Raw genomic sequence first — 72,089 nt, 5'->3', positions numbered from 1 at the left:
GTAAATATTTATCACGTGACAATGCTATCCAAAACGGTTTATTATTATTATTCATATAAAAGGGTCACTGGTGTCTGCTGACCAAGAATTTGTGAATAAGATGACCATAGATAATATGCAAGAATCATGAAAGTCAGGGTATTTACAAACATTATACACATTTCAAAGCCATTTCTGATTTCATAATTTCAAATTGGATAATGTATTTAAACGTGCATGGTATCCTGGTAGAGCGCCCGGCTCGAGTGCGGGAGGTCGTGGGTTCGATCTCTGGCTGCGTCATGATGGTACTAGTACTTCCCTTGCTTGGCGCTCTGCACTTAGAGGATAGGGCTAGAATTTTTGTCAGCCCGTTGTCAGTATAATCTACTTAGTTGGATATAAATGTTACGTGTTTACGGCGTAATATTCAGTGAGGTAGCATTATAAAGCTGGGCATTTTGCTTGTACAAGTAAGTGATGTCGTCTGCTTAATAAAAACAACGACAAACACATTATAGTCAAACTTTCGTTAAATATTTGTAGATAGCGGTTTATTAATGCAGGTATAGAATTGAGACAAATAGTATTTTTATTCTCTTATCCTATACTATTGTTTTCTAGTCTTGTTCAGACCCATGTTTTTTACAGGATATAAGCGATAAGGCAGTTCAGATTTTTTATAATAATGCCCCCATTCTTCTCAAAACAAAGAAAAGATCAAAGAGGAATTCTGATGAAGAGAAAGTAAAATTTAGAAAGTGTTCCTATGAAAACAATATTATCTACCCAGACTAAGGTTGATGAACAGTTCCAATTTTGAAACTCAATGTTTTAAATTTTTCCCCTTTCCAGTTTTTTGCTATTACAACAATGTCACAGTTCGTTTCGGGTGGAAATAACATATCTTCTGGGAAACATCACACGGTGGAGCGCCCTCTACTAATCGTCCACATTCCTTGGAAGCTAAATGATACAGTCCCACCTGTAAAAGTGAAACAAACGTCACAGTCAAACCTCGTAAAATCGGCGCTGCAAACTAACCATCAGCAAGGTATAAAAATTTATAACTTGTATTTTAAAGATCTATGAGTTCCCTTCGCTTTGTATTGATGTAGAGATTTATATAACATGTTGCTATGAGTAGAGTGCATACGTATATCCATGGTTTTATGGTTGTTTTTATTTTTAATTAAGGAAGCGGTTTTGTCTTACTGGTACTGAAGATGTAATGACATCCGGCAAGCAGACATTTTTTCGGGTGAAAAGTAGCTTAACACGCACGTAGTTTTCCGTAAGTCCAAAAGAATGCCGAAATTACAAACGGAAAATATATAATTGTCGATCTTAAATACGGGCTTTTATCCTCAGATATCACGTGAGCTGTGAGATCGTGGTTTAGTTAAACACCACGTGACTTTTGGGGTTTGCGCCATGCGCAAGTTACATGCGCATTGTGTAAGGTCAGTTCCAGAATTGTTTTACCTCTAACTTTCCCATGCGGTGTTGCATTTAGCTTCTTTGTATATTTTTTTTGTTTTGTATTTTATGGTTTTACTTTGCCTTTGTACATCGTGTGTGTCCAAATTACGCAAAAATGGGATGAAGTATCCCGAAGGCAGGGGTGTGGGAACATTGTTTCTTTACTTCTAATGGTCCAGGATATCTTTTCACTTAATGATTTTATGAAATGTTGTATTAAATTTATATTTTGACATAGAGGATATTACATGAGTGTCCTTCATACTGAATTTTTAAAAACGAGTTGAATAAATAATAAAATGCGAGACTGTCCCGAGTCAATTCAGTGTGTAAAGTCGCAGATGTAATATTCTTTTTATCACATATTAGCTTTTAAAAGTCAAAGCAAAAAAAATTCTACTTACTTTCATTATATAAACAAGTCAATTTGACCAACGTCTCCTACATATAAAACGACGTCCACGTTAAAGCTGTATTACATTACCATTTTATGTAACGTCTTTATTACACTCCCCGCGACGTCAAACATAGGATAAAATAATAAATTACATCTATATTGATTTTATTTAGGTGAAAGTGCTCAATAGCAAACTCACAACACACAGATCGAGCATTTGCCCGGACACAGTCGCACAACGTCAGCCGATACTAGTAAGTGATGCCGTCTGCTTATAGAACACAACGTCAGCCGATACTAGTAAGTGATATCGTCTGCTTACAGAAAACAACGCCAGCCGATACAAGTAAGTGATGTCGTCTGCTTATAGAACACAACGTCAGCCGATACAAGTAAGTTATGTCGTCTGCTTATTGAAACAAACGTCAGCCGATACTAGTAAGTGATGTTCGTCTGCTTATAGAACAAAACGGTCATCGATACAAGTAAGTGATGTCGTCTCTTATAAACACTACGTCAGTCGATACAAGTAAGTGATGTCGTCTGCTTATAGAACACAACGTAAGCCGATACAAGTAAGTGATGTCGTCTGCTTAAATTATAGAACACAACGTCAGCCGTTACAAGTAAGTGATGTCGTCTGCTTATAGAACAAAACGTTAGCCGTTACAAGTAGGTGATGTCGTCTGTTCATAGAAAACCACGTCACCCGATACTAGTAAGTGATATTGTCTGCATGTAGAACACAGCGTCAGCCGATACAAGTAAGTTATGTCGTCTGCTTAGGGAAAACACAACGTCAGCTGTTACAAGTAAGTGATGTCGTCTGTTATAGAACAACAACGTCAGCCGATGCTTTACAGAACACAACGTCAGCCGAAAACAAGTAAGTGATGCCGTCTGCTTTAGAACACAACGCAGCCGATACAAGTAATTTGATGTCGTCTGTTTATAGAACACAACGTCAGCCGTGCTTACGGGAACACAACGTCAGTCGATACAAGTAAGTGATGCCGTCTGCTTTTAGAACACAACGTCAGCCGATACAAGTAAGTGATGTCGTCTGTTTATAGAACACAACGTCAGCCGATGCTTACAGAACACAACGTCAGCCGATACAAGTAAGAGATTTCTTGCCTACCTAGCGGGGATAGTATACATTTATCTGAGCACGCGCCGGGGGATAGATATTCCTGTCTTTCCCTAGGGGAAAAAAACCTTGTCTAAAATAGCGTGCACTAAGGTGGTCATATAGTCTGGTACCATTGTGACGTCATATACTTTATAAATAATGTCAGGAAATCCCAAAACCTGTTTGTCTCCATGATCTATTTTGAACATGATAGGCAAGAAAAATGATCTAACTGTCTGTCTGTGTAAGACAGCTGTTTTCCCAAACCTGGGACAGCATGGATAAAAAACCTCGCTAACGCTCGGTTTTTCATTCCACACTGTCCCTTGGGAAGGGAAAACCCCGTATTACACAGGCAGGCATGTACGATCCTTATAGTCGTCTGCTTATAGAACACAGCGTCAGCTGATACAAGTAAGTGATGTCGTCTGCTCATAGAACACAACAGCAACACATCATCTTCAAATTTTTTGTTAAAAAAAATTTTATTTTGAAATTTTCTTCGTGGACGTATAATTCGGGGAAAAGATAACTTTTTCTTCATAATATCATATGATACTGATTTACTAGTCGTATTCAGACCCTACTTTGTTGTTCATATGAGATAACTCCTGAGGCTTTTCAAATTTTGTATGATTATCCCCCCTTTGTCTCATACATAGGGAAGAGATAGAAGGAATTTTGTTGGAAATTATAGAAAAAAGCGGGAAAGTTGAAATTTAGAAAAATAAACTTTAGAAATTTAAAAAAATATTATCTAAACTAATTGTTGAGGAGAAATTTCCGTTCAGAAAACATAAGGGCCTAAAAAAAGTCTGGATTTCAAATACCAGACAAAAGTAGGTGTATGATAAGATTAAATATTTCATAATAAGTTGATCTAAAGACATAGTTCTTTTTTTTTTTTTTAAATTAGATCTATACCATTTCACACAGTCTATATTCATACCCTTTTTTGCAGATATGAGAGAATCCGTGAACAATTCAGATTTATGTAATTTAAATCTCCCTTCTGTCCTCAAAAACTATACAAGAAAGTATTTGGTGAAAACCTAGTCTTCGTGGTAAATTGAGCAGCGACAAATAAAGGGAGCTTATCGTAGTTAAAACGTTATCGAGATAATGACGTCAAAAGTTTTACCAGTACTTCTAAAATGGCGGCGCCCATTGTTTTAACATGATAGCGTGAAGAAATGGTATAAAAAAATACTTTCAAGGTAAGTAAAAATGTATGGTATATACAAGAAATAATTTTTACTCAAGCGTGATAACCCTCAGCCTCTTTACACATGGATTCCTTGGCATTAGCTTTTAAAATGTCGTTTAACAGCATAACAGTAAGTGGGAGTTCCAGTCTATCACGTCAGAGATCTCTGTTGCCATAGAATGAAATCTACATCTAAGCTTTCTGTATAATGCACACCTCTATAGCTTTTATCAGAGTCACCACAACAGTAGTACATCATAAATTACATCACAGAGGCACATTTAAGTAGCTGTCAAAATAAAAAGTAAATTTGAATCATGTGACCGCATTACATTTTCAAAGGCAGTTTCACGATCCAATAACGTACCGCCGTATTACGTTTAACCTTTCGGGTGTTGATGAGCATCGTGCACATGGACCCGACTCAGTTATATCGATGTAAGACCACGCATTCAGCATTTTTTCAGGGGAAAAGAGGACGAATGCAGGATAAATGCTGATAATTGTTCCGGTTTGTATGCAATTCACAGATAAAAGATTTGTACTTGAAAACTGTAACTGAAATGTAGTCGAAAAGTAATAAGAAGAAAAACATGTATTTGGCATGCCAGTAAAGAACATACGTTGGAATGTTTTAGACATTCAATTATTTTAAATATTTTATAGAATAAGTCGTGCGCACGACATCTTAACTGAGCACACAACATTTTATCTTGAGCGCTCGCGAACGACATCTTATCTCGAAGGGTCAGACTTTCTTATCTCAAGCGTTCTACATCTTATCTCGTGCGCACGACATCTTATCTCGAGCTATCGACTCTTTTCTCGTGTGCACGACATCTTATCTCGAACGCACGACATCTTATCACGGGGAGCACGAGATTAGATGTCCTGCGCACGAGATAATATGTCTTGCGAAAGAAATAAAATTTAAAAAACAAAAAAAATGCATGTCCTAAAGATACCACCGTAAAAACAGCACATATTTCTTCTTTTTAAAAGAAGAAATGAATAAGTTCATAGGAGTAAAGAAGGCAAAGTCTTCTTGATAAAATAACTTTTAACACCGTTATCAGGTCTCGTTTAAGGTTAAAATAAAGCCGTTACGTTACGTAAATTTGATATTACAGTGGAGTGTTATCACAAATTTACATATGTACATGATCAGCTACCTGAAAACACTAGGGAATATTAAAAAAAATCATTCTGGGACCGTAAAGTACTATTATTCATCATGTTCATATAATGACCCATCACGGCTAAAATGACCATAAAATTATGAGAAGAAAGCCGAAAATCCCCGGATTACAAATTCTTTATTTATATATTTGTACAGGTGCCTGACTGACGCTGGATTTTGTCGTATTAAACAGTTATACAGGAGAATGGACGTTGATACAGTAAACCAGGCAGCGGAAGTGGTAAACCATTCATCTCATAGCAACGAGACTGTCATATATGGCAACTGTGGAAACATTTCATTGAGGATACGTTTTAAAAAATCACAATGTTTCCAAATACCTGTATCGCAGATTCCGATTCACGTCTGATGAACCAGGTGTCATGTTCGTTAGTGTCTGCAGCAGATTCCAAGAAAGTAAGATTTGTAGTTGAAAGACACATCTTCTTAAAAACGCGCCATATCATGTTCAAAACCCGGGAAATCACTCCCACAGGATTCGGAGCTAAATAGTAGCAGTATCTATTCAGACATATGCAAAAACCGTTCTAGAATTTCTTTTTTGAATGTTGATTCAAACTATAATGCTTTGCACTGAACACATAACAGGATGTAGCGGTGAATTTTGGAATTGATAACGTAGCAGAGGGGGTCCGGAATCATTTTTATGCAAGCACGGCGGCGATCCAGCGTGCTTTTCAAAATGAAGCAATCAATATTTCCTTCTGTTTTTGTCATGAAATAAAAAAAAAATGATTTTTTAAAAAAGCTTTTGAGAAAAAAAAGACGCGATTATTGATTGCCGAATTTTGAAGAAATTTTGTACATCTTTATATTAGAAAAGGAGACACATTAAGTTCACATTCTTTTTTTAAAAAGTTTGACATGTAAAATACAGAAGAAAGTTTGAAAGTAAGAAACTACAACTTAGTTTCTGTTATATTTGACATCGAGTTGGTGACCCGGGCCCCCTCTCCTCACAGATATATCGCACGAGGCAGCACCGGGATTGTAACACGAAAAGAATTCTGTGTAGTTTAAATATTCAAGTATATATACACTGAAGAACACATGCACCAGTTTTTATTTACAGCGTACACTTGCATTGTGTTTTGAGACGTAGTATGGATTTATTGCAGGTTTAAAATTGAACACAACTAAAAATGGTCAAGATTCGCTTTACTGAATAAATCTTTCGTGGTAATCATAATTTAAAAATAATTTATAATATTGTTTCGTTTTTATGTGCACGAATTTGTCCAAATACAGGAAGTTGAATATAGTTGTAAAATTCTGGTTGATTCAGAAAAATAATGTTTCTACAGCATTTCGGTCAGTTATATTTCTCAACGACGTCGCCAAGACATTGACGTCATCACATCTTGATGATAAAAAGAGCCGCGCCCCTGAGAAAACCAACAGTGGCAGTCTGGTCAGGATCTCTGCTGTTCGCTAACGGTTTCTCTAATTGCAATAGGCTTTGAAAGGAAACAGCGTGGATCCTGACCAGACTGCGCGAACACGCAGGCTGGTCTGGATCCATGCTAAATCGCAAAGCCACTATGTGGTTTTCTCATGGCACGGCTCAAATTGAATCATGGATCATGTTTTAACTTGAGTGAAAATTACGGAAATATTTGTACGTATAACAAAATGAACTTCTCTGCATTGTTGTAAATTACATTTATGTGCTGATCAAGATGAAACAAATATCGAAAGTGTCAGGTATAAACGAAAAGCCCCCTTTCACCTTGCCGCGGCTCATTTTTAATGCAGAAAATAAGTTTTATAAGTTTGTCAAGCGACAAAAATTTGGCGTTAAAAACTGAATCATGCATTTTCACAATTAAAATTATTGCAAAGTATGATGATATAGTGTATTTTTATTTTGTAAAATTTTGTATTCCATAAATATTTTATATCGGTCTGATATGGTTAAAAACACTAAATACTGTTCTTCTTTATTCTATATAAAATTCACATATTTCCAACGCCGTGCAGCATCATTAGGACCCGTTTTTAATGTCTGTACATTTGCTTGAAGAATATTGTCAATGCTGAATAAAAATAAAACAAAAATTTGGGTCATGTTTGATGATTTTTTTTAGTCTAAAAACACAAATACTAAATCAGCTAAAACCTGAGACCCAAAGTTATAGTGGTGTTGTTTGATCCAAGTATCCATGAACAAAAACTGTTATATCATTATGTAAATGCTACCTACATGTCAAGCATAGATTGGTCAAAAATGTGATTTTAGCTAAAACATTGCAAAGTAAATACGGGGAAAAAACGCATAGTTCAAAGTAAACAATCAACAAACTTTCACACGGATGTACGTAGAATAAAACAAATTTGCAACTAGAATGTGTCTGTAGGACAGTTGTCACAGACTGGTCAGTTGTCACTGACTGGTCAGTTGTCACAAATAAGGGACAATAATACAAATGTTTGCAGTCTTAGGAGATATAGCCTCAACAAGCATTTTATGAAAAGGATTCATTCTTCTAGGCCATATACTTTTTGAGCTATGAGCATCACAAACAAAAAAACCACATTTTGGCTATTTCAAGGGCAATAACTCTGTAATAAGTGCTACGATTCTCAAGAAGAATGCCCAAGCGTGCATGATTACATGATTATAAAGACTCGTGCAATAGTTCGTGAATTTTTCATAAAATACGTTTTGCTCTAGGCACATAAATAGGTGAAAGTGTGCATATTTTTTACCATTCAGGGGATATCAGGGGATACAACTTTAAAAATAGGTGGTGTTGCCAGCCAAGAAATAAAAGATGACACTTTATATCATGATAAAGACTCATGCAAGTTTTCATCTATTTATACTGCATATTTCTGAGCTAGGTGTGTCACAAGGTGAAAATAAGAATTTTAGACAATTCAAGGGGCCACAACTCTGGAAATAGGGGGCAGACCCAGATGAAAAATAGAAGGTGCGCAAGTTCGTATCATGATGAAGAAATCGGCAATGTTTCATGAATCTATATCAAATACCTTTTGAGCTATGTTCGTCACAAGGTGAAAATGTGCATTTTTACTGTTTCAAGGCCATAACCTGGAAATAGGGCGGGACCCAGATGAACAATAAAAGGTGCGCAAGTTCTTATCATGATAAAATCTTACTCAAGGTTTCATCAATTTATATCAAATACCTTTTAAACTGACTTCGGACGGACGGACGCACGGACAAGACCAAATCTATATACCCCCACCACTCATGGGGGGAGAGGGAGCACAACAAGTATTAAATATCTAGTGTTGCAGTTGAAAACCAAACCATCCATTTCTGCTTTGAAGTACAAAATATATATCTTCCCGAGACTTCTGCCCATAGGTTCATGTTTTACATATCTTAAATTGACAAATAAAACTGACCCTTAAATTTAGGGACAGAAATTAAAAGATAGACTTTGTAAATCCTAACTTTGCTTTATAAAGCTGTGTTTAAGCTCTGTGAGTCCCGAACGATCAATACTTAAAATATTTTCAAAAAGTTGTCCCCCTTTAGAAATGAATACCATTTGTAACGATAAAAATGAACAATTATTGCTGAAAACTGCCTTCTACTATTTTATGTGAAATTTCAGCACTGGGACATCATTGCTACATTGCAATTCTTTTACGCGAAGATAGATCAATGACTACGTAACAGTTCTTTACACGAAGATTGATGTATGTAACAGTTCTTTACACGAAGATTGATGTACGTAACAGTTCTTTACACGAAGATTGATGTATGTAACAGTTCTTTACACGAAGATTGATGTACGTAACAGTTCTTTACACGAAGATTGATGTATGCTCTAACAGTTCTTTAAAAATGGTGAGTTTTTAAAGGCACTGTCGAACTGTCTGAGGTGTGGCCCCTTTATGTAGCCCTTTCCATGCCGCAAAGTGCAGATATAGACTGTAGAATCTACTGACAATGTGTGCAGCTACATAATCCCAGGATAGTGGGGTTTGAGTTCTCTGTCTTATTTAAAAAAAAAAAATTATTTGTAAACTTACTATTTTGGAAAATTGTCACACTCCCAAACTATATGAACATTCTGCCATGTACATGTCCCAAACCGTTTAAAATGTAACTTAATATTTAGAACCTACCAGGTTCATTCATTCACGGACAATTCAAGGGGCTTGCGGCACAAAAATTGGATATGTGACGTTAAAAATTTAAGTACGAATAAAAATAGAATGACATATTACATTACGCTGAATTAAAACATGGTATTAAGTGAATTTGAACCCATGGTAACGAGCTTACCACTACACCTCCATTCAGTTGGTAAACCACTTCCGATATCAGTTATTTTGATACATATAGAGGGTATACACGCCATGTACCCGGATAATCTTAACTCTGTTCAGCGACCCTAATCAGTGCCAACATGGCGGATGTAAAGCCGATACAACTTTGTTTTCTGTATAATTACGATGTATAAAGGAATTTCTGTTTGTTTTATCTACTCCATTGATCAAGTATATAAAATTTTTTTCAAATGTATCATATTAAATAATCAATCATGTGTTTTTTAGGGTGGAAAAAACGACGAACAGGCAAACTTTTCAATGAAAACTTTTACAAAAAATCTTTAAAATACTTCTAGCTTTTGATGCCTCGGGCTATTTGTTGTTTGAAAGCAATGAATTACTGCTTTATGGCCCGTTTTCACTATGTTGTTAACCCACTTCATGTTGACACAATACATGTTCAAATTTACTGACAGCGAGAAAAGGGAAATTTAAAACCCAACTTTTATTTGAAAAAACCTAACTCAGTTTACATGAGGAATGGATAAAAACCTAACTTACACAAATTGCGTGGCGGATAAAAACTTAACTGACTAGTATTCTATAGAAATGAATGAGTTGACATGTACATGGTCTGATTATTGTAAACATTACTTTATAAGCGGTATTGTCTTCAAACTTTGTCACTAATTTTACAAGATGTTATATGTATGCCCACTACAGTCAAATATATTTTCATAATTTTAATATTATGCAAATAGCAATATTTGGAAAAATCTGGATAAACCCTAAAAAATAACTCAGTATAAAAGTCAAAATTATCATATTTATATAAGAAATTATTTAATACCACCGATGTTCGAAGTTCTGTAGTCCCCAACCCTCTCTCCCTCTCTCCCTCACACACACACACACACACACACACACACACACACGCACACACACACTGTTTCAGAAGAATTGTGTTTGTTTCAAATCTTGTATATCGTATAGTATAAGAGATTTTTATAGAGGTGCTAATGGAATATTTTTGATATTTTTGATATTGTTTAAATTGGATTAGATTTATGATTAATTATTAAATATGATATTTTTCAGACGGTAAATAGGAAAGAAAAGTGTGTATGTGTGTGGTGTGGTGGGGGAATGATGCATGGACTGACGGAACAGGGGTGTGGGTATCCTTATATTTTTCACTTGTCCACGGACACTTAAAACCCATTTGTCCATAGTCAAATTTAACTTGCTCTGATTTGTAATATTAAACCTTCATGAAATCGCAAATAGACTGGAGATCGAGGTCTTTATTTAGGACAATAAAAATAGAAAAGCATATCTCAGTAACTGTGGTAAAAAATAAGCTGTTGAAATATTTGCCTTTTAACGTTTATAAAAGTCTGAAATCGCGTAAGCAGTGTTCGGGATCTTTTGGGGTCATGCCCGAAACACTGCCCTCGCAATGGTGCAAAGCCAGATGAATTCAGAGAAAGACTCTTAAAACTTTCCGACTTATTTTAGTCATACTTGCGATCTCTGTGTGCTTTTGATTTTAATTTGGCTGACTACTGGCTCAAATATTTCCCTTGACAGTGACTTATTGTCCCAGCAGTTGGAATTCTACTTACAAACTTGTCATACTTTTTTAAGTTGTTTACGTTTCTGATGTCTTTAAATGTCCTTTTTGTTCTCTGTGTGTAACCCTTGTTTTCCCTTTTTAGTTTTAGTTACAGAATGCTATATGCTGATGATGCAAATATTTTTCTTCAGCTACTTTAAGTAGTTCTTATGTTTCCTTTAGCATGTATATGATTTCTTCTTTTATGTTGTTTTTTTTTGTAAATGCATGTTGTAAAATGTGACTCTTCTTATTTTTGTGTAGTGTCAGCTAATCTTTTTTTTATGTTGCTTTAAATGTGCTAAATCTGTATGTGGTAAATTACTTTTTCCTTTTATTTGCAAGTACCTATGTGCTATTTTATTTTAATGCGCTGTAACATGTATGTGATACTTTGTGATTTGTTTCTTACCTACTTAGAGCCAGATGCTTATTTGCTTTAATGTGCTTTAACATATTTGCATTTTATTACAGCTGTTTTACTTATGTTGAGCTTATTTACATGTGTTTGTCGGGAAATAGCTTTAAGCTAGTGTTATATGTTTATATTTATCCGACGTTAAATAAATCTTCTTGAATCTAAATCTTCTCTGATATTTTATCATAGTCACCGAGTTACAGTGTGCGCGAGACCTAGTCAAAGAACCCATTATCTTTATCACCTCCATACACTTGAAGCAACACACAATCTAAATGATATTTTATGTTTTCTCATTTTATTCTAAAAAAGTATGCTTGTCCGCGGACACACAGAATGAAAAATGCACTTGTCTGCCGGCAAAAAATCACGAGTCGGATAAGTTGGACATATGAATCCCACATCCCTGCAGGGTAGGGTAGATCAAAGAACTTCGAGTGTCAACAGTCCATAAAAAAGCACAGAGGAACAGCCGTTTTCGTTTGGTTAGGTGTTTATCCATTCTAAGTTCGTATTTATCCAGCACGGTTTCCTATACCAGTTAGGAATTATCCGAAAATTTAAACCTACCTCATTATCAATACAATTTTTAAGCTATAAAAATCAATTTCAAACGTTGATACTTTTAAACATTGTCAAAGAGATATTTATGGAACTAATACATTTAATAAGTAAGGTCTTACTGCAATTTCTGGTACTTTAAAACAGTTAGAAACATAAAACATGTACATTTTGAAGACTTCTTTGAGTACATTTTAATGAATTCCAGCCACATAGTGTGACATTTCGATTGAAATATTCAGTGCACAAAACATGTCATCAATACAGGATATTATGACTATCAAAAGTTTTACGCTAACATTGCATACTCACATAAAAACATGAAAAAAGACAAGGAAATTAACTACATACATCGTCTTTCTGTCAGCCATGTTGGCACTGAGTTAGGGTCGCTGAACAGAGTTAAGATTATCCGGGTACATGGCGTGGTATAAATACCGTGAAAATGAACGAACACGACTGTCTCGAAGATTAATACGTGCCAGGTAGCAGACGATATATAGCACGTGCATGTACACCTTACGTTATGGAAAACAAAATAATTCCGTAGCTATCAACAGATAGACATCCTTATTCTATTAAAAATACAATTATTTTCTCCAAACAATATGGTTACTCGTACACATTTTCCAAATGTTTTGCAGACATCTCTGTTTAAACTGATTTAAATAGTCACGAGAAGTACGTTTTAAATGAAAGTACATGAATTGTGACATAATGAAACAACGCAGTGTGCACGTGTTGGAAGTTCGTGTGATTCAGACACACTGGGTAGGTAGGCCTACACTATCATCGACATTCCTTGTTATAAAATTAACGGATAAATTCCTTCCGCTCCGTACCTTATTATTGTATTTCGAGGGTTCAACGCAATAAGGGCGTATCTACATATTATTATTATATGTAGATACGCCCTTATTGCGTTGAACCCTCGGTTTGTATTTTAAATTGCTATATGTTTTACAAGGATGGAATCAGTAGATCTAACCGTTACTACTGATTGTTCAGAATACTGATGGTCGAGCACGCTACCATTTGTCTCGCAGTTTGGTATTCGTTAGCACATGTTCAATTGAATTTTATATAAAAATATTGCATGAATTTCTATGGAACTGTTCATATACGTAACGTTGTTAAATGTTAATCATGCAGTTTTCAAAGAGATGTTTCTATCTTTACAAAAATACCCCCTATATATAGGGGGTATTTAGACCAGGGGGGAGGGGGGGGGGGGGGGGGGGGGTTGCTGTCCAAATGATCAGCATTTGAATACAAAAGTTGGTGGGGTAAGGAATTTACATAACGAGTTGTTTTCAGAACAATTTCGTTTTTCAAATTTTCCAATCATTTTAGTAGACTAATGTGAATGCACGTTAATCTCCATTTTAGACTTTAATTGAGACTTTGTTTCAACATATTTAATATGTTATGAAAGTTTGAAGTTAGAAAAAGAGCAGTACATAAGACATCATTCTCGACTTTTCTGAATCAGAGCTTTGCCAGTAAAAGTGACATAATAGTCAGAAGCTATTAAAGTACAGAGCTGTTGGTCATTATATAAAACTTAGATCTAATTTAAAATATGTTAAAAAGGGGCATAACTCTGTCTAGATTTAGACTTAGAGTATTGTTTTTCCTGGTGTAGACTTTGACAGTAAATAATTGTTCTATGTTTCAAATCAGAAGCTTTAATAGATCTAGTAACACTCACATAGATATTTGATGTATCAAAAACTTTGTAAAGTCAGCTAAGAATGCTACATTTTCATAGCAGTAAATATTCAAGTCACATATGTATGTGATAAGTATGGTGTAAGGTTATGCATTGTTGTTTATTGCATATTTTCTAACAGCATTTTTAAAGGCATGCATTATTTGATTACAGTGTACTGTATGACAATGTTACTACCTTTTTTCACAAGTTCGCTTTGTTGTGCGTCTGCAGGTCAGATTTTCTCAATCCCTGGGGACTTATTTTTTAATTTAAAAGGGCTATACATTCTATTTTAAGGTTTTTATTAGTCAGTCGAGAGCCAAATGAAGACAAATATATTTCTTCGCTCTTCGCTCGCTCCTGATTTTCTCAAAAACCAAAAAAAATATTTAAATTATTTTTTCGCTCGCCGCCTCAAATTTTTCAGAAAAGAATCCGATGAACAACTTATCAATTTGGTGTGGCCTAATGCAATTTTCAAAAGGGTGAAACAAGGGTATTTCTTGTTATTGGCTGAAGGAAAAACTGGTCACAAAGATGGAGTTAGATAAAGAGGTAACTTTACACAAAGACGCGGAGAACGGCGGACTGAGGTATGCTGACGTCATTGAGGTATGCTGACGTCATTGAGGATGAAGATTCAAGTTCATAGAACGTATCAGGAAAAGTGTAAATACAAACATAAATATAATTTGGATTTGGAACATTTGAAATGTATAAATTGGACACAAAACGCTTTTAGCGTCAAAGTCCGTGGATGTTTTTATGGAAACATTTTCTTTTGCTATGCAGCAAAGTGAAATCGGACAGGAAAGGAGAAATGGTCACACAGCTGTATAGAAACCACACACTAAGTGTTTTTGTACGCCATTTTTGAAATAGTCTCGCTTTTCTGTATGCTTAAAGTGTCATTCCATGCGGGTATACCTAATTACAAATGCTAATGCTTCTTCTTCAACTGTCCATACTTTTGGCCATTTTCATTTAACACGTTACTTAAAGTCCCGCTTTTAGAATGAAAACATATTCAGCATGTTCAGTTTGTAGAACTGTTTCTCAATGCGGCTTGGTTTTATGGATATTTGTGTCATTTCCAACGAAAAGTTGATTTATACGTATTTACCGTGGCATTTAATAGCTAAATTTTCCATGGAGCAAACTGTAGATCTGTCAGTCTGCTTGTCCGTTCCTTCATATTATCTTAAAAACGACAGTTCCTACGTCACATTAGAGAAGTTAATAGAACGTTGCACGTATTTTTCTCCAACCAATGTCTCTATTCAACATTGGATTACCAGGGCGAAAAAGACTTCTTTTCAGTCGATGTGACCCTCATAGATCTAGTTAGAGTCACACAGTGATAGATCTACTCATAAAACATGTTAAACAAACATTTTTTATTTCACGTTTTATCAAGTTTTATCACAGTTTCATCCATTTGATAGTTTCTGCTTAGGCGTAAAAAAAATTGTTTGTTTCCGGTATCCCGACCTACCCTAAATTTTTGGCCCGGCCCTAAATGTTTTTATGGCCTTGGAGAATTTTTTTTTCAACTTTTTAACAAAAAGATGCAAAACTGCACTTTTTATGCTTAAACATAGCCAGTGATGTTAGAAATCAACTTACTGATGCTCTAAAGGCATAACCCCCTTATTTGTAATCATTTTTTGACAAAAAATAATTTCCGAAAAGTCCCCCTTAATTAAAAAAATTTCCAAAAAAAAAAAAAAAAAAAAATTCCGACCTACCTACCCTAATTTTTTTTCAGCATGTTACCGGAAACAAAGAATTTTTTAAGACCTTATGTAACTCATTCAGAAGGTATATAGATCTAATAAATATCACTGAATTAATAACACCTATTTTTACTAATGATAATTGGCAGACGATTATATATGTAAAATATTCGCTCTACTTTTCCCTGAAAATTCATATTATTTTTCTCGTACTGTTATCAACGAAATTATTGCCGCCATAATCATTTCTTCCGTGTAGAAATACGTGTAATTAATGATTTCTTCAGACATCAAATTTACGCGCATTATATCGTTATTAAATTGCAGATCTCTTCCGCTCCCAAAATGTGACCTATCTTATGACGTCACGAACCTGAGATTATTTGTCATAGCCAGAAAGTTCCCGGGCACCCAAGAATATTTGAAGGAAAGATTTAGTAGAGGTAACAATAAACTGAACACTAAGCTATATACTGATTTAATTGTGTGAAACAAAATGTAATATTTACATTGTAAACACAGTAAATCTAGAAGTAGTTTCGCGCTATCCCAGTCGGCGACTTTCTAGTTTACAAATAGACATGTTGGGGTAAATAGTTGTAAAGGTTCATAATATTAGATAATCAGATATATTCCACTGTGAGATTATCAGATGCATTCTACTTTAAGATTATCAGATGTATTCCGCTTTGAGATTATCAGATATATTCCACTGTGAGATTATCAGATATATTCCACTGTGAGATAATCAGATATGTTCAAAAGTGAGATTATCAGATGTATTCCACTGTGAGATTATCAGATGTATTCCACTGTGAGATTATCAGATGTATTCCACTTTGAGATTATCATATGTATTCCACTGTGAGATTATAAGATGTATTCCACTTTGAGATTATCAGATATATTCCACTGTGAGATTATTAGATGTATTCCACTGTGAGATTATCAGATGTATTCCACTGTGAGATTATCAGATATATTCCACTGTGAGATTATCAGATGTATTCCACTGTGAGATTATCAGATGTATTCCACTCTCAATGTCAAGAATTGCGTGAAAAAAAGGAATGTGATTTTGTCATGCTTCTGGAAAATCACGAAACCACGTGCAAATTGCTGCTTGCGCATGCGCCATCCGTTGCTATAAGTACTTTTCCAGTATCATCTTTGTACTGAGCAAATGTGTTTGAAAATCTCTATATGGTTAGATGGATCACTTACAAGGGAAAAAAAAAGAAAGAAACAAACAAAAAATATCTAAAACTAATTATTATTTGCTACTTTTCTTTCAGACAATGACGAAAGCAGATATTTTAAAGACAGCAAGATTTCTACGCTAACGCCAAGTTGTATTGAAATGCTTTATCTTTTTTTATCATTTTTTCTCGTATTCTAGGATGGTTAAGTAGTGTCGCCACAAGTATCAATGTAGCTGACGTTGTCAAATAGTGAACCCATCATAAAGACGTATTACATCACAGCATTTTACGTTTACGTTGCTGACGTCGACAGGATTAGGAAACGTGTCACCAAATACTAACGCCGAGAAAATATTCTCAATATTTGCTGTTCTGCTTGGTTGTAAGTAGCTTTCGATTTCTCGTATATATATTTACCTTGACGAACAAACCCGGGAATATACAAAGCTAGCTACAACTATTGAATAATACTGGTAAATGTAGATTAGTCTTTGAATAACACCCAAGAACTGAGTAGTTCAACATATTTTCTTTTGAAAAAAAATAATTCAGTTTAAATAAAAACTCGCGTTTTAGTTCTTTTTCATTGTTTGAACTTCTTAACAATATGTTTTCAAACGTGTAATACAAGAAAAGAATTCGAAAAAAGCTAGCACTATCTTTGTTCATCTGTACCCCCACTATGCTAGTTTTCGTAGCATCTAAAATTTGTAAAATAATATTGGATTTCTTATTTCGAAGTTATACAAACATTATTTTTTTGAAAGAGTGGACACCTTGATAGAACCCCGCACATCCAACAAGTGAACTTAATGTTTTCCTCACATGAAAGAATTCTACTCCACACCGAGGTTTAGAACCTATATCGTCGAGAGGCAAGTAAAGTCACCGACCGTAGCCACTCGGGCATGTAGGCCCGTCCTAGCATTTATAAAACTCTGATCGTGTGGCGAAATATTCGAATTATTGTTCATAGCAACGAAAGTGACGTTCAAACAATAAAAACACAAACAATTTTAATTAAGTATTTTCCTTTATAACATATAAACAACTTAGCTTTTATTTTTGTAACTTGTAAAGTATGGAATGGAATGTCACTTAGAATATTTTTTTGCAGGATAGCCTCGTGTCTTAACTATGCAGTGCGCCCCCTGGTGACACATTGATACATCCGGATGATATACATCCAGCTTTCTGTTTAATAGCATGCGGTTCATTGCAGATTAAGTGTGACAGAAAAAATAATATTATGGCGATAAGAGGTGGGTTTTAATGCTTATATAATTTGGATTCAAATAACAGTCATGGGTATTTATTATATTGTTCAAATATTAACTGCATATGTTCACTTCATTCTGTTTTGAAAATTAAAGGAATTACACCAAATATTTCCGGTTACAATCCTCTGTACACACACATCTTATGGATCTTATAGTTAGTTATTCCACAGACACTTTCTTTTCAGGAGGATTTGAGTAGGTTGATATATCATACCGAAGAATATTCCTCCGGCCAGTAATCGATAGCGGTCAGATTTTCTATATAGAAATAAGAAGGACATGTACACATTTTCCTTAATAACAAAATTACTAAAAATAAGAAACTTTAGGTGCAAAAATATTACCAAAGTTCAACATTTGATTCATCACACGGTATTTTTTCATTAAATTTTATGTTTATTTTTGATTCCTTCCTGACATGATGTTTAATGCCATCATTTCGTCATTTTTTCCCTTCTATTTTCCATATAAAATGTGTAAAAATCTCATACATGCGTTTCTTAAAAGCAATATTTTGAAGGCACCTAATGATTTAAACGTAAACGTGACATCTGATTTGTATATATTCATCTTTTTGTATCGTATTTCTGGTATTCTAGGATGGTTAGATACTGCAGCGACGAGAATCATTGCAGCTTACGTTGCCAACGCTACAGATAGTGGACCCAGCATAAAGACGTATTATATCACAGCGTTATATTTTACGTTTACGTCACTGACGTCAATAGGATTCGGATACATGTCACCAAATACTAATGGAATTGACATGCCGGTAAGTTTATACAGACTTTCTATGAATCAAGAGCTTAACTATAGGTAGTGTACCGGTGATGACATTCGGGAATTTCCGTGAGATTACGTAATTCTCCGTGTGTGAGTTCGGAATCCTTCTGCCATGATAGGTAATTCACAGTGAGGATGCGCGCCCGGATGTTGCCATTTAGTAATAAGATATTTTAGCTCACCTGAGCGGAAGACTCATGGTGAGGTTTTGTGACCGTCCGTCGTGTGACATGTGTCGTGTGACGTGTGTGGTCCGTTCGTCAACATTTCTAAAAAGAATCTTCTTCTTGAAAACCATCGGGCAGAATTAAACCTAACTTCACAGGAATGATCCTTGGGTGCCCCCTTCAACATTGTTCAAAAAATTGAATTCCTTGCAGAACCATTGTTGTTATGGTAACCGAAAGGGAAAAAATAAAAATAATATTGTACAAAACCACAGGGCCTAGGGCTTTGATATCTGGTATGTAGCATCATCTTCAGCAAGACCAAGACCCCTAACTCCAAGGGCAAGGTCACACGTAGAAGTCAAAGGTTAACAGTGTGTTTTTGTGTCCGATTCTTAACTCTGCCATTCACAAACATGACAAAGGGATCTTGTAATTACTTAGAAAAAGTGTTCACCATAATGAGACAACGTGTCATGCAAAATCTCCAGACACCTGGCTCTAAGGCCAAGGCCACAGTTAGAGGCCAAATGTCAGATACAAGAATGACTTTGTCCGGATCATTTCTTCTTAATGCATGGACGGATTTGATGTTACTTGGCACAATTGTTCACCATCATGAGACGGAGTGTTGCGCGCAAGAACCAGGTCCGTAATTTAGAATAACTTCCGTTTGTTGTTACTAAAAATGGCTGATATTGTAACATATAATGACTGACTGTAGGGAAAAATCGAGACCGCTTTTCAGTAGTACAACATGCATTTAACGTCACTTTTTGGGGTGTATTTTGACGTTTCGCCACATGTTAAGGATTTTTACGTAGACTTAGGATTTTGTTTTTAAATTGACTTCTCTTTGCTGTGAATAACTTGTATTGTTATTATATCTATTGCATTCCTGAGAGGGTGATATGAAACATGTTCACCGCGAGATATATATATTCATATTTCGAGGGGTGAACATTTTTCATATCACCCTCTCAGGAATGCAATATTTATTTTATTATACCGAAAGATTACAAGGGTCAATGCATTTACTCAAGGGGGGTATTCGATCTACTCCTTACCACCAAAACAAAATGGCGACCAAAACTGAAAATGTGAGTTTTTCTTACTTTTTATCTTTTTTAAGGATTTCTAGACCATGACACATGGCTATCAACCTGCTCCACTGTTTTTTCTATCTATCGGTACCTTTAACATTGGAAACAGTGCTGTAGTTTGTCTGGAATGCTGGTCATGGGATTTTGAATCGATGGAAAATCCCCGGTAAACACGGGATAAGGAATAGTGCATTAGCAAAAATGGTCTTTTTCCTTATAATTCAAATAATTGTGAGCTATTTTTCTAATTAAAGAGCAATTTCCCGCCTAGTAAAGGCCCTTTTCATGCCAGATATAAGCTTTTTTGATGCTTGATTGTAAAAAGGAATGTCCGCAGATGATTTTAAGCTACGTTATATGCTTCAAAAGTTGATTTGAAGCTGCCTTGTAAAATGAAAGTGAAAGTAGGTATTTCCTGATGTCTACCTACGCAATATTAGCGTTTCCATCACGTGTCTCAGTCACGTGACCATGGTTTCACTGCATTATGGTCGACCCCATATTTTTTGGGTATATTTTGATTGCCTAAAGACAGACCTTCAAGACAAGGGTAGTCTCGCAGGAAGTGAAAGGCTAGAAGTCTTGATAAAAATATGTTATAAGTTGTTAATTTTATATAGAAAATAGTAGCGGATGCATTTAATACCTTCATACCTAAAAAGCTAGACGGTCGAAGGGAGACAACAAGGTATAGCGTTGATCTCAATAAACAAGGAAAGATAATAGAATCGATTTTTACCCAATTCTTCAGTATATACAAGTTTTTTTTTATTTCATGACATAAAAACAGAAGGAAATATTGATTGCTTCATTTTAATAGCACGCTGGATCGCCGCCGTGCTTGCATAAAAATGATTCCGGAGCCCCTCTGCTACGTTATCAATTCCATATATCACCGCTACATCCTATTATATGTTCAGTGCAAAGCATTATAGTTTGAATCAACATTCAAATAAAGAAATTCTAGAACGGTTGTTGCATATGTCTGAATAGATACTGCTACCATTTAGCTCCGAATCCTGTGGGAGTGACTTCCGGTTGAACATCATATGGGCGCGTTTTAAGAAGATGTGTCTTGCAACTACAAATCTAGAATAAAGAATTTGTAATCCGGGGATTTTCGACTTTCTTCTCATAATTTTTGATGGTCATTCTAGCCGTGGTGGGTCATTATATGAACATGATGAATAATAGTACTTTACGGTACCAGAATGTTTTTTTTAAATATTACCTAGTGTTTTTCAGGTAGCTGCATCATGTACATGTATGTGATTTGTGATAACACTCCAGCTGTGATATCAAAGTACGTAACGTAACGGCTTTTATTTTAACCTTAAACGAGACCCAGATAACGAACGGTGTTAAAAAGTTATTTTTATCACGAACTCCTATGAACTTATTCATTTCTATTATTTAAAAAGAAGAAATATGCGCTGTTTTTACGGTGGTATCTTTAGGACATGCATTTTTTGATCTTTAATTATTTCGTTCGCACGACATATTATCTCGTGCGCAGGACATCTTATGTCGTGCGTTCGAGATAAGATGTCGTGCACACGAGAAAAGATGTCGATAGCTCGGGATAAGATGTCGTGCGCACGAGATAAGATGTAGAACGCTTGAGATAAGATGTCGGACGTTCGAGATAAGATGTCGTTCGCGAGCGCTCAAGATAAAATGTTGTGTGCTCGAGTTAAGATGTCGTGCGCACGACTTATTCTAAAAAAATATTTAAAATAATTGAATGTCCGAAACATTCCAACGTATGTTCTTTACTGTCATGCCAAATACATGTTTTTCTTCTTAGTTACTTTTCGACTACATTTCAGTTACAGTTTTCAAGTACAAATCTTTTTATCTGTGAATTGCATACAAACCGGAACAATTATCAGCATTTATCCTGCATTCATCCTCTTCCGCTGAAAACTCCTGAATGCGTGGTCTTACATCGATATAACTGAGTCGGGTCCATGTGCACGATGCTCATCTACACCTGAAAGGTTAAACGTAATACGGCGGTACGTTATTGGATCGTGAAACTTGCTCTTTGAAAAATGTAATGCGGTCACATGATTTCAAATTTACTGTTTATTTTGACAGCTACTTAAATGTGCCTCTGTGATGTAGATGATGATGTACTACTGTTCTGGTGACTCTGATAAAAGCTATAGAGGTGTGCATTATACAGAAAGCTTAGATGTAGATTTCATTCTATGGCAACAGAGAACCCTGACATGATAGACTGGAACTCTGACTTACTGTTATTGCTGTTAAACGACATTTTAAAAGCTAATGCCAAGGAATCCAGTGTGTACGAGGCATGAGGCTTATCACGCTTGAGTAAAAAAAAATTTCTTGTATATACAATACATTTTACTTACCTTGAAAGTATCTTTTATACCATTTCTTCACGCTACGGAATTCCGTTAGGGCCATCGACTTTTTATGTGTTGATCTGAAACGCGATACTCGATAGTACGATGATGAAAACGCGAAATCACGAAACTACGATAACGAAAACGCGACAACACGATGATGATAACGCGATACTACGATAACGAAAACGCGATAATACGATAGTACGATGATGATAATGCGATATACTATCGCGTTTTCACCATCGTACCGCCGCGTTTTCACCATCGTAATATCGTGATATCGCGTTTTCGTTATCGTAGTATCGTACTATCGCGTTATCACCATCGTACTGTCGCGTTATCACCATCGTATTTACGCGTTATCATCATAGTACTGTCGCGTTATCACCATCGTACTATCGCGTTATCTCCATCGTACTGTCGCGTTATCATTATCGCACTATTGTACTAATTTATGAATCAGAATTAGCCTAATGTTTCCCTTCGTAATCTCACTCTGGGTCAGACATTTTGTCACATTGAGGGGAAATGTTTCTATACGCATGAGCACCGGAAGGCGATGGTGCGATGCTGATAACGCGATAGTACGATGGTGATAACGCGACAGTACGATGGTGATAACGCGATAGTACGATGATGAAAACGCGACAGCACGATGATGAAAACGCGATAGTCCGATACCACGATAACGAAAATGCGATATCACGATATTACGATGGTGAAAACGCGACAGTACGATGGTGAAAACGCGATAGTATATCGCATTATCATCATCGTGCTATCATATCATCACGTTTTCGTTATCGTGGTATCACGTTATCATCATCGTGTTGTCGCGTTTTCGTTATCGTAGTTTCGTAATTTCGCGTATCGCGTTTCAGAACAACACATTCAAAGGTGATGGCCCTAACGGAATTCCGTAGAAAACACGATAGTATATCGCATTATCTTCATCGTACAATTGTATTATCGCATTTTCGTTATCGTAGTATCGCGTTTTCAAGTCATCATCGTGCTGTCGCATTTTCGTTATCGTGGTTTCGTGATTTCGCGTTTTTACCATTGTACTATCGAGTATCGCGTTTCAGATCAATACAATCATTCAAAGGCGATGGCCCTAACGGAATTCCGTAGTTTTCACCAATATACTTTCTCGTATAGTTTTTGAGGACAGAAGGGAGATAATTACATAAATCTGAATTGTTCACGGATTCTCTCATATCTGCAAAACAAAGGGTATGAATATAGACTGTGTGAAATGGTATAGATCTATTTTAAAAAAAAAGAACTATGTCACTTAGATCAACTTATTATGAAATATTTAATCTTATAATACATCTACTGAATTTTTGTTTGGTATTTGACTCCTGACTAATTTAGGCATTATGTTTCTGAACGGAATTACTCCTCAACAATTAGTTTAGATAATACTTTTTTAAATTTATAAAGTTTATTTTTCTAAATTTCAACTTTCCCGCTTTTACTATAATACCAACAAAATTCCTTCTATCTCTTCCCTATGTATGAGACAAAGGGGGCATAATCATACAAAATTTGAACAGCCTCAGGAGTTATCTCATATGAACAACAAAGTAGGGTCTGAATACAGACTAGTAAATCCGTATCATATGATATATGAAGAAAAAGTTATATTTGTCTAAATTATACGTCCACGAAAGAAATTACATATAATTCTTTTTAACAAAAATTTGAAGATGATGTGTCTGCTGTTGTGTTCTATAAGCAGACGACATCACTTACTAGTATCGGCTGGCGTTGTGCGTCTGTGTCCGGGCAAAGGCTCGATCTGTTTGTTGTGACTTTGCCATTGAGCACTTGCACCTAAATAAAGTCAATTTAGATGTTTATAATTTATTGTCAGATGTCTAAATATGATACCGGTACAACATTTCATAAAATCATTAACTGAAAAGATATCTATTAGAAATAAAAAACAAAAACAAAAAAAAAACAATGTTCCAATACCGCCGTCTTCAGGAAACTTAACTCTACTTTTGCGTAATTCTGACATCAACATAATATACAAAGATAAAGTAATCCATAAATTACAAAGATAAAACAAATATACAAAGAAGCTAAATGCAACATCGCCATGGGAAAGTTAGAGGTAAAACAAATTCTGGAACTGACCTTACACAATGCGCGTGTAACCTTGCGCATTGCGCACCAAATGTCACGTGGTGTGAACTTAACCACGTTCTCACAGCTCACGTGATATCTGAGGATAAAAGACCCGTATTAAGATCGATAAATTATGAATTCTCCGTTTGTAATTTCGGCATTCTTTGGACTTAACGGAAAACCACGAGCGTGTTAAGCTACATTTTCACCCGAAAAAATGTCTGCTTGCAGGGTGTCATTACATCTTCAGTACCAGTAAGACAAAAACCCCTTCCTTAATTAAAAATAAAAACCACCCATAAAACCATGGATATACGTATGCACTCTACTCATAGCAACATGTTATATAAATCTCTACATCAATACAAAGCGAAGGGAACTCATAGATCTTTAAAATACAAGTTATATTTGTATACCTTGCTGATGGTTTAGTTTGCAGCCGATTTTACGAGGTTTGACTGTGACGTTTGTTTCACTTTTACAGGTGGCACTGTATCATCAGCTTCCAAGGAATGTGGACGATTAGTACAGGGCGCTCCACCGTGTGATGTTTCCCAGAATAATATGTTATTTCCGCCGGAAACGAACTGTGACATTGTTGTAATAGCTGAAAACTGATGGCGAAATTCAAACATTGAGTTTCAAAATTGGAACTGTTCATCAACCATTAGTCTGGCTAGATAATATTGTTTTCATAAGAACACTTTCTTAATTTTTACTTTCTCTATCATCAGAATTCCTCTTTGATCTTTCTCTTGTTTTGAGAAGAATGGGGGCATTATTATAAAAAATCTGAACTGCCTTATCGCTTATATCCTGTAAAAAACATAGGGTCTGAACACAGACTAGAAAACAATAGTATAGGATAAGAGAATCAAAGCCTTGAGATGTCTGGTGGTTGCGGGTTTTGCTAGATTTATTTTCATTTTAAATGCCAATCTTTAAATATACATGTATAAGAAACAAATACTAATGTGCCTCATATCTAAGATAACCTCTGCCTGACCTTACATGAACAGCTGGAAGTCAGTGATGTAACCATAGACTGGAATACCTAATCATTGACAGGTCTTATATAATCTAAATGGCCAGTGTGAATGGATATAGAGGATGAATAAGAACTACTTGATCATTGATAATTCATCCGCATTGTTCATGAATGGAACTACTTTTTGTAGCACATGAACATATCCTTTGGATGTGATTTGGAATCAAATAAAGATGCTACATGATTGTCAGAAATACACTTAACTTTGGTTACGGGATAAACCCGCAACCAATAAAAATACTATTTGTCTCAATTCTATACCTGCATTAAATAAACAGCTATCTACAAATATTTAACGAAAGTTTGACTATAATGTGTTTGTCGTTGTTTTCATTAAGCAGACGACATCACTTACTTATACAAGCAAAATGCCCAGCTTTATAGCGAGCGTAGCTCGCGAGCAATTGCGCGAAGCGCAATTGTGAGCGCGTAGCTCGCCTTACGGCAATGTGTAGGCGAATATAACAAAGGTGTGCCGAATGGGGCAAAGTGATGTAGCTGAAAAATTTTCCGCTCGTCTGGGCGCCGCCATTTTGGGTGCCGCCATTTTGTTCTACTTCCGTCAAAGTCGGGAAAATTGTGTTTGTTTTTTTAAATTTTATATTTGAGTTACAATCTCTATGTTCATTAGGTGTCTTTATTTTTAAAAAAGTTATGTTATGGAAATAATTTCAATTTTGCTTTTATTTACAAAGTGCGTGTCCCTAGAGGGCAGGTGCTCACAGGAAATGCTTTGTTGGCAGTGAATACAGAACTTCATTTGATTGCTGAATATTATCCATCACTCAAAAATAATGCAAGAAAGATTTCCAGTTGGTAGAAAAAAATATGATTTTCTTTTAAAAGATCAAGCATTGGCCAGAAAATGGGATAAAATGTCATAAATAAGCATAAAGCCATAAGAACGCCACAAACTGGCAATGACGTCACCGTGACACCGGCTTTCCATAAATTTTGCAACGTATGATATTCGCTGTTACTGGTATAATGACACTAAATTTTTGTTTCTTTTCAAGTGAATAGGTTCTCGGAATTGTTTTAAGCAGTGAATAGTTTCTTTGCCGTTTAAGCTACGCTCGCCCAGAGGCTTTGCCTTTTTCATATTAATGCTACCTCACTGGAATATTACGCCGTAAACACGTAACATGATATCCAACTAAGTCAGATTATACTGACAACGGGCTGACAAAATTCTAGCCCTATCCTCTAAGTGCAAGCGCCAAGCAAGGAAGCTACTAGTACCATCATGACGCAGCCAGAACCCACGACCTCCCGCACTCGAGCCGGGCGCTCTACCAGGATACCATGCACGTTTAAATACATTATCCAATTTGAAATTATGAAATCAGAAATGGCTTTGAAATGTGTATAATGTTTGTAAATAAAGTCTTTACTTTTCACTGATTTGTCTTTGAACGCTGTATTTATGTCACTATAGGCTAAATAACGGCTCATCTCCAATCTGCGGTCCCGCTCTAGTCGTTCTTCTGCGCCAGTTAGACCGCTCACTTCGTCGAGCTGTTGTCAATAGAGAACACAATTCAACATCTTGTTTTAACAAGTTAAAGCATACCAAAAGTTCCTTCTAGGGCACATCTATATAAATATAAAATGACCATCTTGTAAAATTTTGGTTGCAATGTCTGTTTTATACTGCCAAAAATATCAGGTAAGTATTTACGCTAGTTATTTAACATAAATTGTTAAATCCATCTGTTACCTCTTTCAGTAGAGTAAATACGGCAATAAGACATTGACCTGGTATTCGGTGTGTGAATTTGCTACACATAATTAGAGGGTCGCAATGGGGCTTGTTTTCATATATTAACCATTCATTTGAAGGTAACGATAATATTTGGTTGTTTACATTTAAATTTGCTGATATATGTCTATCTGGTGAATGTACATATGTTATGTTCAGGAGGAAATAAAAGAATCAATTAATCATCCTCGGGTTTAGTATTGTGTAACCCATGGAGTCCCCTCAATTGAGAAATAATAGTTTAACGTCAGAGGTTATTTCTAAGGTCACGGAGTTTAATTGTCCAGCTTGTAATTACAACAGCTTTCGTCATCAGTAGCTCAGTCAAGTGTGACTTATTGAATTAAGATATTCCTTCTCAAGAGAAGGAATAATTAAATAGAATATAATTCACTGCGTCTGATAAAATAACTCGGATCAGAAATCTTAACGTATTCCTCGAATCATGGAAAGCACTATATTTTATTATCGCACAAGTTTCGTATAGGCTTTCGCTGTGATAATTATCAAATTTGATTTGTTCATTTTAATATTCTCTTTAAAGCAAAAGCGGTTAGTAAACGGTGTAAAAGTCCTGACTGTGTCAAACAATGGCTAGAAAATATGTCTAGAAAAGATCAAATACAACGTAACTAAACAGTTCCAAAATGCTTTTTGAAGAAAATATCTATGATAGCAATAAATGACCATACTCTTCTCGACGGATGGATTTGATTGTAAAAATATCATACTTAACCGCTTAAGATTTACCATGTATTTCATCTTTGATTTTATTTTCCGAAATTTCTGGTTATGTATTCCGAGTTTCTTTCAGCATATGTAACAGTCTGTCTTGTTTATATCACAGTATGATCTAAGTGCAAGTACAAGGTAGAACGATTTTCCCGTGCATTCTAGATCACTGAGATCACCGCCAAATATATCATCTTTACGTAAAATAAAACATAGTAGGTATACACTAAGAATTTAGGCAAAACGTTCACATTCTATTTCTTCCGATAGAATGAAACGGTCCCAACCCACATCTCACACCGCCCAGTCACTCAGCGTACGCCAATATTATAGTATCCGTTTAACAAATAAACAAGTTCTATATGACAGTACTATCAAAATGTATCAAATGTTGATGCCTGGTAAGCTCATATAATTTTGGTTTCATCTGAAAGTGTATTGTTTACTGAAAAAGATAATATAAATTACATGACAGAATTTTGTTACAGAATTTTTTTACAGAAATGTAGTTATTACAGTGTAAAACTTATCATATCGCCATCAAAACCCTGACTTTCATGATTCTTGCATATTATCTATGGTCATCTTATTCACAAATTCTTGGTCAGCAGACACCAGTGACCCTTTCATATGAATAATAATAATAAACCGTTGTAGATAGCATAGTCACGTGATAACTGAACGACAACTGAAGGCAGGTTCACAAAGGATAAATTTGTAGGCTGCTGTAGAATTTTTAAGAACACCGTTCAAAGAATTCAAAGGACTATGGTCTTGTTGGCTACATTCCTATTTTAACGCAGTAATATTTCCAAATTCTTGGTTTTATCCAACGATTAATCTATATTTACATGTTTTACTCAATAGTTGCAGTTACATTTGTATATTCCTGGATTTGTTCGTTTTATCTAGGTGTATTTTTTAAAGATAAATCAAATACTACTCTACTTACAACCGAGCAGAACAGCAAATGTTGAGAATATTTCCTCGCCGTAAGTATTTGGTGACACGTTTCCTAATCCTATTGACGTCAGCAACGTAAACGTAAAATGCTGTGATGTAATACGTCTCTATGCTGGGTTCACTATTTGTGACGTTGACAATGTAAGCTTCACTGGTACTTGTGGCGACACTAACCGTCCTAGAATATCAGAAAAACGATAAAACATTTCCATACAACTTAAATAGGTATGAAGCAGACGTCGCGATCAGGTTAAACAGACTTAGCGCCTTCAACAGCGCCTTTCTTTCGAAAAATAAAACATATGCCAATATTCAGATCAAGTTTGCACAGAATAAAACTGTTAAAGATACATAATAGAGCATGTATTAGCTAACAGATACCAAACAATATTTTTACATTACAAAAAGCGAGATATCCAAATTACAATTCATATCATATCGGGTGAAACACAATATAGGGAGCATTTAGAATATCACATTGTTATACATGGTTTTCATAAACTTCCTAACCCTTTATTGCAATTTAACATTTACACTTCATAACACTAAATATGAAGAAGTTCTGTGCCAAATTTTATTGATCTAGCTCAAATAGTTTTCAAGCAGTGGCAATAAACGCATCTAGAAAAAGTCATTTTTGAAGCGTTATGTTGTTGCACTTAGAATTTTCCATATTTTTCAAATAAAATAATGGTATGATATTATATATTTCCATGTAAATGTGTGTTATCAGCATAAAGACAATTTTTTAAGGATTATTTTGGTGTTTGATTTGTTATGATCGGATGAAAATTGTTGAAGCTGTTGAGAAAAATGTCAAATGGGTAAGATGTTATGCAGTTTTTCACTGAAATTCCTTCCTTTTGTTATAATGAATAATTGCAATGTTAACAATATTTTTTCTTTAATATTTTGGTCCAGAATTATTTCTCTGTTGTAATAGTACTTGAAGAAAAAAAATCAGAACCATGTATTTCTGAAATTTAATTGTATGAATTTTTAAAATTGAAAATCAGGTTTTTATGAAAAGATGTAGAGTCCGTAACCAATTGTATTTTGTAGATTTGTAAGATATTATGAGAGTCTTTATTGATTTTTTCTTATCAAATTTAACTGTTGACAGTAAATTTTTATGCTATTTCCTTTATCGTTAACTACATTTTTGCTGTAGCACCACTAATATGGTTACGGACACTACAAAAACCCTGTAGTGTCCGTAACCTGTCTTTCAATGGTGTAAATAAACATTTTTTAAAATTTTATTTATAGTTATTCTTATGAAAGTAATAACTGATTTCACAAGTTAATTAATCAACTTTATTTTTTATCAACTTGTTGATGTTGCAACCACATTGGAAAACCCTTATTGCGGCATCTTTATATACAGCATCATTTTCTGTTGCTGCAGCATGAAATTGAAAGATGTCATAGCAAACATGAAAGCGACGAGAGATAAAGAGTCACTATTTTTTTCAATATGGAAGGTTCACTGATGACAAATTTAACCAAGTCTGTTAATAATTTCACTACAAAAGGTAAATTTTGTCTATTTAATAATGCTACTTGAAACTGTAGTGTCCGTAACCAGAGCTGAAAAAATTAAAACTTGCATCTTTTTACAGAAAAATGAAAAATTATCATTTCAAAGTTTATTATTATTGAGAAAAAAACAAATATATGTATTTGTTGACAAATATTTTCAGATATAAAAATATAGATACAGTTCAGAAATGCTAAAAATCATGTTTATCATCTAAATTGCACAGATTTATATTAAAAATGTAAAGATGTGATAATGATAATTAACAGTTATTCACTTAAAGGCAAATTTCTTCAGGAGCATCATTGTTAAGATAATTCAGATTCATGTAGCTTACAATAATGTTTCTTTTCAAAATGTTTCAGAGGGACGGTGTTATCTGGTTACGGACACTACAGAAATTAAAACAATATAAAAAAACAACCAGTATTACTGAAACTTCTGTTTAAATTATTATACATCTTACAGTTCAAGTGAATAGATCTTTATGAGTATTAATGATTAAAAGTATTATCTAAAAACTTGCAAATGAAAGAAAAATCTCTTCAAGAAGTACAAAGTACAAACCATGTGATGACAGGTACATGTATATTCATTTAGATGAGATTTTATATTTATGTGATGGGCATATAGTGTTGCTGCTCTATGTATGTACATCCGTCAGTTCGTTCAAAATCTTGTGTGTCCAACACCTCCCGCCATTAGATTGCTCTGCTTCAAACTTTCATAGATGAACAACCTTGATGTGTAGATAACCATAAAAGAAGGAATATCTCAGGGACTATTTTAACCACAGTTATGATACTATGATATTTTCATATAGAAATATAGAATATATCTAGAAAAATCTTGTGTGTCCGACTCCTCCCACACTATTAACCTGATTTGATTCAAACTTTTCACAGATGAACAAGCTCAAGATGTGTATATTACAATAAAGCAAGGAATTTTTTCTGTAACTATTTTACTACAGTTATGGCCCTTTGATAGTTTCTGTTTTAATCATAAGGAATATAGAGAAACATTTTTATGTGTCCAACTCATCCAACACTAGTAGCTTGATTTGTTTCAGACTTTCACAGATGAGCAAGCTTGACGTGCAGATGACCGTAAAGGGAGAAATTCTTTCTGTGAATGTTTTTAGTTTAGTTATGGCCCTTTGATAATTTTTGCTATATGGAATATAGTATGATAGGGGAAAATCCTGTGTGTCCAAAGATTCCCAAACTTTTAGCCTGATTTGCTTCAAACTTTATCAGATGAACAAGCTTTATGTGCAGATGACCATAGGGGAAGAAATCTTCTCTGAGTATATTTTTACTGGCGACAGTTATGATCATTTTTGCTTTATAGAGAATGACACAGTATGTGTGCGCATCTGTGTCGTATGGTTATGATATCTAGTTTTATATTGCAATTTAATTGCTTTATACGTAGAAGTATGTCTGATTTCATTGTGCCTTTGTGATTCAGATATAGAGTTTTGATCTGATGAGGCAGCTGCAGTGCTGAAACTTAAAAGGCACAAAAATGCTGAATAGGTTAGAAGAAGTTAAATGGCAAGAAAGGCAGAAACTCAATCCAGGCCAATGTGAAAATTAAAAGAAAAATGAGAGAGACAGAAAGAAGGACTGTAGAATGAGACAGCAACAAGAAGTAGAGAAGAGTAACTCAAAACTAGATTAGTTAAGAAAGCAGAACTAATATCAAAATCACATGATGAAGGAAAAAGAGTGGAAAGAAATTTATGTGTCCACACAAACAGGATCTGTCATACGAGATAAGAGACAATGTTGTTGCATTTATAGATGAATCTACTATGACTGATAATAGTGCTACATTTTCAACACCAAGACATCTGAAAGTTTGAAAAAAAAGTTACAAAAAGATTACAGATATGTGTACTTTCGTTAGATAATTCATAGTGTAGTGTCCTTAACCATGAACTTAATTTCTTTTTTCTGGTCAGTGACATTCTTGAGTAAAAAAGTGTAAGTGTTAGTTGTGTGATATGAATACAAAGTATTGATAATAATATATCACTTAGAGAACTTAATATTGCTTATTAAGTTACAAGATTTCATGAAAACAGGAAGTTTTCAGATTTTTTTGTTCTGTTTTCTTATTCATTGGTTTTAATTTGGCAAGTTGTATATTTTTGTTTGAAGAATATCAAATTTAAATACACTTTCCATTCAGATATCATTTTAACATTATACCAAATAATTCATGAGTGGGTTTAATGTTTTTAACATAATCTAATGCAAAAACATTCTTGAGGCTTTTCTGTAGTGTCCGTAACCAATTACTGGTATCTATCAATATTTAGGATTTTTTTTTAAATTAATCACTTTCCCTTTAATCTAAGTCATTTTGTTTCAACAAAGACAGAATTTGTGTTGATTTTTCATTAAGTTTTCATCATTAACACTGAAATTGAAGATGTCTGATGATTTGAAATATACATGTTTTTTAGCAACAAAGTAATATCCAACAATATGTTTCTTTTTTCAGTAACTATACCTTTCCCAGTCCTATTTTTGCCTTGCGTTATGTATTTCCATGTGTTTGTTCTACAAAACAGTAAAAATAGTTCAAGTTTATCATAAATTTGAAGCTTTATTTTACAAAATGTACCACTTGTAGTGTCCGTAACCAGCAAAAATATGCATTTTATCAGGCTTTAAAAATTACATTTCCGATGCAAGTACCAGCAAACCACTTGAGTTGCTTATACTTCAAGCACTCTACTATGTAGAAAAATAATTTTTTTGCCAAAATTAAGACCTTATTTTTTCACCTCCAAGTGCAACACTACTGTTCCCTATATTGTGTTTCACCCGTATAAATAATGAATTTTAGAAAGCAATTACGCCTGAAGAGTAAAAGAAAAAAAATCAAATTAGTCCGTCCTCTTCAACAGAGGAACAAACGTATTCTAAAGTAAGTTGTCCAATGAGGTTTCATAATTTTTATTTCATTGTATTCAAAATACTTACTGAAAAGGTATTAGATTCCTTTAAAGACGTAATGACACTCGGCTATTTCCGTCTAATTACGTATTGCCGTAACGCAAATTTCGGCATTCTCCGGTCGTACATGTATATAGCTGAACGTGACTTTCCGTAATAACCGAGGAGTGCCGAAATCGTGTACAAAGATATGCAATATTGCCAGATTATTATAATAACGGGTTCCGCTACCTAAAACCTTAAATGTTTTACTCTCCATGTTGGTGAAAGAAGACTGCCACAAAGTAAATATTACAGCGTTTATTCAAGCTTTTAGAGGAACATTTGAATAAAATCAGATAACATTTGAGAAACAAAATAAAGCTGCACCATGTTTTTATCATATCTTACCACGACAAAGATGTTATAGGCCGGGCGAAGGGTTTAATAATACATGATAATTACTTACCTATGGCTTTTGTCCATGTGCAGTCACTCAATGGCATCAAACACACAAAGTCTTGTAAGCTACTTAGTGTCCTACTAGTGAGAACGTAACCATTAACAAAAGTAGTACGGCACCAGACTCGTAGTAATCTGGCTGTCTTTAAAATATCTGCTTTCGTCAGTGTCTGAAAGAAAAGTAGCAAATTAATTATTAGTTTTAGATATAACGTTCCTTCATATATTGTGTATGAATTTTAAATTATTTGCTTAAAACAAGATGAAAATTATGGTCGCACTTTGTTTTTTATAGTGTATTTCTCGATTCAAATTATTTTACTTAATGAGAATTTCATAACGTTATGCAGCAAAATAAAATTTCAAAAAAATGGAACTTTATGTTGTGTGAGTCTTTCTAACGTCACAACACGTCTGACGTCATGTCTGTTTACGTGCGTCTGTTTCCCGCGCTGAGATTAAAAATTGTTGCAAACTGCACATCTCAACGTAATTGAGCATAAAATAAAAAGAAAATTTGTTTATTTTTCGTGAATATGGAATATATCTCACCTCGAAGTGAGAAAATGTTCACATTTCCACTCGCGCTACGCGCTCGTGAAAATATTTGAAATTTTCTCACTTCTCAGTGAGATATATTCCATATTCACTCAAAACAAACAAATATCCTCTATACATTTGATAATCTTACAGTGGAATACATCTAGTAATCTCACAGTGGAATACATCTGATAATCTCACAATGGAATACATCTAATAATCTCACAGTGGAATACATCTGATTATCTCACAGTGGAACATATCTGATAATCTCACAGTGGAATACATCTAATAATCTCACAGTTGAATACATCTAATAATTTCACAGTGGAATACATCTGATAATCTCACAGTGGAATACATCTGATAATCTCACAGTGGAACATATCTGATTATCTCACAGTGGAATACATCTGATAATCTCACAGTGGAATAAATCTCACAGTGGAATACATCTGATCATCTCACAGTGGATCTGATAATGTCACAGTGGAATACATCTGATAATCTCGCAGTGGAATACATATGATAATCTCACAGTGGAATATATCTGATAATTTCACACTTGAACATATCTGATAATCTCACAGTGGAATACATTTGACAATCTCACAGTGGAATACATCCGATAATCTCACAGTGGAACACATTTGACAATCTCACAGTGGAATACATCCGACGACCTCACAGTGGAATACATCTAATAAACCCACAGTGGAATACATCTGGCAATCTCACAGTGGAATACATCTAATAATCTAACAGTGGAATACATCTGATAATCTCACAGAGAAATACATCTGATAATATCACAGTGAAATATATTACACTGTTTTATTTAGAATATTGTCAATTTCAACTATATATGTTGAACTATATATGTTGAGCAACAATCGTAAAGCGACTTGTTAGTGCTAGAACAAGCATAACTCAGTTTTACAAACAATTTTCATACGCCTCATTTGATTTCTTCCGAAATTCTGATCTTGAATTTTTTCTTTTTTAGGTTATTATCCGACTGCTATTCAACTCAGAGAATATTGGCAGACTAGAAGCTGAATTTATGTCTATTGACGTTGCGCATTTCCCCGCTTTTTTCTGACGTTACGCACATTATACACTGAACGTCTTAGTACTAAAACGGCGTATGCTGTTTGCAACTAGATATTTATCAATTCGTGGTAAAAAAAATCTAATACTTTCTAATCCTTACATTCACTCTTGTATTTGGAAATTATTATCTTTGATAGTTGTCTTTATCACGTGAACATATATGGTAATTTTCAGGTTACTTTGAAGTCTTGTGGATTAGAGAAGATAAAATAACTAATACCACAATTTTCAGTAGTTCTGTTCAAAACAAAGTGCAATTTCAATGTAAAATGACACATGTCCATGCAAATGCTTGACAAAGATACATGTGATAAAAAATTCAAACTACATGTACATGATGTAGTCAAAATAATTTAACAGTCAGGTTAATGGTTGTTTAATATGTTTGACAGGCAATCTAATCAGGATCGCGTCAAATTAGTTTGACTAAAGTTCTAGCCAGGTACTTTAACTCAAAAGATAATTATCAAACATGAAACTCCCAGCAACATTCCCAAGTTCACTTGAAGTATACGCCGATAAAATCTGTAAGAAGACCCTTTGAAAGTATGTTTGGGACAGACATTCAGACACTATATGTCACATGTGCCTTTGACACTGAGGAACACATAATGACATATCCAGTAATAAATGTTTTTTCGAACTCATAATTTACTAAGTCCAAGTCCCATCTCAGTGAAGAGTCTTATAAATCTCCGATACTGTTGTTTGAACATCAGCCGATAAGGTTTTTATTTTGTACACATTTTAGCTGAACCAAAATTCAGATTGTTTCCACTTGTCGTACAATATAGGTGGCACTGACAATCGGCAAAATATAAAACAATATTCAAGTCACTGAAACTTAACCAAAGCCATAAATTTAATTTTAAAGCCAGTGTGCATAATTTTAATCAATTCGTAATTTTTGCTTTCTAGTATGACAATGCCTGTCTTTTAAGACTTTGCATCTCCGGCCAATTAATATGCATGTATGCAGTATGAAGACCTAAAGTAGTCCCTGCATATCCCCATTTTAATAGCAGTTTTTATTCATGTTTATCATGTTTAAATAATAAACATTAGGCAATGTTCTTATGATATGTCAACTGTGGTATCTGTATATTTTATTATGAAAAATGTTTCCACAAGTCTATTTTTATTACAAAATAGATACATACAAAAACACAAATAATACATATTCTTGGTGACTTTGAAAATGGCAATATTCATACAAGCTACACATTAAGAAAACAACAGTATACTGAGATGATGAGATATAAACCAGTTCAGAATAGTTCATTTGTGAGTGTGTATGCAATTTAAGCTTGCAAGCTTTTGTTTTTTGTGGTGTACAAAAAATAAAAATAAAAAATTGTATCCTTTTGGACGTTTTATTTTTATTTATTTGGTCGACTGCTCAAAATTGGGATTTTTATTTTTATTTGTCCCCCCACGACCCAATTTGTTTTTAAAAAATCTTCCGTAAACCAGAAAATAAAAAAATGCTGGCCTTACGTTTAAAAAACTTAGCGCCTTCAACAGTGCCTTTTTCTCGGGAAAAAAAAACAAACAAAAAAAAACCAACTGCCAACATTCAGATCAAGTTTCAGGGAATTAAAATGTTAAAGATAAGTATGTATTCACTAACAGATGCCAAACAATATTTATTACATTTCAAAAAGCGAGATATCCAAATTATAAATGATCTCACATTAATAATGAATTTTAGAAAGCAATTACATTAAATGTTAAAGATAAGAAAAATGAAATCAGTCCGCACACAGAAGTATTCAATTGTTCGGTAACATAGTAATGACATATATCGGTGTGACATCAACAAAAAGGGAAAACAATGATGTAAAGGTTGTGTCATTTTATAAAAGTACATATATTTCATTTCAACCAATAATTTGTCTAACACCTACATTTTTTGTAACAATACTGAATGAGGTTTTATAATTTCTGTCACAGTGTATTCAAAATACTTACTGAAAAGATTTTAGATTGCTTTAAAGTTAAGGTAATGGTGACGTAATGACACTCGGCACTTTCCGTCTAATAACGTATATTGCCGTTACGTAATTCGGCATTCTGCGGTCGTACATGTAGCTGAACGTGACTTTCCGTAATAACCGAAGAGTGCCGAATTCGTATACAAAGATATACAATATTTCCCGATTATTATAACGGGATTCTTTACCTCAAACTCTAAATGTTTTATTCTCATTTTTTGGTGAAAGAAAACTACCAAAAAGTAAATGACTTTAAGGATATGACATACAGTATTTTAAAGCTTTTAGGAAATTTGAATAAAATCAGATATTATTTTTAGGAACAATATATAGCTGAACCTTGTATCATATGTTAACACGACAAAGATGTTATATGCTGGGCGATTTATAACATATATTCTAATACGGCTAACAATGCTTTAATCATCACAACGATGTTATGTTGACGTTACGTCAACGTGATATTTAGTGCCATGTACGCATCAAGAAATAGCGCTTTCAAATTTCATGAAATATTTTGCTTAATAACATGTTTTAAACGAAATGTCGCATTGCACAAATGTTTTGATTAATTATACACATACTGAATTAGTTATTCGCTGTGCTGAATAATTCGCAATAATTTTCGCTCAAACTGAATTCTGCCGCAAGACGTATTACCGTTTCCGGTCCTGGCGTGTTTTAACAAACATGTGTCTACTATTGGCGCCATGCTTGGGCGAAGAAACAGTTCCATCATATTTGATATAAATTTTACAATAAATAACATAATTTATTAGAATCGAAATAATTTATAGCAAAACAGTGCTTTATCACTATTTATACACTCTGGCAGGTTATACGTCGTCCGAAATAATTTCACTCGGGATGCGCCCTCGTGGATTTATTACGCCCGACGTATAACCGCCCATCGTGTATAAATAGTGATAAAGCACTGTTTTGCTATGCATTATTTCTTAAATGAATTACTTACCTATGGCTTTTTTCCCAAGTGCAGTTGCTCCCAGTATGCAATGGCAAAAAACACACTTGTAAGCTAACCAGTGTCCTACTTGTGGGATTAATACCATAAACAAAAGTACTACGACAGCACCATACTCTGTATATTGTCCAATGCGCCTTATCACAGGAAGTGAGCGTAGTAATCTTGATGTCTTTAAAATATCTGCTTTCGTCATTATCTGAAAGAAAATAACGAATACTTACTAGTTTTAGATATTAAGTTCCCTTAAAACTATAAGCATTTTTATAATACTGGTATGATTCAGCAATATAAGATCTAATCCCTTCCTGAATTTATGGGCTTCAACTTGAAATGCAATTTTGTTCAGTCAAAACCTTTTCCGAATTTTTTTAAAGACATAGATAGATAACTGTCTTAAACTTTAGAAACAAAGTGCGGTCGAAGCCAAAACTATACGGTTATTATCAAACACCTTGCAAATTGCTACAGTAGATAAAGATAGCTCGACTTTAAGTGCATATGCTTGGCCTAATATATATCACTGTCGTTGTGTATCTAGACTTTAAGTAAATATGCTTGGCCTAATGTATATCACTGTCGTTGTGTATCTAGACTTTAAGTAAATATGCTTGGCCTAATATATATCACTGTCGTTGTGTATCTAGACTTTAAGTAAATATGCTTGGCCTAATGTATATCACTGTCAATGTGTATCTAGACTTTAAGTAAATATGCTTGGCCTAATGTATATCACTGTCAATGTGTATCTAGACTTTAAGTAAATATGCTTGGCCTAATATATATCACTGTCGTTGTGTATCTAGACTTTAAGTAAATATGCTTGGCCTAATATATATCACTGTCGTTGTGTATCTAGACTTTAAGTAAATATGCTTGGCCTAATATATATCACTGTCGTTGTGTATCTAGACTTTAAGTAAATATGCTTGGCCTAATGTATATCACCGTCAATGTGTATCTAGACTTTAAGTAAATATGCTTGGCCTAATATATTTCACTGTCGTTGTGTATCTAGACCTTAAGTAAATATGCTTGGCCTAATGTATATCACTGTCAATGTGTATCTAGACTTTAAGTAAATATGCTTGGCCTAATGTATATCACTGTCAATGTGTATCTAGACTTTAAGTAAATATGCTTGGCCTAATGTATATCACTGTCGTTGTGTATCTAGACTTTAAGTAAATATGCTTGGCCTAATGTATATCACTGTCGTTGTGTATCTAGACTTTAAGTAAATATGCTTGGCCTAATGTATTTCACTGTCGTTGTGTATCTAGACTTTAAGTAAATATGCTTGGCCTAATGTATATCACTGTCGTTGTGTATCTAGACTTTAAGTAAATATGCTTGGCCTAATGTATATCACTGTCGTTGTGTATCTAGACTTTAAGTAAATATGCTTGGCCTAATGTATATCACTGTCAATGTGTATCTAGACTTTAAGTAAATATGCTTGACCTAATATATATCACTGTCGATGTGAATCTAGACTTTAAGTAAATATGCTTGGCCTAATGTATTTCACTGTCAATGTGTATCTAGACTTTAAGTAAATATGCTTGACCTAATATATATCACTGTCGATGTGAATCTAGACTTTAAGTAAATATGCTTGGCCTAATGTATTTCACTGTCGTTGTGTATCTAGACTTTAAGTAAATATGCTTGGCCTAATATATATCACTGTCGATGTGAATCTAGACTTTAAGTAAATATGCTTGGCCTAATGTATTTCACTGTCAATGTGTATCTAGACTTTAAGTAAATATGCTTGACCTAATATATATCACTGTCGATGTGAATCTAGACTTTAAGTAAATATATGCTTGGCCTAATCATATATATCAATGTCTATGTGTACCTAGCCTTTAATTAAGTACATATTCTCGGCCTAATATATATCACTGTCGATGTGTACCTAGCCTTTAAGTACATATTCTTGGCCTAATGTATATCACTGTCGATGTGTATCTATACTTAAAGTAACAGGCTTGGCCAAAATATTTTACTGAAGATGTGTATCTAGACTTTAAGTAAATATGCTCAGCCTAATATATATATATCACTGTCCGATGAATAACTTATGTTTAAGTATATATGCCTGGCCTTATATAATATTATATCACTGTCGATGTATATATCACTGTGTAACTTTTGTTCTTTTTTTGTTTGATTTAACGTCGCACCGACACATGATAGGTCATATGTCGACTTTTCCAGCTTTAATGGTGGAGGAAGATCCCAGGTGCCCCTCCGTACATTATTTCATCACGAGCGGGCACTTGGGTAGAACCACCAAACTTCCGTTAGCCAGTTTGATGGCTTCCTCAATGAAGAATTCAACACCCCGAGTGAGGCTCGAACCTACATCGATGAGGGGCAAGTGATTTGAAGTCAGCGACTTTAACCACTCGGCCGCGGAGGCCCCTGTAACTAAACTTTAAGTGCGTATGTTTGGCCCAATATATAACACTGTCTATATGTAACTAGACTTTAAGTACATACCTGTAACTACGGATACATGTATTTCTCAATCGCATGGAAGCAAAAGTAACAGTTGTTCTGCGGTGGGTCTTTAAAGAACACTTACATTTACCAAAACCATATAGTTTCCTGGTTACATTAAAATTGCATAGTACTGATCAGTATAAAGACGGCCTTATTCATTATGTGTATGAAAAAAAACACACGAGTAAGAGTGGATTCGTGAAAAGGATGAACGAACCCAAACCATAGTTTCTTAAACTTAACCATATAGGTAATGTTGTTTTTTTTTTTCATTAACGAAAATAACATCAGCAAAACAACTAAAACACTGAACTGACGAAACCTAGATGTACTCATTTCACACAGATTTTGCAGAATCCACTCGGTGTCAGTTGAGTCATTACAAGTATCTCGGAGGCTGAATCATTTTTGTGTCAGTAAAAGTGATGTTACCTCTATATAATATTATTAAATAGGATTTTCCTTTGACCTTTTGGTAGTTTCATTACATGATCACATTAAAACTGTGTTGAGGGTTTAACGTCACACCGACATAACTACGTGTCCTAATATGAATGACCATAACAGTCAATGCATTTTATGATTAATTAAAATTCCCACTTTTGGAAAAACAAACGGTATTTTCAAGTGATTGCAAATATTGGTTCAAATTTCACAAATATAGATATATTCTATTCTATCACATATTTTCATAAAAAAAAAACAAAAACATACCGAAGTCAGTAGTTCCAATATCAAAATAACTTTCTGAGCGTCTTAAATTTCGGAGCCGGAATAAAGTGATTCTCCAACTTCCGTCACATAGGACCAGTCTTCTTTGACTTCTGCTGCTTTTAGATATTTCTGTTTCTAGAATTCACGCCCTGTTCACTGTGTTTCCTGCTGCTATTCAAGCTTTTTGGTTAGGCGAGCTGCTGTATTGACCGTTAATGTCCCTGGTTAGGCGAGCTGCTGTACTGACCGTTAATGTCCCAGGTTAGGCGAGCTGCTGTATTGACCGTTAATGTCCCAGGTTAGGCGAGCTGCTGTACTGACCGTTAATGTCCCAGGTTAGGCGGGCTGCTGTATTGACCGTTAATGTCCCAGGTTAGGCGAGCTGCTGTATTGACCGTTAATGTCCCAGGTTAGGCGGGATGCTGTATTGACCGTTAATGTCCCAGGTTAGGCGGGCTGCTGTACTGACCGTTAACGTCCCAGGTTAAGCGAGCTGCTGTACTGACCGTTAATGTCCCAGGTTAGGCGAGCTGCTGTACTGACCGTTAATGTCCCAGGCGTGAAGATCATACGTTTGTTTAGCTCTAAAAGATGACAGAAATAAATCTTTAAAATAAAACTGAATTCTGAATTCCTAAAGAGTATTCTTTCTATTTATTATTTCATGCAAACAAAAGATTGGCAATGTCTGCAAGCTCAATCTGCGGACTGGTAGAAAAAAAAATGTCCTTAAACCGCCTCGACAGCCACGTGGTAGAGCGTCCGCACCGAGTGCGGGAAGTCGTGGGTTCGATTCCTGGCCACGTCTTACCAAAGACGTGAAAAATGGTACAATAATAATAATAATAATAATAAAGCCTTTATTTAACGAGGAAAACTCATTTGACGAACAACATCAATCTTCCATGAGGCCCTCAAAACAATACATAACATATACATCTAAAATATTTACATGGTACATTGTAACATATAGAAGACAGACAAGTGCATTTAATACCAGTATTTTGTTTATACTATAACTATACGAAGTGCAATATTATAAATATTAAGTATTATGATTGTGTTGTGCCAAGCTATGTCCCAGATAGCAGACATGCGTTGGCCCAACGTTGGGCCAACGGCAGACTCTTCGTTGGGCCAACGAAGATTTCTAACGTTGGTCCAACGCCATTTTGCTAATTGGCGCAACGTTGGCCCAACGGTTGGTACACCGTTGGTCCAACGACTTGAATCCTTCACTTATCGTTGGCCCTCCATTGGGCCAACAACTGGTATTCTGCACTTATCGTTGGCCCTCCATTGGGCCAACAGCATTTTTTCGACTATCATGGTTGGTTCAGCTTTGGGCCAACGCTATCCCAGCGATTACGAAACTAAAAAAAGGACTAAAACTAGCATTATTTGGAACGTATTTTATTTTATAGTTGAGATTTTGTTAAAATTTGTTTGCAATTTTCCTGAAGAATTATAACAGAACATTTCATCACTACAACATATCAAATATTGATTCCAGCCTTTTACAAATCTAAATATTTTTCTTTTTTTTAGTCACTGATTAAATCCTACTAAAGTGAATTACTGTCTGTATATTAACTCATTATATATCCAAGTTTTGTTTGATTGTTTTCTTTTTCTCACTGAAGTTGCTGCTTTCTTTTTTCTTCTTGTTTTTTCTTGTGCACCACAGTGCTATGCACTCCATTATTACTCTCTTGAACAGCAACCTGTAAAAACAAAAATCATAATGTTGATTAAACCATCTACGTCAAATTGATAAAAATAACTAAAGAAATGCACATAAACCTCTGGACATGAACTTGCGTGAAATGTATGAAATTTGTTTTTGTCTGTATTTAACCGAGAAAAATATGTCAGAATTAACGAGAATATAAGTTATTTTATTTAAAGAATTTAATACTCAACACAAGTGCCATCCGCCAGCTTTAGATAAAAGTATTTAACATATGTTCAAGTCACATGGATATTACTTGCATACAGGATAAAATTAAAAAATTCTCTGTAAGATTCCGCAACTTTATCAAAAAATATTCAAAAACTTCTACTTACAGTGTATAGCTGGTAGACCGGGTTTTTGTTAACTTTAGATCTATCACATGTATAATAGTTTCCTTTACTTCACATATATGCAGCTAGAAATCTGGCCTAGAGAGTAAAATTAACCACATTTTCTGGGATTTCTTGCATAACCCGGGTTAACGAGAGTTCATGTTCTGGAATACTCAACAGATTTATTGTAAACATTTTATGACTGTAGAAAATTAGATATTTGTTATAGAGTTAGAAGTGGGTTCTTTTTCATTTTTTTTCACATTTTTTTTCAAGGTAGTAGATTTGAAAATGTCATTACGGCTGCAGTTAAGTTTAATTAGCCCAAATTTAACTGATTATGAATTGGTGCAGAAAAGTATTTAATTATTAATCAAATATTGCATGTTACACATACACAGCGTGTATACCTGTAGGGGCTTATGATAAAACAGTCACCTGTAAAATATATAATTATTATATCATAACATGGACTTCTAATACGTCAACGTTGGGCCAACGTTGGGCCAACGATGTTTTCTCTGTATAAGTCTTTGTCTGAAAACCAATATTGGGCCAATGCAGAGATATCTGTGACTGAAATTCAAAGTTGGTTCAACGTTGGCCCAACGGCTGTATTTACAATACTTATTAATCATTGTTGGGCCAACATTGGCCCAACAACGATTATCCTTTGACGGTTTTTCGTCGTTGGCCCAATGACTTCATGTTTATAGGGGTATAGTGATTTGAATTGCCCTACTGATGATGCTCTTTTTATATGACTTGGTAAGGAGTTCCAGATAGTAGCACCAGAATATGTAAAACGTTTTTTAAATAGTTCAGTTTTCGGTCGAGGAAGGTAAAGCTGCAAATAAGAATCTGACCTCAAAGTTCAAGCATGTATGTCATGTATATCACAGCTAAATGTAAATGAATTTCTGAGGTAAATAGGTGCTTGATCGTTTAGACTTTTGTACATTAAAACTGCTTTTTGAAATATTACCCGCTCCGGAAAAGTCATCCAGTTTAATTCTCGAAATAATTCAGTAGAAGGGGTATCGAAGTCTTTATCAAGAATTAGGCGAGCTGCACTTTTTTTGAAACTTAACAATTTTGTCTTCTAATGAATTAGAACAGCTTCCCCATATTACACAACAGTAATCGAAGTGAGGCAGTATATAAGAGTCATAGAAATTTTCCTCATACGTACAGAAAGATATACTTTGATGCGAGACAACAGGTATAAAAGTGAAATGCATTTTTTCAAAATATTATCAACATGTGTATTCCAAGACAAATCATTTTCAATAGTAACGCCGAGTAACTTTTCTTTCGTACTGCTCTGAAATGAATACTAGTAACTGGGGGATCGTCATATACTTGCTTGACTTTATGTTTTGATGCAACATACATTACTTTGGTTTTTGCAGAGTTTATCTCCATTGCATTAGTCTTACACCATGCATCAACATTTTTACTAATATTGGATAATGTTTCAGTCACATTTTCAAGAATTAAGTTCGATGATGATATGGTTGTATCGTCTGCAAAAATATCTGTGACTGCCAATGAAACCGATAAGGGAAGGTCATTTATGTATATTAAAAATAGCAAGGGCCCTAGCACCGATCCTTGAGGAACACCTGATGTTACTATGCTGGGATCTGAATATACACCAGAAATGAAGGTTTGCTGAGTCCTGTCATGTAAATAAGATGAAAACCAAGAAACAGTGGAATCATGCAAACCATATGAATTTAATTTATGTACCAAGATGTCATGATTTAGTAAGTCAAATGCCTTAGACAAGTCAAGAAATATAGTCCCAACTATTTCATTGTTGTCAACTGCTGTGATCCAGTCATCTAAGAGTTTCGCAAGGGCTGTTTGACAGGAGAGTTGAATACATCTGAAAATCTCACAGTGGAATACATCTGATAATCTCGTGACGTTTTACCGATATGCGATTGGCTTATCTCATTTATGAAACGCCGTTTTTTTGTTAGTTTTGCTTTGTTTGTGTTTTGCAATATAGCCGGCACTTTATATGATACAGAAAGAAAAGTTTGTGATTCATTATTTCATACAATTTATTAAACTTTCAGCAATGTTCAATATTAATACTTATTTTATCAATGGACTGTATATAACAGGGAATGACAGCAGCCATTAGCAAGACGCAAAATCATCAGCCATTTTAAAAGAAAACAAGAATAAGTTTATTAATGACTGATAATATCATCATTTCGTTGGCCGATGAGTTAGCGTCCGACCATACACGTCTGTCATACCCACTTCAACTAAATTATCAGTATAAATGAAAACTACAACACAGTTTAATGGGAAAAGGCCGCGACTTTATTTAAAGATTTCTCATGGCAACTGGCAAGGTGAGATAATGTTTAAAATGCACATACTATACAAACAGCTAAAGATGTATATTGAAAATAACCTAATTTCATTTGCACCAGCGACACTGCAAAGGCACAAACAAAATACATTAAATAAATAAGATAAAATTTGAATCAATTGAAAGAACAATTATCCCCAGCGATGGCTGCAAAATTGGGGAAAAACTGACTGTACATAAAGTTACTAGATACCAAAAGTATCTTTCTTATAATAGAAACCAGTAATCAACAATTTTACATTCTGATAATAGAAAAGCAAACATGCGGCATCAAAATGTAAATGTTATTCAAATATGTACAAATGCTTTACGAGATGCCGTCATTTCAATTAATATGCATGCCACAATCGAATCTGTATATTAAATAATACAGTTAAAGCCGCTACATTTTGTCACGTTGAACAAATTCGATTGTATATTTCTCAAACGGAATACGAACCGCCCACGAAAAACCCCCTCCCCGATTTGGACTAGGACAGGAGGAAACGTGTTTCCGTAGCCAATGTATAACACATTGAAATGCTCAGACTATTCCTCGAAATACTGAAAAACGGAACGAATTCAAGCATGCTAAAAATATAAATCAATACTCTATGATTATCATTTTTCTGTAACTATTTCGTATAGTTGCCATGCTTAACTTTGCAAACTTGTGGGAGCAGAAGAGCACAAAAGTAAATGTAAGTGCATTTTATATACACTTTATATAAAAGTGTTATGAATTAATTTGAAATAACAGTGTTCGTCATAATTAAATGCACCGTATGATGGAAAGATGCAGGGGACAGAGATATACAAATAATATTGGTACACTTTACTCATGACACCGACCATTTATGCAACTAAGGTCCTGAAGATAGGTCCGCACTGTGAAACGAAGGCATGTACAATCAAATGAAAATTCACGTATAGTGGGGGCGAGTAAAACATGCAGAAGTTTCCGTCAACCCCACACAGCAATATAGAGAAATCAATATTTCATTTTGATCCTACAAAATGCTTTAAACATACATGCACTGTATTTCATATATTATGGCTGAATATTTTCTTCTTAAGAATTCTTTGAATTAATTGTTTTAAGTTTGATTTCATTGTAAGGTTATAATTCCCCATCGTTTTTACAAAAATAATTTATTATGTTAGTTACATAGTAAATCAATAATATTCAAATCCTTCCAAAGCAAGTGTATGTGGAATATATGACTATAAGATCTATAATATGCGTATGTACGGAGAATTTTTACCGGAAATATTTGGTATAATTCCTTTAATTTTCAGAACAAAATGAAGTTTATATACAGTTAATATCTGAGCATTATATTAAATACCCACGATTATTTGAATCCAAATTATAATTATAAGTATTAAAACTTACCTTATATCGCTATAACATTATTTTTCTGTCACAATCTCCAATGAATCGCATGCAATTAAGTAGAGAGCTGTCAGTATACCACCCGGATGTACCAATGTATCACCAGAGGGCGCACTGCATAGTTAAGATATCCTGAAAAAAATCTGAATTGCATTCCATTTCATATTTAAAAGTTACAAATATAAAAGCTAAGCTGTTCATATGTTATAAAGGAAGATAATTCATTTATAGCAATTTATAGCAAATTAAATATTGATTTTTCTTTGCAAACAGAAAATGGCAAAACAGCTTTTATTTGTAGTTCAATTTGCGTTACAATTGCCTGTATAATATGTTGTGTAAATACCTTATTTGTTTCTTAGATAAAAAAGCAAAGGGTATGTGTTTTTATTCTGTTTAATCGTCACTTTATTTGTTATTGACAGCAGTTCGAATATTTCGCCACACGATCAGAGTTTTATAAATGTCAGGACGGGCTTACATGCCCGAGTGGCTACGGTCTCTGTCTTCACTCCTCTCTCGACGATATAGGTTCTAAACCTCGGTGTGGAGTAGAATTTTTTCGTGTGAGGTGGGCATAAAGTTGACTTGCTGGATGTGCATCGTTCTAACAAGGTCTCCATTCATGTACAAAATAATGCTTGTATAACTTCGAAATAAGAAATCCAATATTATTTTACAAATTTCAGATGCTATGAAAACTAGCATAGTGGGGGTACAGATGAACAGAGATAGTGCTAGCTTTTTTTCGAATTCTTTTCTTGTATTACCCATTTGAAAACATATTGTTAAGAAGTAGGTCAATGAAAAAAGAAGCCAAAACTCGACATTTTTATTTAAACTGAATCAAATTTTTAAAAGAAGATAATTGAGCCGTGTCATGAGAAAACCAACACAGTGGGTTTGCGACCAGCATGGATCCAGACCAGCCTGCGCATCCGTGCAGTCTGGTCAGGATCCATGCTGTTCGCTAACAGTTTCTCTCATTGCAATAGTCTTTGAAAGTGAACAGCATGGATCCTGACTAGACTGCGCAGATGCGCAGTCTGGTCTGGATCCATGTTGCTCGCAAACCCACCACGTTGGTTTTCTCATGGCGCGGCTCAATTATCTTCTTTTAAAAAAAAAACAGACTCAGTGCCTTCATCAGCGCCTTTTTCTTGAAAAAAAAAGCATATGCCAATATTCAAATCAAGTTTGCACAGAATAACAGTGTTAAAAATACATAATAAATAAGTATTCCTTTACAGATGCCAAACAATATTTATTACATTAAAAAAACACGAGATATCCAAATTACAATAATTATTCATCTCATATTAATAATGAATTTTAGAAATAATTACGCCTTAAAAGTTAAAGAAAACAAAAATGAAATCGGTCCAACCTCTTCAACTGAGCAACAGACGTATTCTAGTACGCTGTCGTATGACAAATAATGCTAGTGTGACGTTATTAACAAAAAGGTAGAATAATGAGGTAAAGTGGGTATCATTTTATAATTGCATTTCAGTTCAACCAGTAATTTGTCTAGCAACTGCATTTATGCAAAAATAGTGGCTTTAACATTTAATAAGGTTGCCGGCTAATTACGTAATGCCGTGACGTAATTCGGCATTCTCCGGTCGTAAATGTAACTGAACGTGCATATGACTTTCCGTAAAACCCGAAGAGTGACGAATTCGCATAGAAAGATATACATGTACAATATTGCCAGATGATTATAATTAGTTCCGCTATTAATATATTGAATAAAACTCTAAATGTTTTATTCTCCACGTTGGTGAAAGAAGACTACGAAAAAGTAAATGACTTTAAGGATATAACATACAGCGTCGCGAGTGGGGCGGCCTGGGGGCGGCAGGGGCGGCGACCGCCTCCCCCAATATTTCGGCCTGGGGCGGCAATACGGCGATTCAATAATTTTGAAAATATTCAGATTTTTTTTCAGTATCTTCCAACGTTCGAAGTTAGAGGGGCGAAACGGCGGGAATCAACAAGAAGCCGCCAATGAAATAACTTTTTTTTAAATTGAATTAAAAGGTTGCTGAATGTGAAAGTCTACATAGAGGCGGCGACACGTCAATTAAGAAATAGAAAGTGTTCTTTTCAAATAGCTGGTTATACTGGAATGTAAAGAGTGAAGTTTTGCTCATTAACTTGAATCAAAAGTTTGCTGAATGTGAAAGTCTACATAGGGGCGGCGACACGTCAATTAAGAAATAACAAGTTCCTTTCAAATAGCTGGTTATACTTGAACGTAAAGAGTGAAGTTTTGCTCAATACAAGTTAAGCGCCGACAAAAGCTGTAAAAGCTGTTTCCAAATCCGATGTTAATAAGTAATTACTATAAGTTTTAAAAATGAATTTAATATATCAACAGATCATCTGTCGTGAATCAGAAATAGTTAATTCTAATCAGGGAATAAGTTTCAAAGCGTTCAAAAGTCTATTAAATGGTATTGACACAAGAACAGTTCAACTCAAAATAACAGGATTAGAACACCTGGTTTCGGCAGACACTCAAACTTCCATTGAACTAATTTTAGAATTAATTTCAGTAAAAATTTTGTTATTTCGAAGTAAACGCCTCCATGATAAAAATGTTAACATGGTCTCTAAAAACAAGGATATCGCATTATTTCTGATGCAAATTTCAAATTTTTCTCACTGCTTAGGAGGGGACACCCCTCACATACCCACCCCATTAATGTCTCCCGTCGCCCCAATGTCATACACCTCGCGACGCGCCTGCTTTAGAGGAATATTTGAATAAAATCAGATAATACTTTAGAAACAATATATAGCTGAACCATGTATTATCATATTTTACCCCGACTAAGATGTTATACTCCCGGCGAATGGTTTAATAAGTAATGATAATTACTTACCTTTGGCTTTTGTCTAAGTGCGGTCGCTCCCAGTATGCAATGAACTTGTAAGCTAACCACTGTCCTACAAGGGATAACGTAATCATTAACAAAAGTAGTACGGCAACCATACTCTGTAAATTGTACAATGCGCCTTATCACATAGAGTTGCGTAGTAATCCGGCTGTCTTTAAAATATCTGCTTTTGTCATTGTCTGAAAGAAAAGTAGCAAATAATAAATAGCTGAATATGTTTCTCCTTTTTGCCTGGTAAGTGATCCATCTAACCATATAGCGTTTTTTTCAAACACATTTGCTCAGTATAAAGATGACACTGGAAAAGTACTTATAGCAACGGATGGCGCATGCGCAATCAGTAATTTGCATGTGGTTTCGAGATTTTCCAGAAGCATGACCAAAATCGCATTCCTTTTTTTCAGGCAGTTCTTGCCACAGAACAGTGGAATACATCTGATAATCTCACAGTGGAATACATAATTATGATAAATCACAGTGGAATATATCTGATAATCTCACAGTGGATCATATCTGATAATCTCACAGTGGAATATATCTGATAATCTCAAAAATGGAATACATCTGATAATCTCACAGTGGAATACATCTTATAATCTCACAGTGGAACATATCTTATAATCTCGCAGTGGAATATCTCTGATAATCTCAAAGTTGAATACATTTGATAATCTCACAGTGGAATACATCTTATAATATCGCAGTGGAACATATCTGAAAATCTCGCAGGGGAATATCTCTGATAATCTCAAAGTTCAATACATCTGATACTCTCATAGAAGAATACATTCGATAATCTCACAGTGGAATATTTCTGATTATCTCAAAGTGGAATACATCTGATAATCTCAAAGTTGAATACATATGATAATCTTAAAGTAGACCACATCTGATAATCTCAAAGTGGAATACATCTGGTAATCTCACACTGGAACATATCTGATAATCTCACAGTGGAATATATCTGATAATTTCACAGTGGAATATATCTGATAATCTCACAGTGGAACATATCTGATAATTTCACAGTGAAACATATCTGATAATCTCACAGTGGAATACATATGATAATCTCACAGTGGAATATATCTGATAATCTCACAGTGGAATACATCTGATAATCTCACAGTGAAACATATATGATAATCTCACAGTTGAACATATCTGATAATCTCACAGTGAAATATATCTGATAATCTCACAGTGGAACATATCTGATAATCTCACAGTGAAACATATCTGATAATCTCACAGTGGAATATATAACATCTTTTTTATTTATTTAGAATATTGTCAATTTCTACTATATCTGTTGTGCAACAATCTTAAAACGGTTTGTTAGTGTTAGAACATTACAAACAATAATCATGTGCTTCGTTTGTTTTCTTCCGAAATTCTGATCTTCAAATGTTTTAGGTTATTATCCGATTGCTAATCAACACAGAGAATATTGGTAGATAAGAAGCTGAATTCGCGTCTAGTGACGTTTTTTTTTCTGGGAGAGTTCGAGATTATCTTCTGGACGATTACTGAGATCGGACAGATGTCGGATCACGTTACCGGAGAAGCGCTATTATTTTGTGTATGAAAAACGACGAGTGTGAGTGGATTCGTGAAAAGGATACACAAAGGATGCACAAGCCCACACCACAGTTTCTTAGACTTAACCATATAGGAAATTTTTCCTTTTTTCATGAACGAAAATAACATCAGTAAATCAACTAAATCACTGAGCTGTCGAAACCTACTCATTTCACACAGTCTAATGAGTCTGTCGAAATCGAACTTTACAAAATCCACTCGGTATCAGTTAAGTCATTATACATATCGGTTATGTAATCATTAATTTTGCGCTAGAAAAAGTGATGTTACCTCTATATAATATAACAAAGTAGGATTTTCTTGTATATTTGACTTTTTAGTAGTTTCATTACATGGTCACATTAAAACTGTATTGTGGGTTTAACGTTACTATACGTCCTATGGCGACTTTCTAGGTACTGATGCTGGAGGAATACCCGAAGTGTCCCTCAATACATTATTTCATTACCTGGGTAGAACCACCGACCTTCAGCGAGCAACCTGGATGCCCGTCTCACATGAAAAAGTCAACGCCCCGAGCGAGGCTTGACCCACAGCAGTAATAGGCAACCAATGTCGATGACCACCTGTTCTCTTTAAATGAAATTCAATGTCGTCTTTTCTAAACTCATCTATGCTTGTCACATTTCTTAAATTGTAGCTGTGGTACATACAAATCAAACGCCATGAGACATCTCCTATAAACATGATCTTCGAAGTAATGAAGTGTGTATTGGTTCATGTGTTACTCTTTTGTTCCAGTATCTATATAATAAATATAGATGTATTCCATTTCATCACATATATATCATAAATCAAACAAAAACATACCGAAGTCAGTAGTTCCAATGTCAAAACAACTTTCTGGGCTTCTCAGATTTTGGAGCTCGAATACAGTGATTCTCAAACTTCCGTTAGTAGGACCAGCCTTCTCTGACTTCTGCTGCTTTTGAATATTTCTGTTTCTAGAACTCACGTCCTGTTCGCTGTGTTTCCTGCTGCTGTCCAAGTGTTCGCTTTTTGGTCTGGCGAGCTGCTGTACTGACTGTTAACTTTCAAGTGTTCGCTTTTTTTTTTGGTCAGGCGAGCTGCTGAACTGACTGCAAACTTTCAAGTGATCGTTTTTTAGTCAGGCGAGCTGCTGTACTGACCGTAAACTTTCCTGGCGAGAAGAGCATACGTTTGTTCAGCTGTAAAAGATGAAAAAAATCAATCTATAAAATAAAATGTTTTGATTTCCTAAAGAGTATTCTTTTTATTTATTATATCGCGCAAACAAAGTACTGGTAATGTCTGCAAGCTCAGTCTGCGGACTGGTAGAAAAATGTCCTTAAACCGCCTCGACAGCCACGTGGTAGATCGTCCGCATCGAGTGCACAAAATGCACGAAATGTCGTCACACACGAATATAAATGATTATATAGTATGCGCCTACCAGATAAGCCCACGGATGAACTATATTTCAACAAAACATTTTTAGCATGAAGGAAGAATTTCTTTTGATGCAAAGGCTAACGAGAGGTCACCGGTTCGATCCTCCGAACCTCTATCGCTCATAGAGGCAAAGTTTTTTTCTTATTTTAAAGACAGTCAGTCTGGTTATCTATTAATCTGCTGCCAATATTTTATTTAATTGAGAGAATGAAATATGACTGATACAAAATTATAAACCTTTACAACTATTTGCACCAACATGTTACTTGTAAACTAGAAAGTCGCCGACTTGAATAGTGCAAAACTGCTTCTAGTTTTACTATGTTTACAATATCAAGATTTCATTTTGTTTCAAACAAATAAATCAGTGTATAGCTTAGTATCTGGTTTGTTGTTACCTCTACTAAATATTTCCTTCCAATATACTTGGATGCTATGTATTCCCTGGTATCTTTCCGGCTGTGACAAATAATCTCAGGTTCGTGACATCATAAGATAGGTCACGTTCTAGAATTGGTTTACCGTATGGAAGAGATTTGCAATTTAATAACGATATAATTAATGCGCATGAATTTGATTATCTGAAGAATTCATTATTTAAACATATTTCTACACTGAACAAAATTGATTATGGCGGCAATAATTTCGTTGATTCTGGTGCGAGAAAAATAATATGAAATAGGTGAAATTTCAGGGAAATGTAGAGCTAATGCTTAAAATATACTTAGAACTTCATCGTCTGCCAATTATCATTAGTAAAAATAGGTTTCAGGACGCTAAATGTTGATGCAAATATAGTCCAGACGGACACTGATGTTCCATTTTACCTATAACATGTACTGTATTACCTGTTGCAAGTGTTAAAGAAATTTTCTTCACTCCCAGCTATAAGTGTTTATAATTTAGTGATATTTACTATATACCCTCTGAATGAGTTATATCTTATATGAAATGTACTTATATCCCAATGAGCAGAAATTATCAAATGCCACGGATGAAATTGCTATAAAAATTGATAAAACGTGAAATGAAAATATTTTTGTTTAACGTGTTTTATAAGTATCACTGTGTGACAAACTAGATCTGTGAGGGTCACATCGACTGGAAAGAAGTCTGTTTAGCTCTGGTACCCTAATATGGAATAGAGTTAGCCCTGGTATCCCAGTGTGGAATAGAGTTAGCTCTGGTACCCTAATATGGAATAGAGTTAGCCCTGGTATCCCAGTGTGGAATAGAGTTAGCCCTGGTATCCCAGTGTGAAATAGAGTTAGCCCTGGTATCCCAATGTGGAATAGAGTTAGCCCTGGTAACCCAATGTGGAATAGAGTTAGCCCTGGTACCCCAATGTTGAAGAGAGTAATCCTTGGTACCCCAATGTTGAATAGAGTTTGCCGTGGTACCCCAATGTTAAATAGAGTTAGCCCTAGTACCCCAATGTTGAATAGAGTTAGCCCTGGTACCCCAATGTGGAGTAGAATTAGCCCTGTTACCCCAATGTGGAATAGAGTTAGCCTTGTTACACCAATGTTGAACAGAGTTAGCCCTGGTACCCCAATGTGGAATAGAGTTAGCCCTCATACCCCAATGTTGAACAGAGTTAGCCCTGGTACCCCAATGTGGAAGAGAGTTAGCCCTGGTACCCCTGTCTGGAAGAGAGTTAGCCCTGGTACCCCAATGTAGAATAGAGTTTGCCCTGGTACCCCAATGTGGAATAGAATTAGCCCTGGTACCCCAATGTTGAATAGAGTTAGCGCTGGTACCCCAATGTTGAGATAACGATGGTATGTCCTATATCAGCATGAATCGTACCTGAAACTTATTTGTTCCATCAACATAATTTAAAACGCAGTCACAGAAGAACAGAAAATAACACTTGAAATAATCTTAAACTCAAACTTATGATAAACTGGTTCCAACTATTTCTTTTATTATTAAATCTATATTTTAAGCCATTTCCATTGGTCTAGATGTAGTCACATAATCATTGAAAAAGCCGCATTTGACACGAAGACGAAGCAAAAAAAAATGTTTGACCCCCCCTCCCCATGCTCCCTCCTCCAATTGTGGTCATCACGGTTTGATATAAAAACAATGCGACGTCGTTAACAACTTACTGCGAAAAATGAAAAAGGCTGCAGATTTAAGTGTTCATTTTCATACTTGTAAGTAGTCTGGATTTAATAATAAAGCAATTTTTGCCTTTTAAGTTCAGTCGATATGTGGATTCATCGATCTGATAAATGTTTGAAAAGTTTTTATCTATATCATTGAAGAGGTTTAAAGGCGTATCAAGGTCAAAATATAATGTCATGTCGGAGCGATTTTAAAAGTATTTTGTAAGGATACCTTTTATGTGATATTATCAACTTGAAGAATTTAAACATATTATTATTTTTAAGGTCGATGTTTTATTTTTACGGTAGCAACTTTAATGCAGCAAACTGTATATAACTTTGAGGTAGCAATTTTAATGCAGCAAACTGTAAATAACTTTGAGGTAGCAACTTTAATGTAGCAAACTGTATATAACTTTGAGGTAGCAATTTTAATGCAGCAAACTGTATATAACTTTGAGGTAGCAACTTTAATGTAGCAAACTGTATATAACTTTGAGGCAGCAACTTTAATGCAGCAAACTGTATATAACTTTGAGGTAGCAATTTTAATGCAGCAAACTGTATATAACTTTGAGGTAGCAATTTTAATGCAGCAAACTGTATATAACTTTGAGGTAGCAACTTTAATGCAGCAAACTGTATATAACTTTGAGGTAGCAATTTTAATGCAGCAAACTGTATATAACTTTGAGGTAGCAACTTTAATGTAGTAGCAAACTGTATATAACTTTGAGGCAGCAACTTTAATGCAGCAAACTGTATATATTTTGAGGTAGCAATTTTAATGTAGCAAACTGCAAAGTAAGATGGCATACATCCTTAAAGCAAGTTTTACGGTTTAGCATGTGCTGGAAAAAATCTAAGCTTAAATGACATAATAACATCGTTGTATAGATATATTCATGTCCTTAACATGTTCTTTTTAGCTTAAACACACTACACTACTTTAATGTCATATATTCTGGATAAAATCAGCAGACTGGATTTCACTGTCTTAGGACACATAAAATGTTATTGAATCTTTTAATTTCATTTAAGTTTTTTTTAAAGAATATCAGGTCCAATGTATCGAGTATCGATGTATCTTTTCTTTAATATTAGTGTCATGCGCTGGGACATATACAGTCCTACATTCTATCTACATTGTAAATAGGTTGCTTGAAAAGCATATACGCTATTGGAAAACCTCTTTAAATGCACTTAATCGAATAATCTTTAATATTGTTCACCACACATTTATAACCCTAACTTATCAAATGATAAAATTTCATAAAGTAAACATTCGCTCATCAACGACAAAATTGGGATCAATGGACACCGTTATCATTACGATTTGAGATTGGATGAGGCGGCAGAAATCAGGTTATCATTGCTGATTGTTGTACCTGTTTACTATAAAGGCTGATTTTCCTCACGTAGTACATAATGACCTTAATAATAATAAAAACCAATTTGAGCCGTGCCATGAGAAAACCAACATAGAGGCTTTTCGACCAGCATAGATCCAGTCCAGCCTGTGCATCTGCGCAATCTGGTCAGGATCCATGCTGTTCGCTTACGGTTTTTCTAATTGCTATAGGCTTTGAAAGCAAACAACGTGGGTCCTGACCAGACTGCGCGGGCGCTACACCTCATTCCTGATGGAATCCATCACCACGAGGGTATGAGAGAAGAGGCCAGTTTCCCTTTCAATGCCGAGCGCCAACAAAGGGGGCTACTGGTACCATTTTTTCACGTCTTTGGTATGACGCGACCGGGGATCGAACCCACGGCCTCCTGCACTCAAAGCGGACACTCTACCAGGCTATTGAGGCGGTTTGACCTTGGAACATTCGTATGTAGAATCTGATATGTTACAATCGTACATGTAGATGTTAAATGTATCAGCCGAATATTCAAATATAGACCGTTTCCTCTACATTTATGTTCTTTCCGCACCTGTATTGTAATAAAACGTATTAACGTCTGCTGGCCCTTTCACGCGTCCTTAGAATCAGTGTTAATTAGCCTACACGAAATTCATTTTGAAACTTTATCTGAAATGTCTGCATGTCTCAAGTACGAACATATCTTTCATCCAAGGTATATACACTGACACTTTCAGACAAAATCAAAAAGACCATTTTGAACGATTTGACAAAGTTCCAAAAATCTCCATATACCCTTGCTCCATTACGTACCCCTTTGGGATTTGGGATTTTATTCCGAGTTCAAATATTTTTTTTCGTAGATTAAGAACTGACATGTCGTGTTAAAGCCCAGGTATTGCAAGTGTCATTTGACTTCATTTTCTTGACTTTCTGGAAAAGCTGACAGTCATCTGACGTCATTTTCTTGACTTCCTGGAAAAGCTGACGATCATCTGACGTCTTTTTCTGTGTTGCCAAAACATATGTAGCATGCCAGGCGAGACTGAGGAAAAATGTGCCCGGTGCTGTAAAGTTATAGCAGCAAATGCTTTTCAGCTGATGTTTATCTTTATTTTTTCTTTTTTCTTTTTTTTTCTCAAAGATTACTTTGTTGACAACAGATTTCATATAATAAATGTAAAATATTTATCCAACATAAGAAAATTAGGCCTACAAAAAGCTAAATTGGTATCACATAATTATGTGTAAAACATAGGTGAACTGTTGTTATATTCATCATTTCTAATAATCATTTTGAAAACTGTTCTTATATTTTAATCATTTTGGAGCATTCCTCTTGCTGTTCATGATCATTAGTACTTTGCTGCAAATAGTGAAACAAGAAAGTAACTGTCACCAATTATAATTACAACTAGAATTAAGGAAGTAGATCGGAAATGACGCTGAAATTTGTGTAATTATGTTCTTGTAAGCAATTCGACATTCTCCAGATGTAACTACCGCTAACACGATAAAAATGCTGAAAAAAAGCAGCCCCCCCCCCCCCCCCCCCCCCCCCCCCCCCCACACACACACACCACCAGGAAAAAAAAAAAGAAAAAGAAAAAGAAACAGAGAATACTTAATTTTGACGAGTTACCTCAGCAAACTGTAACACATTTTTATTGCAAACAAGGTAAGCTAGAAACTTCAGATATCCAGATCAATTTACAACTAAAACTGTTCACATCACTTGAAAAAAAATGTCAACAATAACCATCGAAATAGAGTGCCTTCATGAGTAAAACCTTTTAAAGGTAAAAGTAAAATATTACAGGGGGTTGTTTACATTATAAGTTTTTTAACAACTTCCTTGACGTCCATTTTTTTTCTTTTGTTTTATTTTGCTCGGGTTTTTTGTAGGGTTTCGATATGCATATGCATGTCGCATGTCATTCTTCATCACATTTTTCATAAGTTATAGAGACTCTTGGCAAATCTGGGATTTTGTTCACTAGACGCTTTTATCAGTTACAATCAGAGATATGATACAGAAGCAGTATCCCGGTTATCATAGGTGAGTGTTATTCTTAAACTTCTTGTATACAAAAACTGCCTTTTCTCACGTCGGACATACTGACCTTGATTATAACCCATCTATTCTTGCATTTAAAGTTTGTTAAGCATTCACTTCAACTCTTTATCCATTCTTCCTACTCAAGTTCCCTCACAATTTTGTTTTGCTGGGTTAACGACACTCTGACATAGCCACAGGTATATGACTTTTTCTGATATATATTATCACTTGATAACATTTTTTTTGTCAAAAGTCGTATTGGATTCTTCTTGAACAAATACAGTTGACATTGTATTGTAAGACCACCCAAAGAACAGTCAAAACAACGGTCTCAATAAAACTGTCTCTTGATATCTTTAAAAAAAATCAAAAAGATAAGATATATTTATTTATTCTATACCTATTTTATCTATCCAATCGCGAACGTTCATTTGCAACACGTGACTGTACAATATATTACGGTATTTGGATGCACGTGCGTACAAAAATCCTGTATTTTCTGTATTTGGACGCACGCGCGTACAAAAAATCCTGTATTTTCTGTATTTGGACGGTTCAACAGTCCCATGTTAAACATACGATAAAGCCCGAAACGCGTGAAAATGTTCCGAATGTAAATCGGATGAAGTAGGCGCTCTATGTACAGAGTTTGATTATGCGTCTTGAAATCTGGATTTACTTTGAGCTTTTTTTTTGTTTACAACACACAAAAACGATTCAAGGGATAACAATGCCATTTGATTTAGATATTAAAACGTTCGTTAATAATCAAAAACTTAAAAATACTGTAAAAAGGATCATCAGATGTTGGAATATTTGAAAAGTCGATAAAAGAAACCGTTCCGGACGAAACCTAGAAATTGGTTTCAGCCCTGACTGTCTGAATAGCTACCTCAGCAGTTTTTATTTAACGGTTAAGAAACAAAATGGAGAAGATTATGAATGGCAGCGGACGGGCGGTCAGCATCCAAAACATGTCTGCTCTATAATTCAGTTTTCGTCGGATCTTCACCAAACTTGCTGACAATGTTTGTGGGCATTACATCTCGGCCAATTTCGATAACCAGCCAAATTGTACCAGGCACTCTTTGATTATAGTCCTTGAATTACTCGAAAAACGGTGAATTTAGCCTTGTCCGCTCTTTTAAGTCGAACAGCTTTCATCCGATCTTCACCAAACTTGCTGACAATGTTTGTGGACATAATATCTCAGCCAAGTATTATTGCCACCCAAATCGCCAAATGGCTGTTGTAGGGAGGTTGCACCATATACTTTTTAATGATGATACGCAGAAAAAACAATATTCAATGAATTAAGTATATTACTTATGAAGTGAAATAAATACAGAATAAAAAGGTTATTTAAGGTCTAACATTGTTCTGTATAATATATATTTGCACTCATACCAAGCTGGGAAAAACTAGAAAAGGCAGAAATACAATATTCACTGAAACATTTTAATTTAAACTATTATCATAGTAAGATAAAATAGATATAGAATAAAAAGGTTATTTAACATTGTACCGCTGGTCGAATAATTAAAAAGGTGTTTGATAGAGTGTATTTCATATGCAGTAAAAACGTTAATGAAAATTTGTAATGCCTTAACATCTCTGGTATCAAGATCGGGCTTATACCGCATTACTACATTGTATCCTCCTTTTCAATATATACATCTGACCATAGCCCAATGTCTTGAATTCATTTTCACGAGCAAATACCAGCTTACAAAATCTTACACGCCAGTTTCTATCAAGTTTATATCTAACTGTATCGATGACAGATATTTCTACTCCCCCACTTATTAAGACATGTAGATTACGTTTAAAAGTCCACCACTACACAGCTATGTGATAATTTTATAGGTTTTCTGCACCACCATTTTTACAGAATCCTGTTACTGTTCATTGTGTTATATTAATATCACACGACGAACGAGAAAAGAGATAACGACTCGTGTCACTGCAACACGATGCTTGACAGGTTTTGTCGATATATCGTGACGTATGTCAGCCGTCATAACACTAGTCCCACGTCATGTCACAATATCGCATGTCATGTTGTGTTTCGACCGTCTTCTCTCTAGGTCGACGCAGGTCATGCGGTATGACGCATGACGATATGAAAGACAGTCAGTTGACAATACCACAGGCCATCAAGACATTGTCGCACTTCATGTCTCCCCTCAGATCCAGCGTTTTGTAAACCTTTTTAGATCAATTCACGACATGCGATTCAACACACGACAATATGACATAACAAGCGATTTGACGCATGACAATGCCACACGAAGCGCAACGCAACATTTCGCGATGTCACGTCGATCATATGTCGGGCTTGGGTCATGCGCCGTGCTTAAGGTCGTGCATGTTTTCATATTGTCTTGTATCGCATCAGAGGTCGTGCGTCTGCTAGAATACTAGACGATCGACACTCAAGACGGCGCAAGACAATGCCACATACTGCTCGACATATGATACGACGGGCGACAATTTGGATTTCGTAACAAACATTCGTTTTGTGGTACCTCGATAGTTTGATTTTTATTGACAAACAGAGCATATAATTCCAGTACCATGAAATTATATATGTTATGTGCACAAAATGGTAAATTAATTTTTATCATAAGCGTGCAATCACTGTTATTCTGTAACGAAATAAAGAAATTAAGTTGAATTTTTAAGAAATAATATATAGTTAAACAGTGCTTTAACACTATTTGAGCCGCACAATGAGAAAACCAACATAGGCTGGTCTGGATCCATGCTGGTCGCAAACCCACTATGTTGGTTTTCTCATGGCACGGCTCATTTATGCACGATGGGTGGTTATACTTCGGGCGTAATAATTTCACGAGGGCACAGCCCGAGTGAAATTATTTGAACGACGTATTATCACCCGAGTGTATAAATAGTGTTAAGACACGCTTGTGTTATAAATTTTTTCGATTCTAATATGCCCTTAATCTCAAACACTAGATAAAATGTAGAAGAGCTCTTTCTTAGTCGCAACAAAAACTTGGACGTCTTAGCACGTTAACGTGACGTCATTCTAGCGTAAGAGTGTTTAAACAGACACAAGCATATTTGAATATGTGTTCATTTTTACACCTATGCAAACTTTCGTGTCAAAACTAAAGAACACTTCCCTTGCATTTGATAAATGGGGATTATCCCCATTGTTGAGAATCTAGTACGATAATGATGTTATTCAGTCGCTATAAAACGATCAGTATTTTTCCGTTTACCTCATATATGCTACAAGGTCATGTATCTATATCAAGTCATTTCACTTTATTTATACTGATACAGATTCAAATCTAGATTTTAAAGCGACCTTTCATAAATGTTGGTAAAATTACACTGGAGGGAATTTTCCCTTCCATCTTCGGTACTAGTTTATCTATCCTGTAGTAGGCCTACAATATTCCCTATTCTTGATTCTAAACTTTGGTAGATTCAGCTAGAAGTTCGATACTTCCTCATCGTCATCATCTTCTTATTTCGGTGACCTTTTAGTACACGTAGAACATTTAGAGTTACAAAACTTGCGTGAATTCAGTTATTTATATTTATAAAGGGTATATCCATAAAATGTACACACGTTTCATCCATGAACAAGCAAATTTATTTTTTATTTTTATTTACCCCGTAAACTGTTTCGTTGCTCCTTATTCACGTGTTTGTGACTATCGATCACTTATAGGATTATTTCGGTTTACGTAAAACTGGACTTAGTGGTTACTACTGATGCTACCTTTGCGAACAATCTTGATCTTGGTCACGCTGTACGTCTGTGCAGTCTGGTCAAGATCTGCACTTTTCGTCATCGACTCAGTCTTGTTTTGTTAAACACCCCTTTTAACAGTCAATGGCAGTGTCCGAATTGAAAGATTGACAAGTTCATTATAGAAATTAAGCAGGGTAAGGCTGAAAGTCTACCTGACTTTTAATGTATTTAGGTGAGTATTGGTCTACGTATAAATCAAATTTGTCTTCAAACAAATGTAGTGTGGCCGCTCGGGTGTAACTGTGAACACAACCAGGTCAAAGTTTTATCTATTTATTTGTAGGATAGACCCAGTATAGTACACGAAGAAAAACCCACCTGAAACATAAAACATTAAATTCAGGTAACATAAAATCAGTACGAATTACAATGCAAAAGAAGAAGATGTGAAAAATAAAAATTTCACAAAATACATCTCTCTCGGTTATCAAGTTATTACTAAGTTCTAAAAGAACAATGCTTACCGGAAACGTCTAGCAAATGTACACTTAAATACTAAAAGAACAAGGTGTCCAAAGATTAGGACATTTTGCCAGTGCATAAAGGTAGCAATGTGTCCAAAGATAAGGACGTTTTGCCAAAGTACAAAAGAAGGTTTTTAAGGAACTTGACTTCACTAGAAACAAATCCAAGTAATGATGAATAGAGGGCCGTGCTCATGTTAGTTCGCGCCAAAAGTTGTTATTTGTGCAAAAGCATAACTGACCGGTAAAAACGTCTCCTATATAACAAAACAAGATCGTATACACGAGTGAACACATGACTGGACATGATATTACTAACACGGAGTACAATACAATACGACGGATCACAGAGGACAAATATGATACAACGGACTACGGAGCACTGAAACGACTGCTTTAAGAATATGAAAGAATATATGAATAAAAATACAATAACTGAATTATTTCATCAATTTAAAAGATCAAGTGAAACTTGTCTCTGCTACACAAAATTATCTGTTTATCATTTCAAACCATGCTAAATATTAAAAACAAAATGTAACATGTAAAGCAAAATGTTTTCGAAATCACCGTTTCGTGTGGTGTTAAAAACAGTGTATGGACTTGCGAATTCTATATCATATCAGCAAGGTAATTAATATACCACGTGATCGTATCAAATTTTGAACCTATCACCGATTTTAACCCGACACATTAAGTGAGGATACTAGATAAAAATAGTTATCAGTTTTGGCCACTGACTTGAAATTTGCCCTGGATTGTATGAGAAAACATTATTTTCACCGTCAGAAACCCTTTTGTTTATAGTTCCTTCAGAAATAGTCTTCTTTCAGTTATCTATTAATCATGGATATTCCACAATCTGTTTTTACTAGAGGATGTACGTACATACGATCTATAACTGACCGTATATATATTAGGGACAGATGCAAGATTTTGGTCGTGGCGTAGATTTCTAGGGGGTCTGTTTAAAGGCCCCCTCAGAGAATGTTTAGCAATTGTACATCAAATGGTGCAATCTGTCGTATATGTGACATAGTTTGAGCAAAAATGTTTGGCAAAATGTTATGTTTTGATTTTGTAAATTTTCAAGGAAAGAATTTTGACTGAGTTGAAAACACTGATCTGATGATTTTCTGGTCCTAGAAATTAAAACTACTAATTATAAAAAAACGTTTTATGAGCAAATCAATCATGAAATACTGACTAAAATTACTCTAAGACTTTGAAAAAAATGTTTACCGAAATATTTATTAGGCGGGGCACGCTGGATAAACACCTTGGATCCGCCTTTATGAATATTCAGCAAAATTACTACAGGTTTTTAAAGATTTCTTTTTATTTACGATCAATTCTTTATAAATTTTAGTAATGAAAATTAAACGAAAATGTGTGTGCTAAAATTTGCCATCTGTACCCTATGGTAGGCCATATCAATTTATCTATAATTTGTTGTCAAACGCTAAGATTCTTTATGATGGAGAGTACAGGATTTCTGATTGATGTACAGGCGCCCAACTATAGAAAGTGCAATGGATCTACATAACGAGGCTTTTATCTTTGACTGACAAGCCATTATGTAGGTGCTTCAATACATGACAGCAGGCATTATTTTACACATTTCTGTCATTGCTAATACGACTTAAATAAGTCGGGTAAACTTAAGTCAGGTAAGACTGAATAAAGAACAATTAACTTACCGACTTATTATAAAACGGTTCATGTATTTACATTTCTTAGTAGTATAAAGCAGATTTGGTTACACGTCAACATAATAATATGTACAATATAGGATTTCTTATTGTCGTATGCGCGCCTGCACATAGAGCATGCTATGCTGTTACGTAACAATACAGTACGTTCGGTTTGGGATTTCTATGGTGGCCGGTTGCGGCCATTTTAAACCCGCGACAAATTTTATCGTTTGTGCATAAAATGTCGTGGGAAACTTACAAATACGCAAGATCTTTTGTCGAGAGTGTACAAAATGTCGCGAGGAACGTACGCGTATAAACCACGATATTTTATAATAGTAGTTGGAAACAGCAAGGAACATTTTGACTCCGGTGGCCGGTAGCGTCCATGATTTGACTCTACATTTTATCCCTTGTTTGTTATAAAAAGTCGAGGAACAGAAAGAAATCCGCGACATTTTTTTTTGCAATTGTTGTAGAAATTCTACAAAAAGTCGAGGGTAAAAATTAAAAGCCGTGACTTTTTGTTCCTCAACAATTTTTTCATAAAATGTCGCGGGCAAATAAGAGCGAGTCTTATAGCCACAACATTTTATGCAGACGGAGTGATTTGAATACACCTGTCCTTTTTACATTAAAAATTGATATGAAGTTGACTGTAGCGGTACCAGCAACAGAAGCAGAAGTAGATGCAATAGCAGCAGCAGTAGTAGCAGCAGTAGCAGTAGCTGCAGAAGCAGAAATAACAGGAACAGTAGCAGTAGCAGCAGTAGCAGTAGCTGCGGTTGCAGTAATACCAATAGCAGCAGTAGCAATAGTAGAAGAAGCAGCAGTAGGATAAGAAGTATAAGCAGTAGTAGCAGAAGCAGCAGTAGAATTAGCAGTTGTAGCAGCAGCAGCAGTAGCAGTAGAACGAATAGCAGCAGTTACAATAGTAGCAAAAGCAAAAGTAGGATTAGCAGTAGCAGCAGCAGTAGCAGTAGCAGCAGCTGCAGCAGTAGCAGTAACAACAGTAGCAGTAAATGCAGCAATAGAAGTAGCTGTATTATCAGTAGCAGCAGTAGCAATAGCAGAAAAGCAGTAGCAGGGGAGTTATCGCAGTAGTAGTAGTAGTAGTAGTAGTAGTAGTAGTAGCACGAGTAGCAGCAGCAGTAGCCGTAGCCGTAGCAGTATAACGGTAGCAGTACCGGCAGTATCAGAAGCAGCAGTAGCAGTGTAGCAGTAGTAATACCAGCAGTATCAGAAGCAGCAGTAGCAGTAGAAGTAGCAGCAGTAGCAAATACGTGAAATCGGCAGTAGCAATAACAGCAGTAACATTAGTATTAAAAGGTGTGCTATTGCTTCTGCTACTACTGCTGTTACCATTACTGCTACCGCTGCTGATACTGCAACGGCTATTACTGCTATTGCTACTTTACTGTTGCTTCTGCTACTGATACTATTGTCACTGCTGCTACTGCGACTGTTGTTACTGCCGATTTCAAGTTTTTTGTTACTGCTACTGCTACTACTGACAACATCACGGTTTTTACTTCCTCTATTGCTACTGCTACTGCCAATTTCACGTGTTTGCTACTACTGCTGCTGCTACTGCCGATTACACTCATTTTGCTACTACTTTTGCTGCTACTGTTACTGCAAGTTTCACATTTTCTACCTTTGACACTTCCCACTTCTATGGTAACTTCTTATACATCTTTGAAAACCCGTTTTAGTTCCGGGTGAAGTCGCGGGTGGGAAATCCGCAACTTTTTTTAAAGAAGCCGCGACTTTTTATGAGACGTTTCTTGGTATAAAAACTCGAGGTTTAGAAGTTTAAACCCGACTTTTTATAAGGTACGTACCAAAAAATGTCGCGGATAAAAATGGCCGTAATCGGCTACCTAAATTAAGAATATGTTTGCGTGGCGTCTTCTACTATTTAGACAGAAAAAAATGTCGCGGTTTCGTTTTTAATTCGCGACATTTTACGACAGAAGTGTGGCAGAAAAACTCGAGAATTTCCCTTGGCCGCGATATTTTATACAATCTCGACATAAAATCACGCGGATTTGGAAGTTGCCCGCGGCATTTTATAAACTGACGATAAAATTTCTCGGGGCTTTAAAATGGACGCTATCGGCAACTTAAACCGGCCATCGGAGTCAACATACCGGTATTCCTTGCTGTTTCCAACAACTGTTATAAATTTTTGCGGTTAATACGTTCCCCGCGATATTTTGTAAGATATCGACAGAAAATCCCGCGGATTTGTAAGTTGCCCGCGACATGTAATGTTCAAACGATAAAATTTCTCGCGGGTTGAAAATGGCCGCAACCAGCCACCATAATGCTAAGTCATACGCGGTAGAGTAAAAGTAAATACGTTGCTGTTGAGAAAAGACACTAGAAACGGATAAAAAATGTGCACTTTTCATATTTGAACTACTTGGAATACTAGACCTGCGGATGATTACATTTGTTTTGGAAGTGATCAGCCTACATTACAGCACCGAGAGTAAGATAACTATAAATAATTAGAAGAGGCTGAAATTTTGAGTGTTTATAAGATAGTGGGGTATGGGATTATCTGTAGAGGCTGAGATATAGGGTGTTAAGAAGAAAGTTAGGTATTGGGTATTCAGGAGAAGCTCAGGTATGGGGTGTTTAGGAGATGGTTATTTATGAGGTGGGGGTCAAAATAGACTGAGGTATGGGGTGTTTAGAATAGGAGTAAGTACGGGATTATCAGAAGAGACTAAGGTATGGGGTGATATGTATGCGGTGTTCAGAAGTGGCAGAGGAATGGGTGTCCAGTAGATGGCTATGTATTGGATGTTCAGAAGTGGCTCACGTACGGGATGTTTAGAAGAGGGTTAGGTATGGGTTTTTAAGAAAAGGCTGAAGTATGGGGTGGATGGGGTTAAGAAAATTCTGAGTTGTGATGTGTTTAGATATTGGGTATTGAGAAGAGGCTTAGGTATGGAATTCTTAAATGAGTTTGAATTATGAGATGTTTATAACAAGACTCGATAAGGGATGTTCAGAAGAGGCCGAGGTATGTGGTATATAGAGGAGGCTTAGGTATGGGATGATCAGAATAGTCTGCTAATATTACGAAGCATTTCGACATTCTCTTGATGTAACTGCAGCTTAACACGACCATGGCTTCTCGTTTAAATGACAGTGTAAACTGCTGTAAAAACATATGAAAAATTTGACAAATGAAAGATATTTTTGCTGAGACCTCTCGTTTACAATTGTATCAACAATCATTGTGTTAATTGAGTGCATTTGTGAGTGGAAAATATTGATGGTGAAATGTTGTATGGGTTTGTTATATTACAAAATCTTTAATAACTTCTTTCAGGTAAATCGTTGGTATGGTTTCCGTAAGCATGTCTATCTCTTTCACTCAGAATTTTACATGCGTTTTAGACTTTTGGCTTGTCTTCGACTTTAGATTTATTATCTGGCCAACTTAAGTTCAGTTTAGGCTCTTTCAAACTGCTGAAAATAGACTAAACTTATACGATTTTCTATTTATTTACTTTCGGAGACTTTTCATATAAACAAGAAATTGAGAAATCCCAAAATCAATGAAAACCTTGTTCATTTTTCTTAAAACATTTTAAAAGTTAATTTTCTAGATATCACATATTTCTATTTTATGGAGAGCAGCAAAATCTTAAATATAGTAATTTGGTGAAGTCAGCTATCGTTATCACACTGTAAAAACAATAAAGACGAATTTGAACTTTTTAGGTACCATCTCTATATGACACTAACTTGTCACAAATACATGATAAAGTCATTGACAGATAAATTTCAAAATTTGGTTCACTAGACGCTTTTATCAGTTACAATCCGAGATTTGATGCAACCGTAGTATTTAGGTTATCATTGATCAGTTGTGATCTTTGTTTACTTCAACTTCTTTTTCTCACGTCGGACATACTGACCTTAATTTATGACCAATCTATATATACATTTCAAGTTAGTATATCCTTGGAGTTTACAGATTTGATCAAAAAATGCAATGCCGGATTACTCCGTAAATCAGAGTTTATGCAACATTTTAATATGAAAAATAATCCGACAATAGTAACTAGACTAGCCACTACAGCTGATATTACAAAGGTAGCCTCATAATTTGTAAATATGACACATTCCAGTCAATTTTAGAGATTTTCTCAGAGAACTGATTCTAATATACTGGAAATAGGATATAGACTGGCTATATTCACACTTTCATAAATTATATGACATAGTATAGTATTAAAATCACGTCTACATATTCTTGGTGCCATACATGCTACGCGTTTTTTCCCCTGACACTCCTGCTACTTCGACAGAACTTTACAAATTTTATTTACTGAAGTTTTTGTAGAACTCCATCTTTTTATACATTCTTCTTTCTCCAGTCCTCTAACATTTATAACTCGATAACACTTTTGATTCACTCAAAATTATCTTTCCATCTTTGAACAAAAACAGTTGACACTGAACTATGTGATCACCTAATGGACCGACAAAACGAATGGTTTCTAAATATTTGGCAAAATCTTAAAACACAAGAAAGATTCTATCTATTTGACATGCGCATCAAGTTTAAAAACCTGATAAATATCGTTCTAGATTTGTTCCAAGATATCAATTTTTTATTACAATCCGTCGATTGTGACAATATTTTTAGTACTGTTAGAAAAGCTACTTGTATATAATTCCTATGGGATATCAATGCAAAAGTTCAGATATTTTTTTAATACTTTGCAGGCAATTGTATCTTCTCTTAATGAAAAAAGTTATTTTATGGAATTTACTTATATAGTTAAAACGTCTAAGAGGAAATTAAAGCAGCTGCTTAATTTATTCGTTAAATATATGTGGTCACGTGTACGATGCACGTGTGATAAAATGGATCTTACTAAGACTGTCTTCTCGGCCGCTGGTATAACATAACTGCCTTGTCCTTTTCAATATTATTTTATACGTCTGGCAATAGCTTTGTTGTGCCAATTAGCTATACTAGCAGTAAAAAAGGTATACTTATTAAACAGAAGTAAACAAACATTAATTTTTGACATGCATTTTCATTATCTTTTGTTTCTTTTTGCAAGATGATTGTCAAACGATAGTATTATAGAAAGAACGGCTTTTAAGAAAAAAAAAGTGAAGAAGGCATAACTATAAAGGTGTAATTAAAAAAACCACGATGACTAAATAAGTGAACTAAAATGTTTCCTGAACAATCCTTCAAAATTGCAATGGCTAGATAAATGATGGCATAGTAGGGATGTCACGGCAGCTACAAGGTTGCGATGTAAAGAAGCAGAGACAGCAAGACGACACAAGTCATACAACATCATAAGAATAATGAGAGACGTCAATGGAGCACGACATAACGATATCTTTTTACATGAACACCTATAAATAGCAATAAATTTGTGCTGAAAATTATCCCATTATCGTATTGCGTCATGCATTATCATATTATTATTATAAGCCCCCGGGCCATTACCGATAATGGCCCTGGCGTTAGCGCGGGAAGTTAACGTCAGTAAACAGAAATGACGTCATAGCGTTTCATGGAGATAAAACAGCGAATATTTCCGTTTTATTTTATTATTTTGAGCGTAACATCGTGTATTCTTCGTGAAATAACGTATTTTTATCCCTAAATTATGCAATAAGCAAGAAAGTACAACTATCCGGGTATTTGATTTTATACAGTAAATAGACTCTTATACAAATAATATAGACACTGAAAAGCTGAAATTACCTATAAAACTGACACAAAAAAACCATTTCTTACTATATTATAGGTAAACATGTAATAAACAGGTAAATGCATGGGCGAACTGTGCCTTTGAGTGATAATGGCCCTGGAAGAAGATAATAGCCCTCGGGCTATTATTACCTTGCCAGGGCCATTATCACTCAAAGGCATCACTTTCCCATTTATTAACCTATATATAATGATTAACTCTCTGACAGTCCCTCATCATTTTGCATTGTCGTGCACGTGCCTCATGTCGCATTGCAGTCTGGTAAACACTTTAGATCAATGCATGACATGCGCTAGAAAACACGACATTATGACATGACACACAATTTGAGCCAGGACAATGCTACATGAAGCGCAATTCATCATTAATGTCGCGATTTCATGTCGTATTGTCTCCCGCCCAATCGTGTATGAGCACTGGGTCTTGCATCGTGCGTTGTTTCGCGCATCGTTTTTTGTTTTGTATCGCATGTCGTGCGACAGCCTAGAAGAGTAGACTGTCGACACACAGCTCAAGTTAGCCCGCCCGCTTAGCTCAGTAGGTAAGAGCGTTGGTCTACGGACCGCGGGGTCGCGAGTTCAATCCTCGGGCTGGCCGTATGTTCTCCGTGACTATTTGATAAACGACATTGTGTCTGAAATCATAAGTCCTCCACCTCTGATTCATGTGGGAAAGTTGGCAGTTACTTGCGGTGAACAGGTTCGTATTGGTACAAAATCCAGGAACACTGGTTAGGTTAACAGCTCGCCGTTACATGACTGAAATACTATTGAAAAACGGCGTTAAACCCAAAACAAAACAAACAAACACAGCTCAAGCGGCGACAAAATGACAAGATCCACGACATATGATACAACGGGCGAAAATAAGATGCTACATCACAACATAAAACTCGCACGTCATGCGTTGTGTTGCATGTCGTGGCATACGTTGTGTTGTGCGTCGACCTTGAACACGACGGACGACACACGAGATGAGCTAAATACGAGTCTGTAACATTTCGATTATTTAA

At 35.1% G+C, this 72,089-nt stretch overlaps 1 protein-coding gene and 3 long non-coding RNA genes across 4 annotated transcripts; 2 read left to right on the top strand and 2 right to left on the bottom strand.

Moving 5' to 3' along the window:
- The first annotated feature begins 15,440 nt into the window (after positions 1 to 15,440).
- LOC128549830 (uncharacterized) lies at positions 15,441 to 18,945 on the top strand. Its single transcript, XR_008367969.1, has 4 exons — positions 15,441 to 16,136; positions 17,093 to 17,277; positions 18,013 to 18,157; positions 18,775 to 18,945. It is a non-coding gene; the product is annotated as an uncharacterized LOC128549830 (long non-coding RNA).
- A 5,419-nt stretch (positions 18,946 to 24,364) lies between these two features.
- Positions 24,365 to 34,588, bottom strand: LOC128549440 (uncharacterized). The gene is made up of 5 exons (XR_008367631.1): positions 34,214 to 34,588; positions 29,243 to 29,431; positions 27,191 to 27,314; positions 25,165 to 25,362; positions 24,365 to 24,448 (listed from the first exon to the last, which is right to left on the bottom strand). It is a non-coding gene; the product is annotated as an uncharacterized LOC128549440 (long non-coding RNA).
- Positions 34,589 to 43,460: 8,872 nt separating this feature from the next.
- Positions 43,461 to 44,800, bottom strand: LOC128549829 (uncharacterized). The gene is made up of 2 exons (XR_008367968.1): positions 44,131 to 44,800; positions 43,461 to 43,787 (listed from the first exon to the last, which is right to left on the bottom strand). It is a non-coding gene; the product is annotated as an uncharacterized LOC128549829 (long non-coding RNA).
- A 10,302-nt stretch (positions 44,801 to 55,102) lies between these two features.
- Positions 55,103 to 55,498, top strand: LOC128549816 (MAGE-like protein 2). Its single transcript, XM_053527478.1, has one exon. It carries the CDS (start codon positions 55,103 to 55,105, stop codon positions 55,496 to 55,498), a length of 396 nt encoding a protein of 131 aa, XP_053383453.1.
- Positions 55,499 to 72,089: the final 16,591 nt, after the last annotated feature.

This window comes from Mercenaria mercenaria, chromosome 16, assembly GCF_021730395.1.
Source record: "Mercenaria mercenaria strain notata chromosome 16, MADL_Memer_1, whole genome shotgun sequence".
In the NCBI taxonomy this organism is placed as follows: Eukaryota; Metazoa; Mollusca; class Bivalvia; order Venerida; family Veneridae; genus Mercenaria; species Mercenaria mercenaria.
Note: the sequence above shows the minus strand (reverse complement) of the source record. Positions and strands in the feature narration are given on the sequence as shown.

Excerpts from the sequence above, each read along its gene's own strand:
- LOC128549816 (XM_053527478.1), top strand. The coding sequence starts at position 55,103 with ATGTGGAATAGAGTTAGCCCTGGTAACCCAATGTGGAATAGAGTTAGC.